Source organism: Muscardinus avellanarius (genome assembly GCF_963383645.1).
Source record: "Muscardinus avellanarius genome assembly, chromosome: 7".
Classification (NCBI taxonomy): Eukaryota; Metazoa; Chordata; class Mammalia; order Rodentia; family Gliridae; genus Muscardinus; species Muscardinus avellanarius.
This window is the reverse complement of record NC_137793.1, coordinates 68,720,834-68,792,922: the sequence shown is the minus strand read 5'-3', so window position 1 is coordinate 68,792,922 and position 72,089 is coordinate 68,720,834. Positions and strand designations below refer to the sequence as shown.

The 72,089-nt window shown below is 42.1% G+C and overlaps 1 protein-coding gene across 1 annotated transcript; it reads right to left on the bottom strand.

Moving 5' to 3' along the window:
* Positions 1–22,689: 22,689 nt before the first annotated feature.
* On the bottom strand, positions 22,690–65,391 carry DUSP10 (dual specificity phosphatase 10; the record flags this gene model as incomplete). Its single annotated transcript, XM_080698502.1, has 3 exons — positions 22,690–22,955; positions 27,321–27,692; positions 64,584–65,391. 3 exons carry the CDS (start codon positions 65,389–65,391, stop codon positions 22,690–22,692), a joined length of 1,446 nt encoding a protein of 481 aa, XP_080554628.1.
* Between the last annotated feature and the right edge of the window lie 6,698 nt (positions 65,392–72,089).

The following is a 72,089-nucleotide window of genomic DNA, read 5'->3' as shown; positions in this document are numbered from 1 at the left end:
GGCGCTGGGGAGTAAAGCCCAGAGAGGAAGTTAGCAAGAAGGAGAACCTGGGACCAGGTCATGAATATTGGTAGCAGGGTTCTCCCCAATGACCACCCATTTGGAAACTTGTCAGATCCTGAGCTGGAGTCTGCTATGTGACCTGTGCACCCAGCTGAATGGGGCCTTGCCTCTCCCAGGACTCCTCTTCTTAGAAGCAAGCAGTGGGGCACTGGTGAGACAAGTTAACACTGTGTCCTAAGGGTTCTCTTTCCCTGACCATAACCATTCATCGGATTTGGTTTTCCAGCTAAACCCCGGGGAGTGGGATGATGGGTTTTTAAGCTCGGGTTTAGGTCCAGAATCATCCTGTCTCCTAAGTTAAACAAAAGAAGGCTCAGGTAAAAACTGAACTAAGCTAGGTGCCTGTACGTGCCTGTAATCTGAGTACTTTGGAAAGCTGGGACAGGGGATCACAGGTTCCAGGTCAGCCTCAGCACTTTAGTGAGACTCTGTTCTCAAATTAAAAAAAAACAAAAAAACAAAAAAAAAAACTTTGTCTTTCATGACTTGGTGGAGGTGATGTTATTGGGATGGCTATTTTGCAGAATGGGTACATTTGATATTGTCTCACACTTTGCTGGAGGATATGGGTGCTGGTCCAAAAGAATATTCTTACCACAAAGTCTTAGGCCACAGGTGGCTCAAAATACTACCCTCACTGGAAGGGTAGTTTTTAGGCAATGCTTGAATTTACATGACCACTGAACCAGACAACTCGAGTTCCTTGCTTTGGAAGGCCATTCAACCCTCAGGAGATCAAGGCCAATTTAGGGGATAAGCTGGGAGAATATAAGAATTGGAAGATAAGTGATAAATTCAGTTATTCACCACAGTTATTCACCTGTTCTCTGTCCTTCTGTTTTTTCCTTAACTCTTTCAGCCAAGTGCCCAAGCAGAAAAGGAAGCCAGGACCAGTTCACACAGGAGAAAATTTAGCCTTAAAGAGCAAGGGCTTTAGGTGAGACAGGGTGGGCATCCAGTTCTGTGCCCCCTTGACTTTCCGCAAGACCCGATCATGTGAGGTTCTGGGCTTTGCAAAGCCTGAATTCATCAGCCACAAAACAGGAACAATGTACCTACTTTTCAGGGAGGTTAGGAGAGCCCACTGAGGTGACTCCTGTCAAGGGACTGGGACAGTGTCTGGGGCATACTAAGTACTCAGAAACTTCCAGGCATTACTCTTCTGAAAGTGGGTTGGCTCCTTCTGTGTATTTCTTCACTGATTTATCAGATATCTCAGATGTCACCCCCTGAAGGGTTCATAACAGGCAGCCATGAGCCATATGAATTGTTATATTACAATGCAGTGATGCACTGCAGGAGACGCTGGGTATGTGATATGCCCTGAAGATACAGCAGCAAAGGTCAGTTACCTGGGGCAGAGGTGAGGGAGAGGAAGAGGAAGTACTGAGAAGGCTTCCAGGACTGAGTCCTCTGGAAGAGAAACCGCTGCTGTGTCTCTGAATGTGGCTATAGATCACATGGCGACATTCATTCACATCAAGTTTTTTGTTCTTGAGGTCTAGTATCTTTGTTTTTCATCTGCATTTTTCCTTCCCAGGACTGGAAGCCTATATTCTTTTAATAAGTTTATATTTTATTTTAGTGTGTGTGTGTGTGTGTGTGTGCATGCATGCGTGTGTGTGATACTGGTGATTGAACCCATGGTCATTCCACCTCTGAGCTCCATCTCTAAGTCCTATTTTTTATTTTGTAGCAAGATCTCCCTAAATTACTGCATTATGGCCTTGGACCTGTACTCCTCCAGTCTTGGCCTCTCAAGTACTGGGATTATAGGCGTGAGCCACTGGACCCAGCTAGTATTTTATAACTTTCCTCTTTCTTGCTAAATATGAAGGATACCTGATGGTTTTTATTTGTTTTTGTGGCAATCCCTTTTTTCTAGTTAGCTCTTTCTCCTTTTTCTCTATGCTGAAGAAGCAGTTGTATACAGAGGATATTTGAATATAGAGCTTGAGGGAAGTGTGTGTGTGTGTGTGTGTGTGTGTGTGTGTGTGTGTGTGTTGCTAGGTATTGAATCCCAGGGCGTCCTACTAATGAGCTACACCCTCAACCCTATATTGCTTTTTATTTTCAAACAGAGTCTTGCTAAATTGCTGAGTCTGGTCTCAAAACTGCAATCGTCTTGTTTTGGCCTCCCAAGTACTGGGATTATAGGCATGTGTCACCACGACTGGCATTTTGAAAGAGATTTGACTTCCAAATTAATGTACCTCTCATATGGCTCTGCATGTGCTTAGACCAGCTTCATGAAGAGCTAAGGAAGGAAAGGAGAGAGAGGGAGAAGAGAAAGAAGGGGGAGAGGAGGAAGAAAGTAGTCCACACATTACCTTATGAACCCCATACTCTGAAGGATTTATCTTCTTCTCCCCATGAGAAAGTATAAAATAGCTTAGTTATTATGGAATTAAAGGTTCCTTGGGGTTTTTCTTCTTTTTTTACTTTTTTTTTATTTTTGAGGGATGGTAACTGGTTATTGAACCCATGGACATTCTACCTCCAAGCTATACCACCAGAACTTTTTATTTTTTATTTTGAAACAGAGTCTAGCTAAGTTACTTATGGTCTTGCTAAATTTGCCTAGGTTGGCCTCGAACCTTCAATCCTCTTGTCTTGGCCTCCTGAGTACTGGGATTACAGGCATGTGCCACTGAACCCAGCTTCCAACTTGTGTCTTGCTCTATTCTATTATTTAATCCTCAGCACTTCTGGCTCAGAGATACATGCAACTTGCCCAAAGTCACAATGATTGAAATTCCAACCTGTTTGATCTCAAAAAATCTTCTCTTTCCACAGCATCATCCTGACCATATCCAAGATGTTATGTTTCTGTCACAAGAAACCAAGTGTCTCCCGGAACTATCTGAGAGAAGACTTGGTTTCTTATTCAAGACCTGCCATCTGTTACCTGTGCTCACAAACCATCACTTGCTGAGCCTTACTTCTGTGTGTGAGGGGGGAGAGTGGGGATGGAACCCAGAGACATTCGATTTCTACACTCATTTATTTATTAATTTTTGTGGTACTGGAGATAGAATCCAAGGGCCTTCTGTATCTGAACTATGCCCCCAGCCTTATTTTATTTTTTTTTATTTAGAAACAGGGTCTCTCGCTAGATTGCTGGGAGCCTCACTAACTTGCTCAGGCTGACTTCAAACCTGAGATCCTCCTGTCTCAGCCTCTCAAGTACTGGGATTACAGGCATGTGCCACCACTTCCAGCTTTGTTTTATTTTTCATAAATGAAACTAGGTCTAACTAATTTACCATGTGCTGTTGGCCTCACATCTGTATCCTTGTGTCTCAGCTCCATGTACTGGGATTGCAGGTGCGCACAGTACACCTGGCTTCACTTCCCTCTTTCATAGTAAGAATAATGCCTGCCCTTGCTCACCTTACAAACTTGCTGGAAGGGCCTAGCAGAAAAATGAATGACCCTTATCAGTTGTAAAACTAGAAGCATGTCAAAGCCCATTATTGGTATATTCTCACTAAGGTGTAAATGACTGATATCAGATCCTGCACTTAGTAGAGACAGAGAGAACACTGCAAGGACAAAAGGAGTCAAATTTTCATACATAAAAGTAAAAGAACACAAGAATAGTTTGAAGACATTTGAAAGACACATACCAGCTACTTCATAACTTTTGAGGATCAGTCCTGCCTAGATTCGTGGTGGCACGCGTACTTCTTCATATCCTGTTGCTGTGTTTATATAAGATTCCAGGACCTGTAGCCTGCTCCTCTGTTCCCCCCACACACCCAGTCCCCCATCTCTGAGAAGGAGATCGTTCTCTCTCCAAATATGTACAAAACCAGCGGCCCCAAAGCCGGCTGTGGGCTGGCTGAGATCAGGGCTATTCTGGGGCAGCCCGTTTGCACGCTGATAGGGGAGGATTAATGAGACAGTCTGCTCATCCATTGCAATTAGAAACAACACTGGAACTATTCTGGGGTTATTTCTATGCAGGGAACTTGAACTGCTCATCAGCCCTCCTCACTCAGAGACCTGTGAGTAATTAGGGCCATGTTAAATATAGGAGAACAACCCAGAGCAGCGCCATCTGGGCCGGCGATTTGGCTCAGAGGTACTCCATCCCCTCAGCTAGCACTCCAAGAGCAGTAAAAGGGGATTTAGCTTCAACCTGGAGGATTTGGGTGTTGCTTAACTAAAGCTAAAAATGCTCTGGCCTTTTAGTCCCACACAGGCTGTCACACACAATTCAGGAGTGAAATCCACATCTGACCAGGAAAGCATCCTGACATTTATGGGCTTTGATTAGCCAAGCCACAGGTTTGCCACCAGCCCATTAAAAGGACAATTCAGTCTAGGACAAGGCTGTGGAGGGACTGCTGCATGCTTCTAAAACTTACATTTCAACAACTTTTAACAAAGGAGAAATAAAAGAAATGAGTAAGTTAGGAAGACTCTCATGCTTGTAATAAAAATGCTCCCAGACTCTTGTTAGCTATGAAGACACTGGACCATTAGGAACCACTTTCCTGTCCTTGTGAAGAAGTGCTTTTAAGTTAGGAGTATTTGAGAATATTCTGTGGCCATGAAATTATTTTCTCATAATAATAATTATGGAGGTTGAGAATGAACAGGTATTACTAGGTCTGCATTGTGGATTTTATTATCTTCTCTATTTTCTAGAAATTGGGGGATGTGGAGTGAGTAGAAAGAGATGCATAGACAGAGCCCAAATTGGTCCCAGAGATCCATCCTGAGTGCCTGTGCTCTCAAGTCTGCATGGCCTCTTTGTAAAATGCATCCTCTGAGGCCTGTTTTACCCCTGAAAATCTAGTAGAAATGTGGAATCTTGGGCCTCATGTACTGAATCAGAATCTGCTATTTAATCAGGTTCCCTGATGATCTGTATGAATGTTAAAGTCTGAGCAGTCATCTCTGGGAGGGCCATTGCCTTGTATCTGGGAGGAGAGTAGCTAGAAGCTGGAGGTCAGATAACCTCTGGATGATGTAAGACCATTTGTTGCAATGTCCTAGTTACTTGTTGTTGGTTGAGTTTTCTAATGCCTGATAAGCAGAGAACTGTAGATTCTCTCAGGCTACGGGATGGCACTGGGGGCATGCTGAACTCCACTGGCATCCAGCTGGGAAGGCTTTCCATGCCTGCAATTCCATCACTTCGTATTGTCTTCAGTGTGTGTGTTGAGGGTCCTAAGAGTAAGTTTTAAGACCAAATCCTATGCATCCATCAAACTTCAAAAAAGATGAAAATTCAAAGGCAATGTACTGGGAAGTATTTTCCCCCAATTGATTCAGGATATTTGCTTGCTTTAGTAATTACTGAATATTATCAGGGTTCATCCTCTACCTACTGAAAACTGAATGACTGAGATCCTCAAGATTGTATGTGGCTTGGTATGTTCCTGTAGCTGCACACTGCCTCCATTGAATCTGTGTTCCTCCTTCTGCTCCTCTTACTCCTCCTTTTCCTCCTCTTTCTCCTCTTCCTCACTTTTCTTCTCCTTTTCTCTTCCTCCTCCTCTTCTTCCTCTTTTTCATTGTTTCTTTTTCTTCTTTCCTTTTTCTTCTTTCTTTCTTTCTTTTCTTTCTTTCTTTCTTTCCTCCTCTTCTCTTCTTCCTCCTCTTCTTTCTTTTTCTTCTTCTCTCTGACCCTAGCCAGTGCTCTAGATTGAACTCAAGGTCTTGCTTATTCTAGGCAAGTACTATACCACTGAGCTACATTCCCATCCTGGAATCTAATTTTCATTTATTCAAAATCTTCTGGGTTGTGCCATGCCTCTGGGCAGTAGCAAGGTCCATTCTATCTTAAGAAGATCCACAGAAGCTAGGTGTAGTGGCCCCTGTAATCCCAGAACTTGGGAAGCTGAGACAGGAAGATTGAAGATTTGAGGCCAGCCTTAGTGACTTTGTAAGACCTTGTTTTAAAATTAAAATATATATTTAACTTATACATATATTTAAATATATATGTATATTTATACATATATATGTATATGTGTGTGTGTGTGTGTGTGTGTGTGTGTGTGTGTGTATTCTACCTCCTTAGTTATACCAGGGGTATAACTATAGAGGTAGAATATTCCTGAGTTCAATTTCCAATACCAAAACAAAACAAAAAATCCAAGTGGAGTCAATTTTTAGTGGAAAGTACTTTTCAGGTACTTTGGGGCTTGCTGTCAGGAAGGTCACTCTCAGGACTTGGAATCCATGATAGTGAGGTAGCAGGTACTCAGACCACTGCAGCCTGGCTGTGGAGACAGGCCCAGCATTTCTATCTGAACAGCTATTTGAGCAGTCTTTTTTGAGGTATTTGTATTTTCCCAACTCATGAACTCCAGTCAGTCACTCAGGTGACATCCTCTCTCACCTACAAAATGCCTAAGGGTGGCAGATACTGTGCTGCCTGGAGACAGCATTCCACAGGCTCTTTACAGCCACTTAGCCTCCTCGGAAGTTGATCGAAGCAGGTGGTACAGTCAGCAGAGGCACACAGGAGGGGACATCTCTGGGAGCTAGCTCTAAGGCCACATAAGTGACTAAGCAGGACATTAGGACGGTGATAATAAGGTAAGTGGCTACATTTCTCCAAATCTGGCTGGTAGACACATACCACCTTTTGGTCCCACATGGTCACTTAAGTTCTGTGGCTGTCAGGAGCTTCTTCTAATGGTCCCAGGGCAAGAATTGCACCATAGGGCTGGGGGTGTGGCTCAGTGGTGGAGCATTAGCCCAGCACGTGTAGGCCATGCATTCAACCCCCAGAACTGTTTCTCCCTACCAAATAAAAAAAGAAAAAGAAAGAATTTCACCATCGCTGGCATCACCAGCCATCACGTGACATACAGCAGGCAGTGAAGGAGTGTCAATATTTTCTCTATGGCTGTGATTCCTGACTAATTCTCTTGTTGCTCAAGGAAGTAACATGGGTGCTATCTGCCAGTCTACATCCTTTGTTGATTTGTTTCTTTACCAGAATTAATGGCCCAGGCTTGACTCTGTATTAGGTGCTGCAGGTATAGCAGCAGACTGGTAGATATGGTTCCTGTCTTGTGGGACCTACAGCTTAGTGAGTGAGGCTGAACTTGCTCACACATGCAATCAAAGAATTAATTGCATTGTTAAAATTGTTACAAGTATGACAAATTAATTATATAGAATGCTACATATGGTGATTGTTTTATGACTAGCTTTCAACAAATAAAAATTTAAAAAAACTCTCCTCGGTATCTTTCCAAAGAAATTGAAGTTAGAATACTATAGTGATACATGTATACCCGTGTTTATAGCAGCACAATTCACATAGCCAAATTATGGAACCAACCTAGGTGTCTATCAACAGATAAATGAATTGAAAAGTGTGGTATATACACACAATGGAATTTTAGTCCACAATACAGAAGCAAATCGTGTCATTTGCAGTGAAGTGGATGGAACTAGTGAATATGATGCTATTTGTGGTCAGCTAGTCTCAAATCCAAGGGTCATATATTTTATAACATCCGTGGAAGCCAGAACAAAACTAAAAGCAAAAGGGCTTAGGTTAAATGAGGAGAGTAGCCATTAGGATAGTTCAAGGGGACTGAGGGAGGTAGACGAGAGGGAAAAGTGAGAACTGACGAAGGGTGCAATTCAAATAAGGTTACAACCATACCAGAGGGCTTCACTACCAATCTCGCTAACATGTTTGAGCAGAAGCAGGAGTGGGTGGGGAGGGCAGATCTATGGAAGGAAACACACCAAGTGATGTTGCATGTAAGTATGTATGACTGGATGTTACTGTGATGTACAATTACACTGCACTGATAAAAGTATTTTTTTAAACCTCCAGTAGCAGCATCTGGCCATTTCCATAGTGTAAACGCATCCACTGTAGTTGATTTCAGGCTCCAGTTGCTGGCTCACAAAACTGCACAGTATTTAACAACAGGCTCACTTTAGTCAGTGTGTTCCAACTCCTGCACATCACTGGGTCACATGGAGTAGAGAGATGAGACTGAGCATCAGGAGCCAATGATCTCCCAATATAGTGAGATTTGAACGGAGCTGGGCAGGATTAACAGTGATTGGCTAGGGAAAGAATGAGGGAAAAACACTTTCCAAGCAAGAGAATCGTGTGGGCAAAGACTCTGAGGTGAGAAGAAACTGGATGCTTGATGTAAAGGGAAACAACCAATGTGGTAGAGCTTAATGTGTCTCCAAAGCAAATTGCCTAGTAAATATTGTTAGAATCATTTTACGCATAAGAAAACTAAGTTGCAGACAAATTCAGAAGCAAGAAACTTGCTCCAGGTCACACAACCGCCAGTGTTAGGGTACAGATCCGAATCTAGGAATCATTCTCTAAAGCCTACCAAATTGTCACCACTTTCTGCTGCCTTTCAGAGGAAACTTGAAGGGGTAGGGAAGGGCCAAACCATGCAGAAGGCAGTGAGATTTGAAACTTACTTTTCAGAGCAGTACCAAGGCAAGTTTCTGTGCTGGCAGGTTTTAACCCATTTGTCTAGAAAACCTTGGAAATTTTGACATAAGATATAGACAACATCATCATTATGAATGTGTTCAAACACATACACAAATTTATATGTGCTTTCTCAAGGTTCACAAAAACACTGAAGTCCATTTGTAATATCTTTAGTAATCTGAAGACTACAGGAAAAGAAACTCTATGGATTGCAGCCTTCCTTCTATCTTATCTCTTGCCTACTCTGTGTCTCAGATACTTTTCTGAATCCAGTTCCTGTTTTTTTTTTGTTTTCCATCTTTCTAGAAATTTTCTAAATTTTGCAATTCTAAGAGCCAGAGATTTTACCTATTGTTGGAGTCCTGGAACCACATAATTTAAGTTACCACTAGCAAGTATAGGTTCAGGGCTTGTTGATTTTTCATCTCAACCTGACAACTTTGTTCCCTGTTTCTTTATTCATCACTTGAAATTCTACTGAGACCTATTGTTTGTATTTTTATGAATCCCCATACCCTTTAACATCTTTTGTTAAAACTATGCCTTAAAATGTCCATGTGAGCTGGGCGTGGTGGCACACGTTTGTAATCTCAGTACTTGGGAGGCTGAGACAGGAGGATCGGGTCCGCAGCCAGCCTCAGCTACTTAGTGAGGCCCTTTGCAACTTAGTGAGATCATGTTTCAAAATAAGGAATAAAAACTCAAGCTGGGGGTGTAGCTCAGAGTTAAAGTGCTCCTTGGGTTCAATGCCCAGCACCACAGACATGCAAAATGTCCATCTGTCTTTCAATAATTCAATCTCTAGTAAGTCTACTTTGCACATATTTAATTATATTTCAGTGTAAAAGTCTAATATATTAGCATTGTCCTCTTTATAAATACTGTTGTATTTAAAGAAAAATACTCAAATAAGAATCATAAGACTTTTGAAAAGAAAGTGTCATTTAAATTCAAAGGATTACAATGATGATAATTTTTTTTGCTGCTTTTCCACCACTGATTCTAACATTGTCCCTCCTCTCACATCCAACTCTTTAATCCCAAACTGAGAAGGATGGCTTTAAGTTAGATAAAGATAGTTGGGCATGATGGTGCCTGCCTATAATCCCAGTACTGAAGAGACTGAGACAGGAATATCACAGGTTTGACATTAGTCTTAGCAACTTAGGTCCTTCAGCAACTTAACAAAACCCTATTTCAAACTAAGAAATAAAATAGGGTTGGGTGTGTGGCTTGGAGGCAGAATATGCCTAGGTTCAAATCCTAACCCAAATCTTAATCCAAATCCTAAAACAAAAGTTCAAATCCTAATCCAAAAGTTAAGGACAAAAAAAATCTTTGAGTTATAACCCACTGTGGCGTGCTTATAAGGTAGGTAATATATTTTAAGTTATTATTATTTTTATTATTACACATACATATAGAGGCTCACAAAAGCTCACACATTGCGAAAAAGCTATTAAATATTATGCAGTTTTGTGAGCTGACAACTGCTTTAGATGGCAGAAACTAATGGGGTAAAGTGCTCTAATTAATCAGTGAGAAAATACAAAGTAAAATGACAAGCCAGGCATGATGCTGGATATGGTAGGGCAGACCAAAAGCCTCTTTGCCCTGTAGAAACATCTAGTCTGGAAACACTATATGGAATTCTGTAGTCTCCTCTTTAGGAAATAGTCTAACATTCATTGGAGCACTCTCAAATAAAAATTAGGCAAATGTCAATTGACTGAATAAATATCTAAATGATTGGGCACAGTGCAACATGGCATTGGGAAAACGACTTTCATAAGAATTACAGCCACTCCTATGCACATTAGAGGAAGGGAAATACCTTTATTTTTAATATATAATTCTATACTGTTATTGGTGCACTGTAATTATACATCTTAGAGAAATTCAAAATGATGCAAACATAGGTGTGCATAGCACTTGGAGTGTTTCCCTTTGTCCCCTCCTGCTCCCCCTCCTCCCTCCGCATACGCGTTAGTGAGATCAGTAGTGATGTCTTCAGGTATGAACTGTTCTCTTCCTTAAGCCTTGTTTTTTTTGGTTCCCCACTTTTCTCCCCCGAATCCCTTCCACCATTCTACTGGTCTCTCTCCTCATTAGACTGGACTGGAGTCTCCTGTTTCCTATTTTCTTTCTTTCTTTCTTTCTTTCTTTCTTTCTTTCTTTCTTTCTTTCTTTCTTTCTTATTTCTTTCCTTTTTTTTTTTTTTTTTTTTTTTTTTGCAATACTGGAGATGGAATTCAGGGGCATTCTACCTCCAAGTGACACCCCCAGCCCTATTTTTTATTCTTTATTTTGAAACAGGGTCTCACTGATTCACAAAGGGCCTCACTAAGTAGCTGAGGCTGGCTTCAAACATGTGCGATCCTCCTGTCTCAGCCTCCCAAATGCTGGGATTACAAGCGTGCGCCACGACGCCTGGATCCTGTTTCCTATTTTCATCCTTTCTTCTATATATGAGAGAAAACATTGCAAACCCTAACTTACTGAGACCAGCTGATCTCACTTAGCACAATATTCACTAGTCCCATCGACTTCTCTGCAAGTGACATAATTTTGTTCTTCTTCTCGGAGTTTGTAAATGCCTTTTTCCGATGACCTTCTTGGAATAAAAACATATGAGAAGCAAAAACTGAAGGATGGATACTCGGGTTCTTTATGCCTTTCCTTCTGCCTCCCTTGCTGCTGCTTCTGGCTTAGTAGACCATTACCAAGGAAATACTGCTCAGTGCATTGCCACTGAGTTAGTAGATTTATGAAATTTGGTCTTCCTGTCCACAGAATCTCCTACCAGGGGACTATGTGCTTTCCTTCTCTCATTTGTCTCCTACATTAGCTCATCTATCCTCACAACAACTGTGTGAAGTAGGAAAACAAAGCTCAGAGAGGTTGGGCGACTTGGCCAGTGCCACACAGGACTTGTGACTTAAGCTATGCATTTTTACTGTACAAGAGGAACCCTTCAGAAATTAAAAAGTGTGTTCCATAGTCCAAGATATTTCAATTGACATTCATCCAGAGGAAAAACCCTACCTATCATAGGACAAACACCATAATGAAGAAGAAGATAATTGACTCATGTATCACACTCCACTTTGAATCTCAGATTTATCCAATCATGAACTAGGAGGAAACCATTAAAATGTGATCAATTGTGTTTTAATATATTAATATATTATATATCATATAATATAATATATTATATAATATATCTAATAATATATAATGATTGTATTATATATTAATAAAATATATAATAATATAATAATATATTATATATAATAATATATAATATATTAATATATAATATATATTAGAATATATACATATTGTCATATAAGTATGTGGAGTTTTTGGTAGCTTCATGACAAAAACCTCGACCTTATTCTGGCACCAAAAACAGTAGCATTTAAAGAATTCTCTTCAACCACATATCCTCACTTACCCTGTTTCCACAAATACATCTCATCACAAAGGAATGCTGAGATGGACAACACACACACACACACACACACACACACACACACACACACACAGCACTGAATGCTCATGTGCTGACAGGATGGATGCGGTAGGCCTAGGAAGAGAGATTGCAACATCCAGGCCTTGGGTCTGAATCTGTGCAATGTCAATCACCAGAGAATAATAAATATGCCTTTGGAAATAGGGAAAGTCTATCTCTCTCAGTGAAATAATGAAAGAGAAATGAGACAAGAAATAAAAAAATGAAAGATTTGGGGTCCAGGTAGTAAGAAATAATGTCAGGGAATGGAGCAAGGTGGGAGAAAAGTAGATGTTACTGATTTTTCCCCTGAATAGGGAGACTTCCCATTGTTCTCTGATATGTCTTCCCTGGGACTGAGCAGCTGGCCAGAAAGAAAAGGGGCTCTAAGGAAAACCCACCAGGGTGGCCTGTAGTGCCCAAACTCCATGTTCTGCCTTATTCTCTGTTACCATTGCCAGGGCATGCCAACCTGTCCTGTAAGGGTAGGAACTGTGATTCTTACTAAGGAAAACCCACCAGGGTGGCCTGTAGTGCCCAAACTCCATGTTCTGCCTTATTCTCTGTTACCATTGCCAGGGCATGCCGACCTGTCCTGTAAGGGTAGGAACTGTGATTCTTACTTGAGAACTTTCTCTGGCCACTCTCCCTGCTGTCCAAGACTGAAAATGTCAGGTAATTGATGCTCCCTCTTCTACCTAGTAGCCCTCATGTAATTACTAATGGGAGTTGATAACGATATCAGCTACATCACCTGTTGGGAGGATAATTCTGACTTTCATATTCTACATTGAAATTAAGCTCCTGTGTTTACAATGGTGACTTGTTGATAACTCATTCATTATTGGCTTTGTTCCCTTATACTTTTTTTTTGTGGTACTGGGGTTCCTGGAAGCCCTTCTACCTCTGGGCTACACTCCCAGACCTATTTTTACTTTTTTATTTTTGGAAACAGGGTCTCTGAAGCCAGCAAGGCTGGCTTCAAACCTGTCTCAGCCTCCCAAGCGCTGGGATTACAAGCGTGTGCCACCACGCCCTGTGTTCCCTTACACTTCTGCTTCAATTCCCCTGGCCCTTCCCAAGGCCATCAGAGATCATCTCATCAAATGCTTATTTTAGAATTGTTTTACTAAGGTCTACTGCTGAGAAAACCAAAGGCAAGAGTCTATTTCCAAGACTCCACAGTTGACTAATACAAAGCCAAGTGCCCTTTGGAAAGCACGAGTGTGAAAGTTCATGTGTGTAACCAGGCAGGACATTCATTCTCCCAGTGCCCAGAGGTCATCCCCAATGGCGGTATCAGACCTGTGCTTTGGTCACTGATAGTTTAGCACATGGAGATAAGACATATCTGTGGAATTTCTTTTCCTTCAGGAAGCATTCTGTTTTCCCTTTGAAACGTCTCCAGTCAAGGGAAGGAAAGGAGGTTTGGAGAATTAGCTTTGAGTTATGTAGCATAAGATGCTTCTTATAAGAGCAACCTTAAAACCTATTATACTGTTCAAGTCTGATCTGGACAAGACACATGGTGTTTGGTGTGGCTCTTGAACAAGATTCAGGTACGTCTATCTCATCCCTGATGAGCTTAATCCCCATTCCTCAGGACTTGGTTTTAGAGGATGGAGGAAAATTGATGTCTAGGGTAAGAGGTAAGTCAAGTGTTAGCCTTGAATTATAATACTATCCCAAGTAGTTTTTGGAGGGAATTAATGTTGTTTCTTTCCTTATTGTCATTCCAACTCTATTCCCTCCTGTAGATTATGTCCTTAGTACATTGGCTTTTATGTTCCAAGTGAACTGTGGTGGATTAAAGATGGTCACAAATTCCTTGCTATTCATCTTGGTGAGAGGTAGACTCGAATTTCCCTCCCCTTGAATCTCGGGCTTAGATTGGTAGTTCATTTAATAAACAGAGTTTGGCAGAAATGATACAGAACTTCAGGGCTCATGAAACAATTGCTCAGAAACAAGCTGCCATGATTTAAGGAAGCCAACATATTCTCATGGAGAGGTTCATGTGCAGAGGAACTGTGAAGTATCCAGTGGACCACCCTGGCTGAGTTCCAAGTCAATTACAAGAAGCACTCACCAGTTATTTGAGCAAAACTTCTTGGAATCTCTAGCCTCAGGCAAGCTGCCTCAGAGGAAATTTCTTATCCCAATGTGTTTATAACCTGTAAAGACCTGTCTCACCTTCAAAATGGTCTGAAACAAAATGTAACAATGTGATTCCTACCACATTCCTGACTAATTTCACTCATTTGGCCTCTTCAGAACACAGATGAACTTTGAAGAATGACCGTGGGATGTATAAGATCTCAGTCAGGTGTTGGCTCCGATTTATAGATGCTGTTCCAGATGTGGTTTCATTGATATACAAATCAACATGATTTCTGCAACCTGGTATGTAAGTATTAATATGGAAGATGCTCACTTATCATTGTCTGTTAATAAAACCCAGGAGTTAGCAAATTACAGCTCAGGGGCCAAATCCAGATAACTATTTTTCAAATGAATGGAGTTTTATTAAAACACTGCTATATTTACTTGTTTACATATTGTCTATGACTTTTTTGACTACAACTGGAAAGTGAAGTGATTATGATAGAGACTACATGTCCTCCCAAGTCTAATTATTTATTTTTCTGACTCGTTACAGAAAATGTTTGTTGACTCAGTAAAGGCCATCAGAAGCAATTTACTTTCAGCTGTCAGAGTCAGTAATATATTTATGCTTACTTTCTCACCTCAGGGCTATTTCACCTTTAAATTCATATGTGATAATCTAAACAATCTAGTCTAAGAGACCATAGTTGTCTACCCATCCCACTCAACATCATTCAGATGCATTACGTTACTGATATTATGCTGACTGTACCTGGTGAGCAGGATCAAATAATTATTATAGATCAGTTGTTAAGATACAGGCAGTCTGGGCGTGGTGGCACACGCTTGTAATGCCAGCATTTGGGAGGCTGAGACAGGAAGATCGCAGGTTCACAGTCAGCCTCAGCTACTTAGTGAGGCCCTTTGCAACTCAGAGAGATGTTGTTTCAAAATAAAGAATAAAAAATAGGGATAGGGTGTAACTCAGAGGTAGAATGCCCCTGAGTTCCATTCCAGTACTGCAAATAAATAAATTAAATAAATAAATAAATAAGATACAGGTGGTATAGAAGAACATGGGTATCAGTCACTTGCTTATTAAAAGTGCTTGTGCTTGATATCACAGATTCCACTTCTACTTGGTAACAGAAAGTGTGGGAAATATATCCTACAAAGTTTAAGGGCTCACACCTAGTGAAATTTGTAGAGGTCTAGTAGTTTCAAGCATGCTAAGACAGCCTTTCCATGGACATGGTGACAAGCTGCTCCATCTGACTCCTCCTACCACTAAGAAAGAGGCATGAGGGCCTTTCTGGATTTTAAAGAGAACATATGTTTCATTGGGCATGCTACTTTAATTAATTTACCAAGTAAAATGTAATAAAAGGCCATTAGTTTTTGTTATTGTTGTTGTTTGTTTGTTATTTGCACCGTACCCAGGGGCATTCTACTTCTAACCTACACTCTGAGCTCTTTTTACTTTTTGTTTCTAAACAGGGCCTTAATAGGTTGCTGAACGTCTCAATAAGTTGCTGAGACTAGTTCCAAACCTGTGATCCTCCTGTCTCAGCCTCCAAAGTACTGAGATTACAGGTACACAGCACTACGCCTGGCTAGGCCATTAACTTTGAGTGGGATCCAGAATAAAATAAGTCTTTATGGTGTTTAAGATTACCATGCTATCTGTCTTTACATCAAGATCATGTAGATCTCATGGTATTAAAGTACAGTAGAGGATCCTGTATAAAACTATTCAGTCAATAAAATAATTATAGAGCAGATATTTAGGATTTTGGAGCAAAACTATGACAGCTTCTTTAGGCAAACAAGAAGAAATTATTATTTTTGAATAGCAATGTAAACCTGGAAGTTTGATCACAGACTATCAAGTTATAATGTAACTTGAATTGCCTGTTATGACCTGTGTCAACCCAGCAAGCACAAGCATGTTGCTCAGATACCCAAAGTCTGTTAGTCTTAATAGCTCATAGGGACTTATGGAAATTTTCTCCTCTCTCTCTCTCTCTCTCTCTCTCTCTCTCTCTCTCTCTCTCTCTCATCACTGATACATATATATGTATCAGTGAAATATTTAATTTTAAACATATATATATATATAGTTTGCATAAGTTTTGAATAAATCTTGTTCTCATCCCAATCATTCCAAAATAAATGGTTACATCATTAACATAAGTGAAAGAAAAATTTCCCAGAGGACAGACTTCCATCAGAGATGGAAGGACTTTTCATTTTGCCTGAAAAGAAAGAAAGTCAAAGATATAAATCTACAATGTTTCATGCACAGTAGCTAAAGATTTGGATGGAATCAATGACTCAAAATTAACATGATTGGAAAGGTGATCACAGGAAACTGGCGGGAAAGTAAATGGACAGATTCACTTGAATTTACACAAAATGTCTCTTGTGAATGCTCACCACAGCTGGAACTCAGGTTAGAAGGATCTTGATAATGGAAAAGATGGCACATTCTATGTGCCTCTGTTAGAGCGTTCTCTCTCTCTCTCTCTCTCTCTCTCTCTCTCTCTCTCTCTCTCTCATCTCTCCTCCTGTTCTTGGCTCAGGAACATAGTGAGCATGGTGGTAGAAATGGAAAATGTGCATGCATATAGCCTTGGTGAATGAACTTATTCACCACTGCTAATCTGGCTACAGCAAAGACACCAACACTGAGCCCCTAAAATAGCACCACCATCTGGGAGAATTCACCAGCTATCTGATGAAAGGAATAATTGGACCGCTCCTGTCAAAGAATAATAGTAGCTTATTTTCACTCCATAAAAATATATTCTTCATATGGATTTGCCTTTCCCATTTGCAATACTGTACCCAAGACCAGCATCTGTGAATGTATAGAATTCTGTCTTATTTATTGCTATGGTATTCCATGATATTTTACTTCTGACCAAGGAACTTAACTTTGCAGTAAATAAGATGCGAGTACAGGCTCATGCTCATAGAGTTCATGGGTCTTACCATGCTACCTATCGCTCTGAAGCAAGAGATAAATAGAATGGTTCTTTTGACAATTCAGTTACCATTCTAGATGGATGAAATCGTTTTTCAAGGCCAATATATTTTACTCTTTCTCCATCATCCAGGATTCCTGGGGCCAGGAATAAAAGGGTGAAAATGGGAGGTGATCCTCCTGCTGTTACCCTTAGTGATGCACTTGCAAAATTTATTATTTATACCCTCAACTTTAGGCTTTGCTGGTCTGAGCGCCTTAATTCCCAAGGAAGGGATGCTTTCACTGGGAGATAGAACAGTGGTTCCATTAACTTGGAAGTTGATACTGCCTGCTTGGCAGTTGGGCTCTTCATGCTAAAAAATAAACATGGAAAGCAGGGTTTTGCTGTACCGGATGGGATGACTGTGACTATCAAAAATAAATTGAACTACTGGTAGACTATAGGACTAAGAAGTATGTCTGGATCTCAGGGGCATCTCTTATATTGACATGTACTATAAGTACTTTGAGTACCATAACTAAACAGAAAATGACCCAATGCGAGCTCAATTACCAATGGCTGGATCCATCAAAAGTTAAGATTTAGTTCATTATGACCAGATGATATTACTATTGAAGTGCAAGGATGTATGGAATGAGAACAGGAGGAAGGTATAAATACCAGCTACAACCACAGGATAAGTTATAGAAATTGGAATGGTCAGAGCTATAAATGTTTTTTTTTTCTCTAAATATATTTGTTATCTGGGCATGGTGGCACATGCCCATAATTCCTGTACTTGGGAGACTGAGACAAGAGAGTCACAGGTTCAAGGCCAGCCTCAGCAAGTTAGGAAGACCCTCAGCAACTTAGTGAGTACCTGTTTCAAAATAAATAATAAAAGGGATGGGGGTGTGGCTCAGTGGTAACATTCTTCTGGGTTCAATCCCCAGTATCACTACCACATAGGGAAAAAAAAGTTCATATACTTACCAATTTTTGTCCCCTATCATATACTATAAAATGTAATAAAGATGATTATCCTTTGTATTGATTTCCCAGGGCTGCTGTTATAAGGGACCATAAACTATGTGGCATATAATAGAAGTTTATTCTCTTATAGACTGGAGTCTAAAAGTCCAAAATCAAAGAGTCAGCTGGGTCAGTTTACTTTTGGAGTCTGTTTCATACCTCTCTCCTAGATTCTGGTAGCTTGTAATCATTGATGGTCTTTAATTTGTACATGCATCACTCTAATCATTGCCTCTGTTGTTACATGACATTCTTTTTCTTTGCGTCTGTGTCTCTATTTCTTATTTTTTCTTTCTTATAAGTACAATAGTTATTGTTTAAGTCCCCTTAACTCAGTATGACCTTTTCTTAACTTGATTATATCCAAAAGGACCCTTTTGTGAATAAGGTCATATCTATAAGAGCCAGGAATTAGGCTTCACCATAACTTTTTGGCAGACACAATTCAATGATCTTTATATCTCTGTAAAATTATAGGACATCAGATGGAGAGTGGATCTCAGCAGAGGATTTAACATCACTTCCACATGAATAAAGTCATTAAGGGTGCAATGTAGCTGCTTTGGGGCAAAGGGAAATGTGATCTCCTCTGTAGAAGTGATAGTTGCATCTTATGGAGAAGCTTCAGTTTGCTCATGTCTTCATTTGGACATTATATATGATTAAAATAAGTGTAGATGAATGCCAGCTTGGGAAGGAATGGACTGTAGTGTTTCTGGGCAGTATCAGCTGGGCTATATCAGGAACTATATTTCCCAAAATCCTTTTTTCTGTTTCACACTGGTGATATCTGCATGAGGTTGGAAAACCAGACGTGAGGCAGCAGACTTTGTACTCTGAAGGGACAGACACCAGGCATCCTTATTGCTGGCACACATTTTCACTGATCCCATGGCTCACTTTGACTTAGGGCAGAAGCTGTGATCGCAGTTCTTGAAGATCTCTCCAGATCGCCACCCTCAGCTCCACCAAGTCTTATACTAGGAATATGTTCCTTTTTGTAGCAAAAGGTGCCAAATCCTTCAAGACACCCACATCAAGGTTGGTAAAATGCCGATGTGGGTTTGAGTTTTTCTTTCTAATTCCTATTTGCTTTCTACTTCATGTCCAACTGTTCTTCCTGATGGCCCCACTGACTCAGAGATTTCAGGCCATCATGAGACAGAGGAAATGCTTTCCCACTGATTTCACTAGATCCCACATTTGCCTGATTCTGATTCCTAGAATAAACTAATTCCACATCAGTGTGTCTGCTTCTAATCAAGCCCTGATACATGTGTCCTGCATTCAAACGTTGACAAAGGTTATCACAGAGGAGAAGCCACAAACCACAGCATTGCATTCCTATCCTGCCACTTCCAAAAGGCAGAAAGTCTTCGATAGACAGGTATAATTTCAGACACTATGTTTTCTAAGCACTATTTTTATTCATATTTCTGGGGACTGGTGCTTAGTTTCTGTTCTCTTACCCCGTCCTACAATTCACATATAATGACTAGCTCTGATCAGAGCTTAAAACCAAACATTTGAGATTGTATGTGACATTTTGGGAGGAAAATTCCACGAATATGTATATGGCTTAATTCCAAGAGCCTGTCTACAAACAAGGTGAAAGTCAACATTGTTATTCCACTGAGATTTCTAGACTTCTTACCTTCCAGAAGGTAAGCTCTGGCAGGAGCAATATCTTAGCATTCTTAGTTAATATCTAGAGTGTGATTCATGCCCTGGTTCTGTACTGACATGATTCTTTCTTTTTACTCTATCCATCCATATTGTTTTATTTTTCATTAGTCTCAAAAGTTCACTTTCCCCATTTACTGTCAGCAAATGATTGCTAGGTCTTAGATGTTTCCTCTTTATCTCTTTGTCTTCTGTTGCTAGCTTCAGCTTTCCTGACTTACCTTCCACCCTTCCTTTGTCCAAAAATTGCTGGCATAAGCTCTTCCATGACATGTGAACTCTTCATCCTGGATGACAGTCATTGGCTGGAAAAGTATCAACTATTGAAATAGACATAAAGGGAGGGGCCAGAGATTCTGTTTTGTTCAGCTTAACTTTTAAAAAATATGGATTCCTTTTACTATATTATTAAATTCACTCAGCATGAATCAACTGTTGCTGGATTTAGAGAATGAGGCATACATTGGCCAATGATTATTTTCTCAGGAAGACACAATTATTTCCTAGCTCAGCTCTAAAATTCCCAGGCAACTAGTGAGGTCTAGGAAGCTAGGGAGTCTGGTTTCAAGAACAATGTTCATATCATTTTCTTGAAGTGGTTAACATTCCTCACAAGGAAATGGAGACTAAGTAATCCCAAAACAGATTAGTGGAAAAGACAAGAGTCTTCTTTAGAATTCTTGGTATGCTGGCTGGCAGGATTCCTCCTGTTTGCCCTAGGACAGGTTTTCTCTTAAAATCACAAACTTCTAAAAACAAATCATTTCCCTGTAGCTAAAAACCAGCAACTATATTAATTCTTTTCCTTGTTTTCTTGAAATAAAGAACCTTACAAACTATCAGAAATTTAACATTTAGACTTAAAAATAAAACAATAAAATCTGGTCAATTACTCGTGTGTTTCAAAGCATTAATTATATATGAAAAACTGAATTCTTAAATATGTTTTAGCACCAAAATATTTGTTAGTCAGCTGTTAAGAGTAGAAAATAGTATAACAGAGATTTAGTTTTCACCTGATTAACACTTTAACACAATCCCAAAAAATTGTGTTAATTCTCATTTCATTCTATCTACACTTTTCTACTGAAGAAAAAATTAAGTCACTTTTGGCAGAGAAGCTATTTAAAAATATCAAAAATATTCCACTCTTACACCAAAAAACAAAACAAAACAAACAAACAAACAAAAAAAAAACCACCTTGAGTTTGCTGCAAAACTTCCCTGTGGCTAAGTCCTCCCTCTGACATCTATTTAAATAAAATACAGAAAGTATTTGGACTGTATTCTTCTCCTACCCCAAGCTGTGATCCAGGAGCCAAGTGTCCTCATAGGCAAGCTGTTCTAAAAATCAAAGTTCAGTTTGCTGGGGAAAAAAGTATGGAAAAGAGCAACTGGATGCAATGCATGACATGGTGGGTGTCACCCAGATGCCATGTCAGGAACTGGCAACGAAGGCGGGGGAGGGAGGCTGTAAGACCCAGCAATGGAAGCTTGTCTGTTATTAAATAGCCAGTGGGAAGACCACTGAATTCTATCCAATCAATCTGATAGTGATTGCATCAGCAGAGGCTGATGAGAATATTTAAAACCCTTAAGTTCTCCTTGAATGAGGCCCCCCACAAGGTAAGAGGAATTATACTTACAGAAGGTAATATTTGCATCTTATATTAACAAAAAAAAATGATAACTGAGCAGATCAATATTGGAGCTTTTTGTCTTCCTTAAATATTCTGCTTCACACCCTTATTTCCTGTTCCTTATACAAAAATGTGTGTTATGTCTACTTATGTTATATATATATAAATTACCAGAGGTAAAAGAGGCTTGATCCTGAGTTGAAGTGAAGAGGGGGTAAAAACAACACATCCCAGAATGAGTTTCATTTATGTAATGAAAATAAATTTTTACACAATCAACAGAAACACACAAAGGTTTTCTTGCGAAAAATATTTTTAAATAAATTTTTGTCTGTTTTTTACATTCTGATATACATATGTAACAAGGTTTATGGCACTGTAACCAGAATCAAATCATAAAACAAAAAAGGAAAAAGGTGGGAAGGAAAGAAATTGGTATCATTGAATTCCTTTCTATCTCCAAGCTGGCAAACTTGTACTATTTTTCTATCATTCAGCTGCCAGCCGTAACTTGTTTGCACACTCCAAATACCATATTATTGCACAAGAGCCAGTGAAGGCCTATGGTATAATGGTCAGTTCCTTGCTATTTCAAAACATCTCTTAATCCCAGAGAGAAAAAAAAAATCCAGAGCATGAAACACACTAAATCAACAGTATCCTCTGCTTCTTTAAAGAACACATGAAGGAGTTTAGACCACTAATGCTGCCCTGATCTACTCTGCACCAAAGAGGAAAACAGGGCTTGGTTCGAGTGGGTTTTGTTCTCTAAATGAATGGCACAGGTAGGTCCCTGGCCTTCAGAATTCAATGTCTTTTCTACTTACTTTTGGTTGTTTTTAAATGGTTTAAAGTATGGTATCTTCGGTCTATGAACCTGCACAGACTATTTAGTCATAAACTCTACAAAATAGCTTAAAAGGGAAAGGGGGAAATGAGTTTTATTCTGTTTATTGTTGGCTTAAAAAAATGATCTCTTCAGCCTCCCTGCGTTATCAGTTTGTGGGAAGCCAGTCTCAATGGCATCAACAGTTACAGTCTTTGCACACTTGTTAAAAATAAGAAGTCTTTAAACAAGTTTGCCTCCATTCACAAACTTTACCTCCCTCCCCAGCTAAAAAAAAAGAAAGAAAAAAAAGAAGAAAACAGAAAAATAAAAGAATTCGAATCCATTCTCCTTCCTATCGGTCTCCTAGCCGAGAGCAGGAATCCTTTCCACCCCAGCCTTTATCACACAACCGTCTCTACACCCATCAGCTTTGGAGTGAGGATTCGAGGTGTGACACCGTTGTTTAGGTCTTCCTCAAACTCTAGCAACTGCCCCATGAAGTTAAGGTTTGGAGAAATGATTGGTCGTTTGCCTTTGACAAACTTGTAAGCATCAGTCATGGTCATCCGTGTGTGCTTCATCAGGTAGGCGATGACAATGGTGGCAGAGCGAGACACACCGGCCTGGCAGTGGATGAGGAGCCCCTTCCCGCACTGGTGAGCTTCCTCTGGAAAGAGAGAGGCAGGAGGTGAAGGGGCGGAGACTGAGATGGATGGGGAGAGGCTCACATGTGTCCAGACCCGAGGAAGAATACATTAAGATGGTTTTTAAAACCAAGGACAGTATGCTAGTTAATTTTGTATGCTTAGGTCACAACTTCAGAACTGGCTAAAGTCAGTATTAGCATGAGGAAGAAGCTCTATGTCTATATTTAAAGAATATAAAGGAAATATTCACAGAAACTATACCTCGCAGTTGATGGCAAGGGACTGAAGCTAGACCTTCAAAACAAGGAAATATTAAGTGAGCTACCATGAAGGAAAACGTGACAGCTATTGAACCTCACTCACAAATACATTTTCCCTTCATTTATTTCTGGAGTCATACTACAGAGAGAGGGAAAGAGGGTGAGGTAGGAAGAGAGAGAGAGAGGGAGAGGGAGAGAAGACTGAAGGAGGGGTAAAAAAGGCAGAAAGGGAGGGATGAAAGAAGAAAATTATACACACATATACATAAAAATATACACACACATATATGTGTGTATATATAATATAGTTCCTCTTCTAGTTAAGGATGTTAATTCCAGTCTTTAGGTTATAGAATTGATCAAAACTAGAGTTATTAATAAAGTATCTCCCACCTGTAATAGGGGAAACCCACATTTCTTTCTTTATACTATGGAATTGCTCTGTACAGGAAGAAGCTAAATGGGTAAAAGTTTCAAAAATACTGAAGCCTCATCAAAGAGAAGAATAAAGCTTAACTTGAGAGTTATACCAGGAAAGTCTGTTGATACAAAGTTTAAAGATTTGTGGTATGTAGACCCCGGGTGTCACCTGTTCTAAAGTGTTCAGCCCACCATGGATGCTCCAACACAGAAGTAACTTGGAAGATGGTTCAGAATCTGGGCCACTAAGACAACCTGAAGCTGAGTTTTCACATATATTAAAAGCTCAGGAGAATGGCCTCTGAGTACCACCCACATGTATTTTACTGACACTTCCACACTAAGCGGAATCCCCTAGAAGGTTCCCTGAAGGGATACCAATTAGATTTTAAAAAGAAAGGTAAAAAGAGAGAGCAGTATAAAGAATAGTAACTGAACTTAAACTACTTCCATGTACTTCTCACCAGTGAAACAAGAAAAGCACGATGCACATTTGTGTGTGTGTGTGTGTGTGTGTGTGTGTGTGTGTTACTGAGGATGGAACCCAGGGGCATTCTATCTCCAAGCTATACCCCAAACCCTATTTGTTTGTTCTTTATTTTGGAACAGGGTCTCAATGAGTTCCAAAGGGCTTCAATAAGTAGCTGTGGCTGTCCACGAACTGCTATCCTCCTGTCTCAGCCTCTCAAATGCTGGGCATGATGCACATTTTTTTAATCTTAAAAATATAGAGATGGGCCAGGTATGGTGGCGCACTCTTGTAATCCCCCCGCTTGGGAGGCGGAGACAGGAGGATCGCGCAGGTTCGAAGCCAGCCTTGCTGGCTTAAGAGACCCTGTTTCCAAATAAAAATATAAAAAATAGGTGTCTGGGAGTATAGCCTGGAGGTAGAAGCGTTTCCAGGAACCCCAGTACCACACACAAAAAAAAATATAGAGAGAGAGTTAGATGAAAGCCAGGCATGGTGGTGCATGCTTGTAATCCCTGCACTTGGGAGGCTGAGACAGGAGGATAGCTACAGGTTCGAAGCCAGCCTCAGCTACTTAGTGAGGCTCTCAGCAACTTAGACCCTGTTATGAATATAATATAAAATAGGTCTGGGAGTATAGTCCAGAGGTAGAAAGCCTCTGGTTCCACCCCCAGTACCAAAAAACCATATTATATATATATATATATATATATATATATATATATATATATATATATATATATGGAGAGAGAGAGAGAGAGAGAGAGAGAGATGAAGTTTATTTCTCAGAGAGAAGTATATTTATTTTAAAAATTACTCAGAAAATCACCCTTTTTCAAAATCTTCTCTTTAGCACATGCTAATTATTGACCTACAAACAAGGGTAAGAAAGCACAGTGGGAGGAGAATGAGCTTCTAAGTGTCAGGTTTGACACTGGCTCCACTCCATGGCAGCTGAGTGACCATGTATGCATCACACAGCTTCCAGAGCCTCAAACCTCCTGTCTGTATAATAGGATTGATATTAGCTAACCAGCTTTAGGGAATATGAGAATAATACCACTTGATTCAGAATTAAATTGGCATAATTAAATCTAGACTACCCTAAGTTCATACTAAACTTTCACTGAATGTTACTATGTTTATAAAACCTTTTGTGCTTTCCTAAAACAACACTATAAGATTTCAGTTTATCCCATAAGATAGCAAGAAAAACAAAACTGTGTCTATTGCGGGCTGTGATTTTGAATGGTTCTTCAGGATGAATGCTGTTTGTTATTGCCTTTGTTTTCCTTCTAAATAAAAAGCAGGTAAGCCTGGATAATCTGCACGGAATGTGAGCACTTGGGTTGAAATCCTCTTAGAACAAGCATATCTTATGCTATTGGTTAAATGGAAAATAGACTCCCCAACTTCCTCCACCTGGAATCAAGTCAGGTGCAATAGAAGAAAAATGCAGTCATAACTTCGTGATCAACCAGGAAGTTCCTCACCTACCTGGTGAAAATATTTCTTTCTCAAGACTCAAGGCTTGGCTCAGATTTTTTTATTACTAAAGAATCAAAAGCATCTTTGCATCCCATGTTGCCAGTTGGGAACTGAAAAGGAATTATAAACTGCCCCAGTGCTTTGTAGAAAGGCTCACTGTCTGGGAGTCAAGAGCCCTGCATCCTGGTCCTTTCTCTGACACTAGAATTCTTAGGACCTTGTATAAGTCACTTCACTTCTCTCACTTTAGTGACCACTTTGAATTTCCTATCAGACTGAATACCCTATGGTCCTAACTGAAGGTACAATTAGCATGAAAAAGAGCTGGGCAAAATGACCAGAGCTGTCAGCTCTCCAGCACGCCCACCAGACCCAAAAACCTGAGGGTTTTGTCTGACAAGGAGTATCAAACGTGACTGTTTTTTTTTTTTTTTTTTTTTTTTACACGCCCAGGACGGAGGAAAGAACCAGCCTGTTGCAACAATGAGGAAAAGTACTGTACTACCTCTTTATGGCAATAAAAATTGGAGTCACTTGCAAAACATGTTGAGTGTCTGCAATATGCCAGTGTCCTCCAAATGACAATCTGAGCCTCACAACACTTCAAGACTATACAAAAAAGCAGAAATGAAGTTTAGGATTAGGCTGATGGTTGTTTCTGCCTACAGATTAGAGCCTCCTACTGCTAGAACTTTCTTCCTTGGGCTACACAACCTGGTTTTTCTTGCTTCAGTGAATTTAGGACAAACTGTCAAAGAAAATCTTGTACCATCTGACTAGCACTAACATTTATTCCTTTTTAAAATTTCTTTTGGTACTTGGGGTTGGATCCAGGGGCATTCTACTTCTGACCTATACTTCCAGCCCCCTTTTTTGGGCTGTTTCTGATTTTGAACCAGGGTCTCTCTAAATTGCTGAGGGTCTTGTTAAGTCGCTGAGGCCAGCCTGGATCCTGCAATCTTCCTCTCTCAGCCTCCCAAGCACTAGGATTACAGGTGTGTGCCGACAAGCCCAGCTGCATTCACTCTTTTTTTTTTGTTATCCGGTGCTTAAGAACAGAGATAAAGCAGGTGGAAAAGGAAAGCAACTCACTCCTCTACAATGATGCATTGTTTAAAAAGGTTCACCACAGCATTGCCAGTTTTATTGAAGAGGCTTCAGATTCAACCCTCAGCAAAGGCCACCTTTGCCCACACTCTGGGGAAGGAGCCATACCAACTGAAAACCAGCTAAATGCAAGAAAAGGACATGCAGTCACTTCTTCCTGGGTGAACGTGGCTGAGGAGGCTTCTTAGAGGTGCGGGGTATATGGGTGTGTTTGCAGATGTCAGGCTCACTAGCTTTTATATCCTACAGGGCTCTGTGGGGTGCTAGGAGATTAGGTAGTAGCCTTACCAACTTGAGCCCATACTGCTTTACTTCCCCGCAACCCTTCTGGTTATAGAGCAGTATAAACGCTAACCCCTACCATTTTTTTTTTTTCAGTGAGAACTTGAAGAATGAGGGTTTCTAGTTGAATGTGGATGCCAACCACATTGATTATTTTTTATGTCCATCCTGATGGCGCCGATACACTTGGTGGGCTATGAATTACCAGAACACTGTGGCTGTATTAAGTGACAGAGCCCGAAACACCTGAGCGCAGCTGTTTTTTTTGAAATACAGGAATCAACCTTGGACTTGATTTCAAAGCAGGAGCCAGAGGGGAAGGAAGGTGGAGGACGAGAACTCCCCGGGGAGATAGTTACCGATGAACTCAAACGCCTCTTCAAAGTACTGGCGCAGGTTCTGCTTGTTGCTGTCGGTGGCCGGCAGCCGCTTGTAGTTGAAGAGGCCTTTCTCGTAGTGGTAGAGGGGCAGGTGCGTGGTGACGTTGATGACGTAGCCGATGTTCAGCCGCTGCATGGTATCCAGGTCCTGAGCATCCTGCTCGTTGCCGAGGAACAGGAAGGGCAGGATGGGTGTGAGCTCCGCGTTCTCGATGTCAGGGGTGGTGGGGACAGACTGAGGTAGCAAGCTAGAGGCCGCGGACGCACCGCCCCCCACCTCCCGGCACTCTTGGAGCTGGAGGGAATTGTCACAGAGGTTTTCATGGTTCTGCTTAAAACTACTAAGTCCACCTGAAACACAAACACAGAAAGCAGGGTGACTATTCCGAAGACTTCAAAGCTGGGAAAAAGACGCCAACTTCCCTGTAAGAATCAGTGTGCCTTGTTGCTGATGGACATTTGACCTAAAACCAAAACACAAATATTCAAGTCCATTCAGAGACCGAGGACCAGCTCCAGAGGCATGGGGTACTTTAGAAATGGGCTCCTGAGTCAGAGCGGGCATGTTGCTGGAACCACACTCCATGGAATGTCAGGCAGTCTCCTCAGCTGCAAATATGATCTGCCTCAAACAGCCATATGCTCTGTGCAGACCACAGGACCTGCACTTTGGGACCAGAGGCAGGCACAGATGGCATCCTCCGAGAGCATCCATCCTTCTGCTGTATGCTGGCATGGTACGTGTGCCCTCTTGCCCCTTCACAGCTCCCTTCCCTGGAAGGCCAAGTTTACTCCCCATACAGCAGAGTGGTAACAAGAAGGGGTAGAGAAGTCAGATTACCTCCACCATGATCCCAGGAGCACCCCCTTGCCAACTCTGTGACTTGGGCAAGCTCCTTTCTCTCTGCTCCTCTTAAGATGAGGATCATAGCACAGATCTCTGAATGTGACTGTGAGCCTGAGATGAATAGATACAGTGGCACATTCCAGGCACACACTACTGCTCAGCAAGTAGCAGTTATTTTTTATCAATATGATTGATGTGATTGCTCAAAGGCAAAAGCAGCAGAAAAAATGCTTGGGAATGACATGACAGGGTTGGGTAGGGTGGGTGATCCTATGGTCTCATTTTTTATGTTGTTCCTGTGGGTCCCTGATATGTGTCAACCTTGCCTTCCAGTAGAATGGACGCTTCATTTCTGTACTTGGCTTTTAGAGGGTTGTAGGTACATGGACCTATCGGGGACATCTATGCAATTGCTTTGAGCTTAAGGCCCTATTTTGTCTCCAAGAGTTACGGGTCTACCAGAAAATGTTTAAATTTTGCCTGTTTTACCATTTTAAAAATGTGGACATCCCCCAAAACAAGTACAGTCTCACTTATTGGGATGTATCTTTTTGTTTGTTTGTTTATTTGTTTGTTTGTTTTGGTGGTACTGGGGTTCCTGGAAACCCTTCTACCTCCGGGATACACTCCCAGACCTATTTTATACATTTTATTTGGAAACAGGGTCTCTTAAGCCAGCGAGGCTGGCTTCGAACCTGCGCAATCCTCCTGCCTCTGCCTCCCAAGCGCAGGGATTATGAACATGCACCATCATGCCCAGAGGGATATATCTTAGCGAGATACATGAAGATATTCATTACAGAATTATCTGTTCCATGGAAAAGGTCATGTAAAAAAAGACAAAAATAAAATTGACAAAGAAAGTAAAAGCTACTACATTAATTGCATGCAACATTATGTAGCCATTAAAGAAAAATGTTTTAAGCCAGGCGTGGTGGTGCATGCTTGTAATCCCAGGGTTTGGGAGGCTGAGACAGGAGGATTGCAGAGGTTCGAAGCCAGCCTCAGCTACTTAGGGAGGCTCTCAGCAACTTAGTGAGGCCCTGTTTCCAAATAAAATATAAAATAGGTCGGGGAGTATAGCCTGGAGGTAAAAAAGCCCCTGGGTTCCACCCCAAGTCTTACACACACACACACACACACACACACACACACACACACACACACAGCTGTAAAAAGTATATAAAAACAAAGAAATGAATCTGTGGTGGTGCATGCTTGTAAACCCAGCATCTGGAAGGCTGAGGCAGGAGGACTGCAGTTTGTGGACAGCCTCAGCTACTTAGTGAGGCTCTCTGAATCTAAGTGGGAGCCTGTTTCAAAATAAAGACGAAAAAAACAGGGTTAGAGGTATAGCTCGGAGGTAGAATGCCCCTGGGTTCCATCCCCAGCAAGGCAAAAAGAAAAAAAAAAATAACACTCATCAACTGCTGAATGGCTATGCAAAAAAGGGAGCAATTGTGTAAGTTAGGAAATTTAAGGATTATAGCTTATTCTTTACATTTTCCTTTAATATTTGTTACACAAAATTGTACACATAAATAAATCCCGAGGATTATAACTAGGTTCAAATTATAAAATATACATATTAGGGCTATGCAACCTTGGCTGACATTATCACTACCAAATGAAGACAGAACTAGACACACTCTGCCCTTTTCTTTGAATACAGAGGGAAGTTGGAAATTATTAGCTAAAAACTACCAGAACACAACATCTGTCCCCAAAGATCAGTGCTTTGATTATGTATCTTGACAGTCCCAGGAGATAAGGCAAAAAACACAAAAAACACGAAGTGTGAACAGAATATGGTTCTGTTGAAATAAGAACAGGAAGTCTGTCTGTCCACTAGCTTCTGAACCTAACAAATGTTCTTCTCCATTTCCAGTCTCATCTTTGGCAAATAGAGCAGGAAGCTCCAGTCCGTTACCCAAACCAAGTCTCATGACTGTTCACAACTAAGGGGCATGCAGCCAGTCTTACAAAACAAGTCATATTTTCTTTAAGACACCATAATAATCTACAGCAAATTCAAAGGGGCGATATTATGATCACTTTATTCATCTAAGATGAGTAAAGTCCAAACCTTTATTATTTAAAAAAGGTACAAACTCATTTTAACTGATTCCCACAATTAAACTCCATCCTTACATAGTGTTATTTTATTATGCTATGAAATCACCATACTAAAGTTTGAGCTCAAAAGGAATTTTAAAGTACAGTGAGAAAAAAATTAAAAAACCAGCAAAACTTCATCAGTGAATATTTAATAAAATAAAAACTACCCATTTGTCACCATGATAACCTCAAAAAAAAAAAGACTCTAAAGAATGATTTTAAAATCTGCTCAGCTCTGTCTCCACAAAAAAGTAAATAATTCCAGCCTGATTCTGATGAGCACCTAATTCACGCTTTTCATAAGAACACGACAGTTGTGATATTTTGTCTGTGTAAGAAAGGCAAAACAGACTCAAAAGAAGTCCCTAAGGGTGAAAAAAAGAGAAAAAAGAAAACTTCTCTCTGTTCTTATTTAGGGTATGCGAGCTGTAATTTGTCTTAAAAGCAGCTTACACAAATAAAAAAAAAAAAAAGCATGCCAGAAAACCCCACACATAGAAAAAAACAGCATACAGCTTTTTAAAATTCTGTCTCTCTACCTCCCTTCCCGATGACATCAGCTGGAGGCTCCCCACCTGCCCAGTTGCCATAGCAGTTACACAAAGACATACAATGACATCAGTTGGCATGATATCAGCTCTTTGAGTGCAAACAATACAAGAAGAACTACTTTGTTTAAGGCCTTTGGTGCAACTGTGTTCTGGGGAGCCAATGACGTAATGCTAACAGGTGGCATGGGCCTTCCATTTGCCTAATGGGGGGAAAACCCATGGGAGGAGGAGGGGGAAGGAACTTGAGACAGGCACACACAGAATGCTGCAAATCACAGGGTGTGCTCATGTGCAAAATTATGTGTGCACCGTATGTTTGAGCCACGTGAGAACACTGCTCATGCAATATTTGGAAGGAAAGTAGACAGCAAAGGAGTTACTATAACTCAAACCTACTAGCTAGAAAAGGGAATTCTCACCAAAGGGCTGAAGAAACAGTCTCCTGTTCAATTTCCAATTAGCTTATCAATTCGGGCCTCAGTCCTCTTTGAAGGTTATGCACATCTATATACTGCAGTTAAAAACTCTCAGTGAATGGTGTTTAAAGCAAAATGAGCCACTAGTGGTTCAGAGTGGTGTTCTTTTTTAAGAGGGAAATCTGCAGGAAGGATTGTTTTCTTTGCTTGGTGGTGGAGGGGGAGTAGAAAGGGCAGCTGGAGAGGAGTGGAAAGAGCAGGGCTGAGATGGTTTTCCCTCCCAACTACTTTCCACCCACCCTGCCCCAGAGTCCACGTCCACGAGAAGACAAAGTGACCGACTGCTTAATGAGGAGCTTTGATTATGTGTATTATCACTACATCAGAATATTATATTACAAAGGGAAAAATACATGTGTCTCACTATCACTATAAACTACATTATGAGGTGAGACTATAATACAGCAATAAAAGTATAAAAAGTACAAATAAACAATTGAAGCAGTGTAGTATTACAGTTAACACCAAGGGTTAGCGGCACACAGGCTGCCCTTATGATTGTTTTGTAGGAGCTGCGAGACCTACAAAGGTCTCATGTCATTTTCCCTTTTGATGCCTCAATTTACTAATCCATCAAGTGGAATTATCACCTACTCATAGGGTTGTGATAGAGGAAGCCTATGTAGAGCTCGGCATGTAGGAGCTAAATAAATGTTGGTTATCGTTATTCAGTTTTAACTGATATACAACCCAGTGTCTGAAAAATATCATCTTACAACCCCAAAGTCATGAGCCTTGTCCTCACCTGCAGCAGATCTGTGCACAGGAGCTACCCAGAAAAGCCCTGCAGTGACGCAGAGGTGGGCACAGAGGCCAGACTGCATGAGCCTGACCCATCCTGCAAACACGAGTTGGGAGATCCCGGGGAGGCGGAAGGTCTCACAAAGTTCTCACCTCTCTCTTCCTCTGTTTCCCTGCATCCCTTATATAAAACAGGAAGCCAGATGCTCATCAACCTAGTGAAACCTCTTTCAAAATAAGAAACAAAATTGGGCTGGGGTGGTAGCTCAATGGTAGAATGCCTCTGGGTTCAATTGCCAGTACCACAAATAAATAAATAAAACCAGAAAAAAAATAACAGTAGCTACCTTGAGGTCCTGTTATGAAGATTAAACCGCTCATAAATACAAAGTACTTTGAAGTAATGTCTAGCACATAGGAATTTTTTCCTCATAAGTCCGGGAAGCTATCATCTTTTAAAGTCTTAAAAGAAATCCGCTTAACATAATGACTCTAACTGCTAAACAAAGATGGTTTTGGTAGTGCACGCTTGTAATCCCAGTACTTGGGAGGCTGAAACAGGAGGACTGCAGGCTCACAGTTCACCTCAGCAACTCAGGGAGGCATCCCAATTTAGTGGGGCCCTGTTTCAAAATAAAAATGTAAAATAGGTCTGGGAGTATAGCCTAGAGGTAGAATGCTTCTGGGTTCCACCCTCAGTACCACCCAAAATAAATAAATAAATAAATAAATAAATAAATAAATAAATAAATAAATAAATAAATAAAGTTAGAGCTGGGTATACATGCTCGGAGGCAGAATACCTCTAGGTTCAATCTCCAGTACCATACATATACATACAAAAGCTATGCAAGTTAATGTTCCAAGAGTTTTTTATTTTCAAATTTGTATTTAAAAAACTAGAAACTAATGTTTATGAGTAGTTTTAAAGATATATATATATATATATATATATATATATATTTTTTTTTTTTTTTTTTTTTTTTTTTGCAATACTGGAGATGGAACCCAGGGGCATTCTACCTTTGAGCTACACCACCAGCCCTATTTTTTATTCTTTATTTTGAAACAGTCTCACCGAGTTGCAAAGGACCTCACTAGGTAGTAAATGATATAATTTTATAAAAACAACTGTTCCCTATCCTTCCTACTATATAAATTTATATCTGCTTTCATATTATTTGGCTCTTCTTCCCTTCCTTCCTGGGCACACAAGAGCTTACTTTCATCAGTGAATATTTTTGAGGCATGAGTGACCATGTTGGGGGCAAACCCTGCTGAACCTTATCTCAAAACGAGGTTCCCTATTAAAGTGAGTATGGTTAGCACACTGATTTTGAATGGCCATGACAAGGAACACTGAGTGCACCAAAGAGAAGTATGTAGTAACCCCTTCTCCCCCATGTGCCTGTTTCTTCCAAGTCAGTTTACCGACAGTCCAGTGAAGCAATGGACTCTACTGTAGTGGGGAGCCTCTCTGTAGCTGTACTTGAGTCCCGCTGCGGTTGTGGCTATTGCAGCCATAGAAACAGAAGAGCCCTCTGAGGTGACTCAGAAGCTGTGCTCTGGCTGCCCACATGCAGAAGCCACAAGCGCAACATTTCCACATTCTAAAGCTGGACAGCACTTCTGCACACAAGTGCCTGGTTTTACGATAAGCTGGGAAGTGCGTACTTTCTAGAACACTTTCAGGGAAGTATTCTCTGCAGGTCAGCAAATGGAATTAACACCCAAAGAAGAAGCTGAACTCAGGAGCATGCTATTACTAAAAAATATTCCCAGCCCTTCTGAGGCTGGATGGCTGGTTAGATCTATCTTTCTTTCTTTCTTTCTTCCTTCCTTCCTTTCTTCCTTTCTTTTTTGTCCTCTTTCCTTCTTTCTTTCTTTCTTTCTTTCTCTTTCTTTTCTTCCTTTCTTCCCTTCTTTTTCATCCTCTTTCCTTCCTTCTTTCCCTTCCTTCCTTTCTTTCTTTCTTTCTTTCTTTCTTTCTTTCTTTCTTTCTTTCTTTCTTTCTTTCTTTCTTTCTCTGACACTGTCTCTCTAAGTTGTCCAGGCTGGCCTTGAACGTGTGATCCTTCTGCCTCACCCTCCCAGAGTTACCAGTAAAATGTACTTTGCTGATAGTGGTGAAGAACACAGATTGCCACCAGGCTGAGTTAAAATTTTGCTCCCATCACTGACTAGCTCACCCTGTCACCTCCCACAAGTTATTTAATATTTCTGAACCTTGGCCTCTCCACCTGTAACAGGGCAAGACAGCGCAGCACATCACAGGAGTCTCTCATGAGTTGTATGGCTAAAGGTCCTGGTGTATGAACAAAACAGGGGTAAATTGTGGCTGACTGGATTTCAAAAGCTGAAACCCTCAAAATGGGATGAGGGTCCCATAATGTCATAATTTGCAGGGCAGAATAGCACGTAACCAGGATAAGTATTTGGCATGCCAGCTAGATCTTATAAGGATTATTTTTACTTCTTATTTTCTATGAAATTCTCTTTAGACTCCAGAGATGTACAATTTCAAGTTCAATACCGGGAGTCCTGTGACCACTGCTGATGCCATTGTCCTGGGATCCTGTACCCAGAAAGCCTGTATTTCTTTCCACAGGAGAATGAAGGGAGACTGTATTGAAGAGTCCAGGGAAAGTGCTATTTTCCAAGGTACACGGCAAAAAATAAAGGGTTAAAAAGATACTCCTGTTACTAAGGAAGAAAGTTGTCTAGGGGGTAAGTGTGGCGGTCTTGCTGGTAGGACTGTGAGTCAGAGAAGAATATCCTTATACCTGCTCGTGGATTGCCTCCCTCAACACTGTGGCCTGGCTTAGCTTGAAATGTCCAGAGTATGAAAAGACTCATTACTACTGGGCAAGGAAGTAGCACAAATTTAAAACCTGTTTTAAAACAAGAAACCGCAGAATCTTGAGTCCAGTTCAGCTCAGATGGGTTTTTTGGCATGGTCTATTCTTGACTCTTTTAGGAAGATGTTAGTCCCTCTCTGGCAGGATACAAGTTATCTACAGATTTAGCTTAGAAACCAACCCTAAAAAGGCAATATATGAGAAGTAAGGAAGCACGAAAGGAGCTCTGCTTTGGGTTTGAGTGGCCCAAGGAGGCTCCACTATGGTGAGACTCAGAAGGAAGGTACATTTGGTTCAGAGAAGTGGGAAAGGCCTCCATCTGCCAAAGCGAGTTCCTGCAGAACCACGCCAGAGAAGGGATGGGTCCACACACAGAAGCTCTTCTTGTAAGGATGCACTCAGAGCTCTTGGGCATAGTACGAACTCCACAAATGCAGAAGGAAGTGGCCTGCAGTCGGAGCTGGGTCCTGTGATTGGTGGCCTCCTTTGGAAACCTCATTCTATTTAGTTCTATATGTCCTAACATGTCCATAGAATTGAGGGGGAGGAAAGACATCGAGGCTTATCAGATAGCAAAAAAAAAAAAAAATGCATTCCTTGAAAATTTTTTGGAATATACATACATTTCTAAAATTTCTAGGAATATACATAACATAAATATATATTTACTACATATAAATAAAAGGTTATTTATACAGTGTGTGTGTGTGTGTGTGTGTGTGTGTGTGTGTGTGTGCCTATTTCTAGAAATTTTGAAAATAGTGGCATGAAGCCAGGCACAGTGACAGTCTCCTATAATCTTTTTTACTTGAGAGGCTGAGGCAGAAGGATTGCAAGTTTGAGGCTGGCCAGCCTGAACAACTTCATGAAACCCTATTTCAAAATTCAAAAATGAAAGGGCTAGGAATAAGGTATAGCTCCGTAACAGAAAGCCCCTGGGTTCAAGCCTCCAAACCACGAAGGAAGGAAGGAAGGAAGGAAGGAAGGAAGGAAGGAAGGAAGGAGAGAGGAAGGTAGGGGTCTAAAATATAGGTATGAAACATTATTTTTATGAAATAGTGGGATAAGTTGTATATATATTATATATATACAATATTATATATGTAATATATAATATATAATATATTCTATATAATATATATAGATAAGTTGCATATATATTATATATATACAATATTTTATATATATATAATATTGCTATGAATGAGGTAAAAGGAGATAAAGGAAGGAGAAGAAAAATGTAACATTCTTTTTCTTTTTTTTTTTTTTTTTTGGTGGTACTGGGGTTCCCGGGCTACACTCCCAGACCTATTTTTATGCTTTTTTATTTGGAAACAGGGTCTCTTAAGCCAGTGCGGCTGGCTTTGAACCTGCACGATCCTCCTGTCTCCGCCTCCCCAAGCGCGGGGATTACAAGCGTGCACCACCATGCCTGGCAGAAAAATGTAATATTAATGTAAAGTCCTGTGCTGCCTCTCCTGGTACCTAAATCTGTAAGATAAGTCAACTACGTCCAGCAAGATGGTGCCATGCAATTCTGACCAGGCCATGTGGAGGCTAATACAAAAAATCTTAGCTCAGGAAACAGAAATGAAACCTGACCAAATCTCCCTGGTATTGGTACCCCTGCCTGTCACTGAGCCAATCAAACTCTGTCTCTCTAGGGATATATAATCTATATAAGGACACCATTTAAGGCTCAGATCTGTAGCTTTTGCTCACTGGGCCCTCACTAGTGAATAGAGAGACCTGCTTGCCCACCCAGCCTATTACGGCGAAATATGTTATAGTGGGGGAATGTTATGGTTTTGGGGAAACTGTCCCTCAGGACCCCTGTTAGGGTTCTGGACACAATTTCCCTCAAACCACAACAAAACCCAAAACAACCAAAAATAGAAAAACACAGAAAAACCGCAGGTTCTTGTCCTGAGTATAAGTATACATAGCTCGGACACTTGCTGAAGATTTAAAGAAGTTTATTAAAAAGATAGAAATACAGAAGATAGTTAGAGCCCCATGCCAGAATGGCATGAGGCGGGTGGTCCAAACCAATTCACCACCCCCAAGATATAGCATGTGGACCGGACTTTTTATGCCCATGACCTCCATCTTGTTTATGTAATTCTGACTTAGTAAATGCCCTGTAAGGTTCCTCCCCTTACCCTGTAAGGTACCTCCCCCAGCAAGGTGTGGCAAGGTGTCTCCTTTAAGGAAGATCGACCCCTCCTACTACCTTAGCTAGCTTATCTAAGCATGTAGATCTGTTTTTAGACAGAGAAAGGCCTAGTTCCCCTCTCCTTGCTAATTACTTTTAGCTAAGTCAATCTAAGTTGCAATAGCTGTCTGCTTCCTGACCAAAGCCAAGCCTTTCTCCAGGTCTGCCATTTTGACACAATGATTTCTGAAATATATCTATTAATAATCAGAGCTTTCTCAAATCTTCCTAGGCCATTCCCAATACTGGTACACAGCCTCCTGCAACAATCCTACGGGGTCACAAAAATACAATTTAGACGATTGATACTTACACAAAATAGACATTATTTGTATAGCCATTGTAACTGTGGTATCAAGTTATTTTTGTTTCCCTCAGATTATGTGCTATCCCTCTACCTCAACACTTTGGTATATTATAGAATTTAGCATTCTGGCGATTGGCTTATACTTGCATATGGATATACTTATGAGGAATTAAAAACAGTAATTTTGACTCCTTCCTAATCTTCGTATAATTAGCAATGTGCCTCCTAATAAAACTTTCAGTTCTATAGGCATCTACAACTATTTTTAATCATTAGCTTGTTGGAGTGGTTCTTAAGAGTTTTTCCTACATTTTCAAATACATTGCTTCCTTCTCTGATAAAATCCTTGCAAAACCCTCAATAGAAACTTACTTTTAAAAATCCTTGCCTAAATATTTACCTTCAATATGTGAACACAGAAAGATCCAATGACGTGAGAACTATGATTTATAAAAATTGAAAATGATGCTGTCACTGGAATCCTGGGTCAAGGTTTGCAAAGGCCCACACCTCACCTTCCCAAGGTCAGAAGCGGCCTTGGGCACTTCAGATCTAGCTACAAAATTGATGCCTAAGGGGGGTATGGGGGTTAAAATTCAGCATGCTAAAAGGGCACAGTCTTCACACAAATAAAGGCAGCCCCTGGCTACTCTCCCTAGAAGGGAGGTACATTTCTAATGCTCCCTTCCTACCCTTCCTACTTCAAAGCTTTCATGAATAACCAGTGTTTGGGAGAGCAAGTTTAATTTGTGTGTATTTGAATAACATAGGCAGATGGTTTGAGAGGACACTTCACAAGTATGTAAATACAGCCTGCTTCTTTAAATCTGTTACCTCATTTATTTACATTAGAACAGAAAGCTCTGCCAGAAGCAACAGCTGATGACAGTCGTGTAATTTTCCACAAAGACAACAATTAAACAGCTTTGTGTTATTTTAATGAGCAGATGACTTTTATGTGAGCAGGATACAAACAGTGAGAGGAGATCCGTGAGATCCCAGAGGCAGGGGCCCCTGAGCCTGAGTGGGGGTGACTTAGAAAGACCACCCCCCTGCTTCTTCCCCTGGGAGCCTAGTGTGCCCCCTCTCCCTTTCCCCTTCAGCTCTTTCCTTTACCCTCCCTGCCCTGCCCTCTTTCCCCATCCCCATTAGGAGTAGATGGAGAGATAATAAGAGAGGAAGACTTTCTGGAGTACTTTTTGGTGCCTGAATTTTCTGTGAATGCATAAAATATTGTTAACTCTGTATCTGTTTAGGGGCTGGTGGGAGAAGCAGCGTGGCTGAGGCCAACCCCTCCTGCCACACAGGGTGCTCGGTGCAGAGTGCTTGGTGCAGAGGGTGCCCTCTGAGCACCACCTCCCACTTTAGTCTCCAGCAGGTAAACCCACTGATGACTGGGATATCTCCATGGCACCCTCTGCCCGAGAGGCGGGGAGATGGCCTTCTGCTCTCCCTCTGGCCCAGCCTGGAGAAGAGGGTCAGTGCGTTTGACCCTCTGCCTCCCCATTCCAACTCCCGGAAACCCAGCCTGTGTTTGCACCAGTTCTTTCATCAAGGTCCAACACCCGCTCAAAGAAATGATGATCAGAGAAGACAAATCAGGCCCTGGCCATGTTGGGGACTTTCGGCTTCCAGAACTCTGAGAAAATAAATTTCTGTTGCTTAAGTGGCCCAGAGCATGGGGTTTGTTATAAAAGCCACCACCATTAGGTTTGAGTGTATCCACTAAAGTTTTGTGCACTGGATGTTTTGTCCGCAGTGTGGTGATGCTGAAAGGGGAACCAACCGTTAAGAGGCGGGACCTAGGGGGAGGTAAATAGGTGGGGAGGGTGCTGCCCTCAGAAGGAGTGAATATAGTACTTGAGTAGAGTAGATCTTTATAAAAGAGCAAGCCTCGCTTCTGAATCTTTCTAGCTTCCTATCTTGCTATGTGATCTCTTCTGCTTGAGCTCCTACCATTTTATGCCACCTACTATGGAGGCCCTCGCTACAGGCCAAACAGATGGGGCCACTCTATCCTGACTTCAAAACTCTGAGTTAAATAAGCTTCTTTTCTTTATAAGGTACCTCAGATATTTTGTTATAGCAACAGAAAATGTACTAATACATAGCCTAGGCAGATTAATACTTTTATTTCCCAGTATATCTTACTTTTTAGAAGTATAGATTAGAACACCCACTTTTAAAGAACCATACTAAAACCTGTGAGCTACCTGAGAACAGGACCCTAGGAGTGAATACAAATAGGGACCATACCTTAAAGTCAAGTCAGAAATAGTCCAAGGTGAGGATGGAGGTGCTGCCTAATGGATGGTCATGACCATAGAAGGCAAGCCCATGGAGGCTTCCAGAACTTTTGTTCTACAAGCAAGTAGCAAGCACGGTAGATGATTCCTTTCCCAAAGACACATTCCTTATTTGATAAACCCCCAAGACACACTCCTTCTTATGTGATAAACCCCATCATGGATTGGCATCAGCCCAGCATCTCCCTGTAACATCTTTTTAGTCCCAAGACTATCTTAGCTAGAGGCTGTGTGTTTGGGAGGCCACTCTATATCATGTTAAAGCCCCATCTCCTCCATTTACTAAAAAAGCTTTATATGGGATAATCCATCAAGATGGATTAAAGGAGAGAAAAAATATAAAACTCCATGAGATCACACTGCGAGGATGAGGAGGGGAGATTGTTAGAAAGGTGCTATAAAATACAAAGCCACATTTTCCCAACAGCTCAACCAGATACTCAGCATTATTGTTTAATTCTCAGAAGAGAGGGAAAACATTTTTTGCTTTTTAGTACAAAAGAAGTTTAAATAGCCAAGCATTGCTAAACAAACAAACAGAGGAAAGCCCAGTAAAGCTACTCATTAAGCCAGCACAAAAGGAAAACTGTTGCTTAACAATCCACCCCCCTGAGGATCGACATTTATCTTAGACCCCAAATTAAACACATCACAACTTCACAGCAAAAATATGCTTCCCAATGGGATTTAAGTAAAGTCCAATTAAATAAATCTCTAGAAATGTCAAGAGCAAGCCTCAAGGGAGAGCATTCTTCTACTGTGAAACATTCCCGCTGGAAATTACATTCACAAAAGGTCACCTAGAAACTTCCAATGAGAGGGACAGGAGAGAGAGGAGGGTACAAGACACAGCCACAGAGTGAAGCCCAGATTGGTTCCAACGCTAAAGTCACGTACGGAAGAGTCCAAACAAACCTGTATGCCTCTTAGCTTGTTTTGAATTTTGAATGAAACTTCCATGTTCGTAGAAACAGCTGCCATGGCTGTGCTTTAGTCTGATCTGGAGGTTGAAGGGCTGTGGTGCAGGGAATTCAGGAAGTGTCAGGGGAAAGAATCAAATGTCAGCATCAAAATTTGGAGTGTTTTCCTGAACCCGTGTTTTTAGTTCACACACACACACACACACACACACACACACACACACACACAGCAACAACTTCCTCAAGTCACCGAGCTCAATTCTATATTTGGCAAGAATACTAAGCAAGGCTGAGCATTACCCATCAACTGCCAGAAAGGGAAGACATCAGCTGTCCTAGCACACAGATTCATTCAGCTAGACCACTCCTCATGAGGGCTAAGTGTGGAAAGTGAGCCTGAAGCCAGCGGAGTCCTCACATGAGAGATTGACAAGGTTGCAGAAGGTCAAGAGCCAACATGTCCTTGCCTGAGTGGACCATATTCTGAGATAAAGGGGAAAATAAAAGCCTACTTAGTGCTAAGGAGGTAGGCTGGAGTCATCTACTATCAACATGTGCTTGAAGATAAGTTGGGGGAAGGGTACGGGAACCATGGGCAGGTCAGCCTGAGCCACGCAGAATGCAGAACTCACCTTGCATACACCCCTTGGCCAGCACTGTGAGATCTCCCAGGCACATCCCCTTAAAGCCATACCTAACCCTGCTTGGGTGACAGATGTCCTGGGAGCAAGAACTCAAAGGGCAGCCTAAAGGGAAACTGGCTTCTAGCTCTGTGACATCTGTTGCCACCTCTATAAAATCGGGACTTTAGGTAACCTTTCAGTTGCTCCCACTCCTATTATCCTGGAACTTCAACACAGCTTTGCTAAATGAGATATGGATGAACAATGGCAAGAAGGAGCTGAGCTGTGGGAGAGTATATGTGGCCCGAATGATCTGGGTCCCACTTCAGAGCCTTTGCATTTGCTGACCCCTCTTCCTGAAACTCCTTTCCAGATGTGACTCACTGTGGTATTGTGATAGGAAATTTATACTTGGTCTCTACCCCCGGCTCCCACCACATAGCTCCTAAAGCCTTTAGAATCTCCGAAAGGATAAGAGTGTGTTTATATGTAAAAGAGATAATTGGTGGATGCCCAGGCTGGTCACCAGAAAGACCAAGATGTGACGTGACAGGCGGTAGGGACTTTCAGCCCAACCTTAGGCTGAAGGTTGAACTGATCACTTACAGCCAGTTATCTGATCACACATGCCTCCTTAATGAAGACTCCATAAAACCTCAAAGAACACAGTATGGGAAGCTTTGTGGTTGCTGAGCATCCTGAGGTCCCCGGAGGGTCCACACCCAGAGAGCTCCACACCCTTCCCGGTTCCTTGCCTCCCCAGCTCGGGCATCCTGCTGTTCATCTGCATCCTCTGTGACATCCTTTATAATAAACAGGAACGTGAAAGCAACGTGTTTCCCCAAGTCTGCTGAGCTCGCCTATCAAATTAACCAAATCCAAGGAGAGAAATAGGAGGGCCTTGATTTTTAGGAGGACAGTCAGAAGCACAGGCCACAACCTGGGGCTTGTGACTGCCATCAATCTGTGGGATGTGACACTACCTCCAGGTTATAGTGTCAGAACTGTTTTACATTTTAGGACATCGGCTAGAGAACAATTTGGTAGGCAGAGAAAAACAAAACCTCGCAAAATCATTCTGGGTCGTGAGTGGGTATTAGCCTGGTTTGTTCCTGTAATTAAAGACTTGATGCTAAATATCTATAAAGAAAAGAGGTTGAAAATCAAATAGCATGCAGCAGTCCTGGTGAGGGACCCCCTTGGCTGTGTCACATAACAGATGGCACAGCCAGTGTGAGAGAGAGGCTACCTGGCAAGACTGGCAGTCAGGGCGAGGGTGAGGGGCCGTACTCCTTATGTAACAACCTTCTCTGGAACTAAGTCAGCATCCCACAAGAACTACTTTAACAGCTTTCTAGGGCAGCATCCCAAATGGCCTCTCACTAGGCTCCACCTCTTAAAGGTATGCTGCCACCCAATACTGCCCCACTAGGAACAAAGTTTCCAACACAGAGATTCTTTAATCCATACATAAACCATAGCAGCGGGTATAGAAGGGAAGAACTTTTTCCCTACAGACTTGCACAGGTGACTCAGATCTGAGCCCAAATGTGGATGTATAAGGGGGCCCTTCCTCAACTTGCAACTTACCACCACCCTTCTGTCTCATCATATCAGGATGTTACTGTCTTCAGAAACTTTACCACTGTCTGAAATTACTTCTTTCTTGTTTCTTGTTATTATAAAAATGTGGACTTCAGGAAAGCCGAGATGCCGCTTGTCTTAGAGGAAAGAGAGCATAACCATCCTATGTACTAGGGTTAGGGCACCCACGACCTTCCAGTGTGACCTTGGCAAGGCTGTCTAACTTCTAAACTCTTTCTACCCTAATTTCCTGATGCATAGAAAGAAGCCAGCAACGGTGCAAACGCCTAATAGTCGATGCGAGGGTTAAATGAGCTACTACATGGTAGTTATTCATAGCCATTGTAAGGATCCAGTGTTTAGCATCTGATTTGTATAGTAAGTGCTCATTAAATATTTTTAGATTAAATGAACATTGGAATGAGATGGAAAGGGCTGTTAATTATGTGCTATTCAGCATTATGCTAGTGATTTGAGAGATTTTAAAAAAATTCCAAAGGAAAAAAAAATCTAATAAGAGAAAGAAAAAAGGATGAGGGAAAATTAGAGGAAATTTAGCAAAAGGTCTGGCCAAAGAAATGTTTTAAGGACACACTGAAGATTAGCCTGAGTGATGCTCTCTGGCTGTGACTCACACAAGCAGGTGCAGAAGCAGCCAGGAAATTCAGCAGGCAGACTTGGAAAGCTCGCCTTTCTCCAGGCTGGGAAGGAGAGCCGATGAGCTCATGAAGAAGAGGCAGACCCCAGGAGGACCAGGTCTTCAATGTGACAAACAGGCACCCCGGGGCGGGGGAGGATGAGATCCAAGAGAACCACAGGTAGAGGCCTCTGACCCACTCTACCCTCTCCCTGCCTCACCCTTTGGACATTGATATGAGGGATGAATGGAAGAGATGGATGGAAAGAAGCATAATAGAGAAAAGAAGGAACTTGTAGCCTGTGGGATGCTGGTAGACAAGGAAGGGGCCTGGGCTGAGCTCAGCACACATCTGTGAGGTGCTTACCATGGGCCAGGGGTGTGGAGCTTAGTGGGCAAAACTGATGCACATATATCTGGGCCCTCCTAGAGCAAGGGGGCATCCCACTCACACCGGGTCAGCAGGCACTTGATCATCAGCAGCCTCCAGCCTGGTGCCTCTGTGTCTCCTGCTTCCTTTGAAGTAATATAACTATACTAGAGCTCTAATCAGAAATTCTGGGTTCCTCTCATTCCTCTTAGTAACTGTGTACCTTTGGATAAGTCATTCAACACGGAAGCCATTTAAATCAAATGATTATATCATTAGCATTTTTATTCAAATTAAAGTTTCCTCTTTGCAAAACACTGCTTCAGCCCCAGCTCTCTTATGGGGCTACAGCACTTGCTGAGGCTCTTGAAAGATAAAAAAGGAGTCTTGAAGTCTGTGGTCCCTGGAAGGTGAGACCCTCAGGGGTCAGGGAGAAGGGAATGCCCAACTTTCTGAGTGTGCCCTGCTCCTCTCAGAAATGGAGACACTCCCATCGTCACTGAGAGTGGCAGAAAGAGAGGTGACATCTCTGGTTGAACTACCCCCACCCTTAAAGCTGAACACTCTGGTCAGCAAGGGCCCAGGCCCAGCCCACGTCAGAAAGAAATCAAGTCAGCATGGGTATTTCAAGAGACCTCTTTCACGACTCCAAAGAGCTTTTTTGTTTTATTCCTGATTTTCATGAATGAAGGAAACTTCTCTTGTAATAACCACAGAGTTTGCTTTTGTCCTTTCTTATATACTATCTTTCTAGGATGGACCCATGATACGCCCATAGGAGTCAACTTTCTAGGAGCTGTTGACCTAAAAGGGCTTTGTCAGATGAGGGTTGGGCCTGAGCATGGATAGAAGGGTAATGGTCAGCAGGGCCACATAAAAAGAGGCAGTGTCTATTTTAAGCAGGGAAAAGAAAATCTTAAAAAAAAAAAAAAGTTTAAAAAACGGAAGGAGGGTCATGGCCTAAGAAATCCAAGCAAAATGCCAAAGAAAAGGCGGTATTTGATTTGAAAATTTCACTTATGAGATATTATAGAACACACCATGATTCCAAAAGCTGGAGATATGGTTCAGTAGAGTAATTACCAGCCATGTGTGAGGCCCTAGGTTCAATTCCCAACACCATGCCAAAAAACAAACAAACAAACAGAGTGGCTTAAAAGTGTGCAATTCCTGAAAGCACAAACGATTAACAAACAACAAAATAATTAAAAACAAAATCTCAAATCATATTTTATTTATTTTATTACCCCACCAGTTTCCTATAAATAACTACTTAATCTCCACATTAATATTTAAGAATTAAGCCAGGCGTGGTGGTGCATACTTGTAATCCCAGCATTCAGGAGGCAAGACCAGAGGATCACAGTTAGCCAGCAGCCTCAGTTACTTAGCGAGGCCCTAAGCAACTCAGTGAAACCCTGTTTCAAAAATAAAAAAAGACTAAGATCAAAAATTTAAGAATTTCTAATATCAAGAGGGGCCAGTACACACAAACACATACTATATATACATATATGTGTATTATATATGCATATTATATGAATATATCAATATGCTATATATAGATAGATATACACTTATATATAAAGAAAAAGATAGAACACACAATATACTATATATAGAGAGAAAGATAAATACACACTTTTTTTGTGTGGTACTGAGAATGGAATTCAGTATTCTACCTCCAAGCTACACCCCCAGCTCTATTATTTTTTATTCTTTATTTTGAAACAGGGTCTGAGTTGCAAAAGGCCTCACTAAGTAGCTGAGGCTGTCTGCAAACCATGATCCTCCTGACTCAGCCTCCCAAATGCTGGGATTATAAGTGTGCGCCACCACGCCCAGCCTGTGTATAAAACCCACCAGTCATGTGATGCCATCTGGGAGATGAAATAGAGGGCTCCAAAGGTTTCAGGCTGGAGGGTACTGGACATGGAGGTGCCGAAGGAGTGTCTGCCTGAGTCTAGTGGTCAAAGGCTAAGTCACTTTACAAGTCCAGAACGTAACTGGCCATTGTCATCAAGGAAAGAGGATTAAGAAGACAGGCAAGTGAAGTTGAGGCACATGGCACTTTTTAACACCATGCCATTAACACACCGATCCGGATGAAAGGTGGTCTATACATGCCATGCTGACACTAACTGACCTGATTCAGTGCAGACTTCACAGGGTTAAAGCTGCAGTCTCCAATAGTCCCCATTTTCTTGGTGAAAATGGCCAGCCTAAAACCTTCAATGGAGTCATTAAGAGAACACAGAAAAGAGCGATATTTATGATTACGGTTTTACTATAAAGGACACAAGTCCGGGCTGGTCAAATGCAAAGACACACAGGACAAAATGGAGAGGGTCTTGACCATGGAACTTCTGTGACCTCTCCTGGGGAACAGGACACGTCTTCCCAGGGCACGTCAATGTGCTCAGCAGCTGAGAAGCTCAGCTGAGCTTTGGTATCCAGAGTTTGTATCAGGGTTTCATTACTTACACATAACTGATTAATCACTGGCCCTGTGATTGAACTTAACCCTTGTCCAGCTCTCCTCTTAGGAGGAAGATGACCTAATACAAAGCCTGGACCTTCTGATCATTGGCTTAGTACTTCTGATAACCAACTGTTAGCCTGAGTCATCTCATTAGCACAAACTCAAGCATGAGACACAGGGCCGATGAAGAGTAACAAAGACATTTCTAGTCCTCCAGAAAGACCGAGGGATTGTAGTAATCACGAACAAATTTTCTGTTACACAACAATTCCACAGTGAAGCAGATGGGCTACAGAGTCACAAAGGTTTGAGTTTGATTTTCACTGTATGGCTTTGGGCAATTTAACTGACCTCTCTCAGCCTCAATTTCCTCATTTAAAAACAAGGTAAATAATAATTCTGTTATCACAATGTAAACATCAGCACCATTTGGAATATTAATTTTACCCTGTTTCTTTTTACTTTTTTGAGTACAAGTACCTAGAAGGAAAATCTGGTTGCACTTCACTCAAAAAGAAAAAAGTAAAATTAATATTTACAATGGATTTTACTTAGCACATCCCAAATGTTGCTATTTTGACAGGAAAGCAAAATGTACATGATGTACATTCATAAACATATCAAGCACCAAGCCAAACATGAGAAGGAGGGAGGGGGCAAGGAATGGGGTGGGAACTGTGGAAGGGCTAAATGAGTCATGTGTGTGCTTGTATGCCTCTACCATCTTGTACCTCATGAAGATGTATAACCACAATGCACCAATAAAAAATTAAACAACAAAAACAAAAAAGCAATAATTAATAAAATATTTATATTAATAGGAAGTATTTTCAATGCAGAATATATTTTCTATATGTAGCACATCTATTTCGACTAGCCCCATTGCCAGTGTTCAACAGCCACATGTGGCTCATAGCTACTATGCTGGTCAGTGCAGGTAGAGATAATAACATTGTTTTATCTCCATTAAATTAGTTAATCCCAAGACCCATAATCATCCCCATTCTACAATGTTAATGAGAGAGAGAGAGAGAGAGAGAGAGAGAGCGAGCGCGAGCGCATCACGAGGTAGTGATGAATGGCTAAAATCAAAGGTATAAACCATACTGCACTAGGAAGCACTGGAATGTCCTCACTCTTCAATGTCCTCACTCTTCCACAAGGCGTTAGCTAGCCAATCACTCTTTTCTTAAGAAGCACTTGGACTTGGGTAGTGAGGTTCTCTGATGGATTAGCCACAGCATGCTCTATTATTCTACATACTTATATCTCTCCAAAACATGTTTTTTATTTGTTATTGTTATTGTTTTGGGTACTGGGAATTGAACCTTGGGGCATCTACTTCTGAGCTACACCCCCATCCCTTTCTATTTGAAACAGCTAAGCTGCTGAGGCTGGCCTCAAACCTGTGATCTTCCTGTCTCAGCCTTCTAGGTACTGTGATTATAGGTATATACCAACATGCACATACCAGTATATGTTTTAGTACTACAAAATCAAGAAGCGATAAAAGATAGCTTTCAAAGATTACGCAGCTAAGAAGTCTCCAGGAACTCAAGTGGCAGGAGGGGACTGCGATCTTCTTGTCTCAACTAGTGGTCCTTTCTGGATACTTCCCAAAGCTACTATCAAGCCACAGGCTCACAGTACCCAACTGATCACCCCTCTCCAGTCCCTGGAGAAAGCTCTGCATCATGGATCTAGAAGAGACAGATTCCAAGGCATTTCTTTAGGCATCTTGATAACTTCCAATTTCTAAGACCCAGAGCACCCACTAATATTTTGTATAAAAGATACTTATATTACAATGAAAGTTCACTCTGTTCCTTCGGCTTCTCACAGCCTGCCTGTGTGTGAGAGTGCAAGACACCATCGCTCCCACGTCATCTGCTTCCTCTGATTCTCACGGGAGTGGAGGGGACTCCTCAGCCACCCTCAATGTAGCGATGAAGAGACACATGCAACAAGGCCAGACCAATACATTTTTGTATGTGATGCAAAATTAAGTATAATAAATCCAACCCAATTCACATATGTTATCAAGAAAGACAAGTTAATTATCTGCCTGAGAATTAACTCCTATGTATAAAGGGCATTCTGCCTCAATTTGGCAAAAAGTACTACCAATTATTTTTTCCATTTTCATTGTATTCTTGCTGCCTGTGTTTGCTTACAAACTGAGGAGACCAGCACAGCACTAAAACCCCAAGGGTTAAAAAAAGGGGGCACAGGAGAGACAAACACTTACACCCAGCAGCTCACAAGAGTCTAATTCATTCTGCTTTTATTGTCTCTTTAAAGTGTTTTATCAGCAGTGTAAAAGTGGGAGTGACTCATATTTATGAAACCAGAAGCTGCCGTTGGCCCAGCCAGGTCATTCACTTGCACAGTGGCTCCTGGTTTACACAGTGCTGAGTGGTCCCTCCAAACCTCCTCACTGCCCACCGCAGGACAAGTGCAGCCACCGGGCTTGTGCAAAGATCTGAGGTCAAAGATGGGGACTTCCTGGGAAACTGAGATAGATAGTTGGCTCTTGAATCTTGGGGGAAAACAACAGGGATGAAAAACAAAACAATGAACCCAAAGTGGCTGCCTGCAAACATCCAGTATTCTCAGTGGGGGTGGGGCAAGGAAGAGCTTTCTAAACAAAAGATTCCCTCCAAAAGTTCCCCTAATTAAAAACTGTGATGCAACCTTAGTTTGCATTAACTGGCAAAAGTAGAATGTAGTGAGAAAACAGATTGCAGCATGAAAAAAGACAACCTATGAAGTCAATTCAGGAAGCAAAAGTGCCTGCCACACAAAGTGAAAATGAACTTCAGTTTCTATATGAGAAACTCAGTAAGACATGCACATATATGGGTAAAGAATGAAGAGAATATGTAAGAATAAAACTAGGCCAGTCAGGATGGGATTAGTATATTTTTTCCCTTTCTAAAATGTTCTTAATATTCCAACAATGAGTATATTAAGAGTCCTGGCTTTCTTACATAGAAACAGCATATAACTTTCCAGTTTGACGCTGATTCATAAAAAATTACCTATGTATTTACTGACCAACCTCGCTAGAAATAATTTGTTTCAAGCTTTTAAACATGCACTGAAAAGTCTTTCCTTATATTGCACTAGTGGTGATATGGTGATATAAAATTATTTTACAAAACAATACCATCCAAATATCCCTTAGACTAAAATTAGGTGAATTATTATTATTGTAATAGATATTCAATAATATAGTCATAGTAATTTTTATAAATATTAATTATATATCAATCATTGTTTAAACATATATTTTTATTTGGAAACAGGGTCTCTTAAGCCAGCAAGGCCGGCTTCGAACCTGTGGGATCCACCTGTCTCTGCCTCCCAAGCTCGGGATTACAAGTGTGAGCCACCACGCCCAGGCTGTTTAAACATATATTATCTCATTTAACCCTCCACTGATCACATGAAAAAAAAATGGTTACACTCTCCACTTATAGACATGGTAACTGAGTCATAGAAAAGTTAATTTGTCTAAGTTTGTAATTAGAGTAAGTGGCAAAGTCAGACTTCAGGCTCAGCAATGGGCTCCAGAATCTGAGCTCTTAACCTCCAAACTATACTTCCTCCACAGGAAAACAGAAACTCCTAACAGGAAGGTTGAGTTCAAGTGTGAGAGGGTATCATGGGCTCATTCAAAGAGAAGTCAATTTAATAACTTCATAAGAAAGGTGAAGAGAGCTGGGTGTGGTATCTAATACTTGAAATGCTAGTACTTGGAAGGATGAAACAAGAGGATCACAGGTTTGAGGCCACGCTCAGCAACTTAGCAATATCCTGTCTCAAAATTAAAAACTCATCACCACTATAATGTTGAAATTGAGTCAGGGGTCACCAGGAGACAAAATCCAGCAAAGTAGTGTGAGACCAGTCCCCTTTTACTAAAGGTCTGTCTCTCCTGGCTGAGCTCTGCAGTCTGATATTGGAAGGGGTATTGGTCAGCAGAGTCACACCCGAGAGAGGAAGTGGGGGTATTTAGGTAGCTGGGTCTTGGGGGTTGGGGCCAGCAATAAGGGAGAATGCCAGTCCTCTTGTGACACCTGGAGTCTTTCCCATGACATTTGGATTCTGCCCCATCTCCACTTCTGGCTTCCAGGGTTCCACCTCCTGTCCCAGCAGCAGGGAGAACTTGAATACATTGTTGGTGGAATTGCAAATTAGTGCAACCACTTTGGAAAACAGTATAGAGGATCCTCAGAAGAATGAGAACAAACTACCATATGATCCAGCAATACCATCTCTGGGTATCTACCCAAAAGAATGGAAATCAAACTACCAAACTAATGTATGCGTATCTCTGTTCATAGCTGCACAATTCAGAATTGCCAAAGTATGGAACTAGTCAAGATGTCTATCAACAGATGAATGGATGACAAAACTGTGGAATATGTATACAATGAAATTTTACTCAGCCATAAAGAACAAAATTACATCATTCTCAAGGAAATGGATGGAACTGGAGAACATTATGCTAAGTGAGATTAGTTAGTCACAAAAAGTAAAAAATCAGATGCTCTCCCTAGTATTCGGAAGTTAGGGGAAAAAGGGTTATAGTAGGAACTCTAGATGGAGGAGGAGAAACCATAGATGAGCAAATAAGGAGGCCTAACTGGGGATGATGGGAGGGGGGAAGATGGAAATTCCTTAATGTACATGATGTACATTCACAAATATATCAAAGTCAATCACCAAGAGAAGGAGGGAATGGGGTGAGAATTGGGGAAGGGCTAAATGAGTGATGTGTGCATATATGCCTCTACCATCTTGTACTCCATTAAGATATATGACTACAATGTGCCAATAAAAATAAAAATAATACATAAAAATTATAAAAATAAAACAATAAAAAATAAAAAGGCCTAGGGATGTAGTATGGAGGTAGGATGTTCCTAGGTTCAATATCTAGTACCAAAAAAGAAAAAAATAAATGTAAGGTAAACACAAAGAACTTATGGAGTGACCTAGAAGAACACTTGGACCCACAAGATTTACTTACAGAATATCAACTCAGACAGAAAAAAGAGTCCACACTCTGATTTAAAAACAAAAAATTCTGAGCTGGATATACTGGCACATGCCGGTAATCCCAGTACTTGGGAGGCTGAGACAGTTTCATGGCCAACCTCAGCAACTTAGGGAGACCCTTTTTCAAAATAAAAAACAAATTAGGGCTGGGGGATAACTTAGAGGTAGGATGCTCCTAGGTGCAATCCCCAATAAAATACATACACACAAAAATTTTGAACTGAGAGTTAAGAAATGTGAATCCTAAATCATCTCTGCTACCAGCTACTTAGATGTTTTGGGGTAAGTGATCAGTTTCCATATGTGTCAAATAGATTTAGAGCAAATATTTAATAAGGTCTCTTCCAGTTCTGTGATACCATGCTACATGAAAACATTTATTTATGTATTTATTTATTTATTTTACTAGGTATTAAATCGATGAGGACTCTACCTCCAAGCTATACCTCCCTCCAACTATCTATTTTTAATTCATAATTTTAAAACAGGGTCTTGCTAAATTGCTGGACTCAAACCTGCAATCTTCCTGTCTCAGTCTCCTAAACACTGGGATTACTGGCATGGACACCCAACTCAGAAAAAAATATATATCACTTAACAACATTTTTAAAATAAGCATACAGTGAGTGAGTGTCTACTGTAAAAGAGACTATAATAGATATGGTTATTTACTTTGTCATGTTACTGTGAGACGATATCAATGAAATTAATGTCCTTGAACTTATTAAAAGCTTAGTCCTAATATTACTTGTATTTTTCAGACTAAAGAATGCTTTAAATTTCCTTCCCCATTCACCAATTCTGTCACCTTGATCACTCACAACCCATCCCCTCATCCCACTCCTGGAGGACCCAGGATGCTTGCAGTGACATGACAAAGCCTTACAACTGGCAGTTGAAAGGACAGTCCCGTATTTCCAGTGTGTGAATGAGGTGGCCTATCAGACAGAACGCTATCTGAAAAAATGCCACTTCCGACCCAGGGGCCCCAGGGCCAGCCTGCTGTTCTTCAAAGCTGCTCATTATGCCCTGCCCAGGCTTCCACTGCCTCTTCCCACATCTGCCACACTGTATCTGGAGTCTTGGACTAAAGAACAGATGAAAAGGACAAAGAAAGGAGAAATCAGAAACAGTAATATGTCAATGGTTTGATGGATCTCTGTTCGCATCTTCCAGAGAATGCACTTTCCCAAAGGGTAAGGACATCTAACTAGAGAGTCTGTCTTCTCAACACATGAGGGAAAAAATTCTACATTATCATCTACACAGAATGACAGAGAATGAAAACAGAGCACCACCAAAGAAATGCATGCCTCTGGGAATTAGGGTCTTCCCGATAGTCATATGTTCCCTGCTACTCATTAAACCCAACTTTATACCTCCCTTTCTTCTCCCATTCTCAAAAGGGAGTGAATATATTAATATGCTCAGAGGAAGGTAATACAGTTCTTATATCCATATGATACTAGGAGAATGTATTCCAAGGTTCTAGGCATTAAGAATACTTGGAGCAGAGGCATAAACACCCTATGCTCAAACTCCAGCACAAAGCTGAGTGATCTTGGTTCAGTGTCCATGAGACAGAACAGAGAGGAATTCTCATTCAAGGAAGGTTTTCTAAAAACCTACTGGCTCTTTTCCTAAGCTCACCAGAAATAGTGCCCATGTGCCTGAACACGACTCGACTGATAGAAGACATTCCTAGAGTGAGCATGTCCACCATCATGTAGGTCAGCACCAAGGGGACTCAACCCACAGCAGGGATCACCTCAAGGGCAAGCTCCAAGAAGTGAGAAGCGTGGAGAAATCCTGAGGTAATGTGCAATAGCTGACTGTGCGCCTGCACAAGCCCGCCCTTTCTGTCCACGTAAGCGTTGGTCCTCCAGTCTCAGCAAGACTTTCGTCAAGACCCGGATCCCTGCACTATCTTCCGTGTGCCTGAGCCCCAGTACAGCCTCCTTAGACCTCTATCTCAAATTGGGCCCAATCATCCTGGAATGAGCTGGTAACACTAAGAACTGTCAACATCAAAAGGAGGGGTACTTTGTCTTTCCCTGACTTTTATCCTGGATGGAATAAAAGCCCCATATTGACAGGTAACACAGGACTTCTCTGTGTGTCTACTCATATGTAAATTGGTAGTATCATGAGATACTGACACACACAGGCACAGAGTCTGGTACATAAGAAATACTTCACGAATGTCCGAAGAAGGCAGCTGAGGATGATTAATGGAGGAGCTACATTCGAATATGTGTAAAAGTATGAATGTAGAATTGTTAACCTGGGCACTCATTGCTGGGAGGGGGAAAGGAAAGTTGGGGGTGGAAGAAGGCACCAAGCACAGTCTGAATATATGCCATTTTCAATATGATCCACATAAAAGTAAAATAAAAAATAAAAAAATAAATAATCATTACAACTTTTTTTTTTTTTTTTTGCGGGTCTGGGGATGGAACCCAGGGGCATTTGACCTCCAAGCTACACCCCCTGCCCTATTTTTTATTCTTTATTTTGAAACCAGGTCTCACTGAGTTGCAGAGGGCCTCACTAAGTAGCTGAGGCTGTCCTCGAACCGTGATCCTCCAGGTCTCAGCCTCCCTAATGCTGGGATTATAAGCATGCGCCACCACGCCCGGCTACAACTTTTAAGAGTTTTTGATTTGTTATTCTTAAAAAAAAAAAAAAAAAAAAACTCGGCCATGACCCAAATTTAAAGTTTCCAAAGGCTAGCATATTACTTGGGCCAAGGCCACCAGAAAGCCAGCTCTACTGTAAGGATGGGGTAGACCACTCTCCTTAGCACTGACATTTTTATATAAGTATATACAAGAAAATTGAGGAAGGAAGATGGAATTATACTTAAGGTACTTCAGAGATGAAGCACAGCTAAAGCAATTATCAAAAATGAAAATTATAGCTCACTTATAGATATGTGGCCATGAATTTGAGCTATCAGAGAGAGAGAGAGAGAGAGAGAGAGAGAGAGAGAGAGAGTGTGTGTGTGTGTGTGTGTGGACATCAAGTATGCCAGGCAAGTGCTCTGTTACTGCAGTACACCCCCGACCCTCCCTAGACTTTCTTGCTCTTCTCTTTTCTCTGGTAGTGCTGAGGACCAAACCCCGCACCTGGTATAAGCTAAGTACATGTTCTAACACTGAGCTCCACCCCAGCCCCCAAACCAAGTTTTAATTCTCGTTCACCCATTCACTAGTTAATAAGAGAAAACATTTAATCTGTTCCTCAAATTTCTTATCTGTAAACTGAAGATAGCAAACCTCTCTCAGAGACACTCTCTGAGAACTAAGGAAGTCACGTGTATATTGATAGCCCAATGCCCATCACACAGGAAGCATTCAACAGCTATTGTTTTATAATCTCAGGGGTGACAGCTTGGTCAGACCCAGATTGATTATAAGTGATTTAATGATGTTCTGCCAGGAAATTAAGATATCATTGCATGAGAACCATAAAACCCATCCTTTAAAAGTCTTATCTTCAAAACATAGTATTAAGCATATATATGTTTTCTCTAATAAGCCCAAACTAGGGAGTATTCAGAATACCAGAGGGATTCCAGATAATGGAGGGGAAACTTCAGCAAAGCTAGAATGGAAGGACAGTAGAGGAAGGAAGGCTGAGGTTGATGGGAGCTACATCCAAATATGTGTAAAAGTATGAATGTAGCATGATCAAGCAGGATATTCATTGTTGGGAGGGAGGAAGGGGAAACGGGGGTGGGAGGGCATCAAGCACAATCTGAATGTATGTCATTTTCAATATGTTCCACATCAAATAAAAATGATTAAAATAAAAAAGAATAGACATATAAAAGACTAAATATAATGCCCCCTACCCCTTTAGAAAAGACACTTTAGAAGTCTGTGTCTAGTCTTTCTCAGCATTGTGAAAGAGATGCAGAGACCAGAACTCGAGTCCAGTAGTGGGAAGATGTGTTGCCGTTACCCTGAGAACACCCTCTGCTCTCAGGCCTCATCTCCCCATCCTCCCAAATTGTTTCTTCTTTTTCTCTTTTGCTGGTACCAACAGCTGGTAATATTTAGTCCAATACTAATAGGCCTGAGGGTCATGATTCAAAGAATGTGTGATTAGGTCATCCATGGAATAAATATAAGGCACTGAAAAATTGGATGGTAAGTTCTGATCTTTGACAGTAGTGACTACTTCCTCACCTTGAGACAGAAATCAACTGAGCTCACATTACACCATGAGAGGTTAAGTTCCTCAAAGGCAGGACAAGCCTGTTGCCACCCCCACACCCCTGCATGGGGCAGTTTCAGCTACTGTCAGAAATGGGCAACAGATGCCTGGCCTGCCTGTGTCCCACCTGTGGTGGTAAGACAAGGGGAACTCCTCCCCAGAAACACAAGGAACAGCTGGGCTTTGTTTTGTTTTCCATGAAATTGGAGTCTGGGGGTGGGGAAGGTGAACAGGCCTTCACCATAAATAAAACATTTCAGTAATTTAAATAATTTGATTAGTCCACAATCCCCTTTCTTCCTAGAAATGATTTTCTACTTCATTAGAGGGAGATCACGGGGCGATAGTCTTTATCTTATATAAAAGTCCAAAGCCTGCACAGCTCATCTCCTTATGCAAAAACACTGGCTCCTTCTTCTTTAACACAAAATACAGGTCCTGCTGGGGAAAGGAGAAGAAAAAATTCCCAACTTTTAAGTAATACTAGATGATACAGATATCCCGGGGCGGGGTGGGGGGGGGAGGATGATGCTAAAATCTTGCTCTTGTGTTATGGATGAAAACATCAACTTGAATATAAAATGCATATTTTAAGATTTCAAATTACAAAATTTGAAAACAAAATCCATACCTCATTGTATTTTCAGTTTTTCTGAATTAGTAAGATTATACTCAACAAATGTAGTATATGATATATAGAAACGCAAGCAATAAACATTTGGCAAAGAGGAATCCTTATGGTTTAAAAGAACTAACATAAGTTTTGAAGTCAAAGATTTACATTTTCATCCCAGCCCCATCCCTCAGAGTGGTACTTGCAAACATTTTTTTTTTCTCTTCAAGCAGGCCAAAACCTTGTCTGAAACACTGTTTGTCAGGCTGGTTTGCTTAGCATGTCCTTTTTTCATTAGAGAGCATGCAGGGAAAATAAATACAGGCCTTGTTCCTATCGGTAACATGTCCAAAATTCATGGGGTCCAAATGACAAAGTCCCACTCTACTGCACAGAGAAGGCCTGTCCTCCTTGAGCTCTGGAGTCAGAGAGTGCACATATGTTTCCTTTTCTATTAAAAACCAGCAAATTATTTCTTTACAGATCAAGGCATTGACAAGAAATTCGGTTGGCCTATAATGTACTTTAAAAACACTAGGCTCTTTCTTGAAAAAGAAAGAAAAATAAAAGGACAAATATGTACTTCCCAGGAGAATAACATTTCCTGAAGATAAACTGCTCATTAAACAAGGTTGTGTAGCAGAGGAAGATACAGAACACAACTATATACAGGAGATATAAGGAAGAAAGGACCCAGGACACTAGCCCTGCCCCCTGTGAACTCTCCTTCTAGCATTCAGATTGCTAATGTGCTGGCTGGTTCTTGAGCTGCACGCTAGTGTCCAGCACAGAGAAGGCAGTCGGTCAATGAGTCACTGAGCAGATGAATGAATCTCTTCTACCCACCATGTATAGAGCCAAGAGCCCACCTACCAAAAAGTCAACTACCAGCCTGAGCTGCTTGTGTGCATTTTGTTATGTGGTTTTCAGCATTTCCTTAAACCACTAAGTTCTATAGAAGATGGAATTAAATCAACATCATTATTTGGGCCATATTTCTAGGACCTAGGTATAACCGAAGACCATGATGTTATGATTTCTGAAGTCTTAAGACTTAGGTCTCTTTGTTCTGGACAAAAATCTCAAAATATTTTTTTAATAAAAAGGATTGGTGCTCAAAATTACTGATGAGTATTTTATACGTATACTATTAGATATTATTATTAGATAAAATAACACATTCTATTGACCTGGCAAGAACTATGTTAACACTAAGGACCAAAACTCTAAAAATAATCCTAAGTGTGACTTTGAACAAGTCAGAAACCCCTCTAGGCCTCATTTCATAGCTGCATAATGAGAAGACAAGACTGAATCTATGGTCTCAAACTGTGTTGCAAGTTACAATCTCCTGGGGAACTTTTAAAAATTTTGATGTGCATGCAGGCTGCACCCAGGACAATTTAACCAGAATAACTACAGATGGAAATGGAGCATCCTAGACTTTTAATGACCAACCCCCTTTCCCACAGTGAGCAGCCTATGGTAACAGGTAATAGGAACTGTGTTTGAGAGCCTCTAAAGCTCTTTCTCATCAAAAAAAAGCTGGGATTCTCCAAAACAGGTGAGATGACTTATACCAGAATTAGAATTTCTATCTTAGCATGTAGTATATCTTTTTATATCAACTTGGATTAATTCAGCTAAGCATTGCAATAGAGCACATTTTTCTGCCCAAACTGCTTTCCAGAAGTACAGGAGCACAGAGCTGCTGCGTCCAGGGGGTCTGAGAAGGTGGGGTTCACTTAGGACCCCAGCCCCAGACCCTGAGGGCATATGCACAAGAGGTCTATGGCTGGATGTTTCTCTGCTCCTGTGGGGTTTTGTTCCTTGGGCTTTTTGTTTGTTTGTGCACTAGAGATTGAACCCAGAGGCATTCTACCTCTGAGTTACACCACTAGCCCTTTTTATTTTATTTTACTTATTTATTTATTTATTTATTTTGCAAGTCTGGGGGTGGAATCCAGGGGCATTCAACCTCCGAACTACACCCCCTGCCCTATTTTTTATTCTTTATTTTGAAACCGGGTCTCACTGAGTTGCAGAGGGCCTCACTAGGTAGCTGAGGCTATCTGCGAACTGCGATCCTCTGGTCTCAGCCTCCCAAATGCTGGGATTACAAGCGTGCGCCACCACGCCCGGCTTTTATTTTTTATTTTGAAACAGGTCTCACAGAGTTGCAGAGGCTGGCCTTAACCCTCAGATCCTTCCATCTCAGCCTCCTCAGTACTGGGATTTCTGACCCACACTAACACACCTGGCTACTCCTGCGATTCTGTCAAACTCCAGATGGGTTTGCCTATAGATTCACCATCCTCCCCTTTCCTTCCTCCTATAAACACATCTTGAAAACAGAATTAGACAGACTGCTTTGTTATTCAGTTCTCTTCCCCATCTTGCTTTTTTCTAACCTATAGTCATTTATCTATCACTGCCCAGAAAAGAGCTTCCTGAACCTGTCCTTGACGCCAGCTGGTTTACTTGACTGATCTGAATTGGCAAGAGCAAGAGTGTTCAGATTTGACATGCTCCCACAGTCCTGTGTGGAGAAAGCCTGCCATTCCCCTGCTTCTAAGGTGGGGAGTTCTTACAGGGCACAGGTAGGGAAGAGGCGCCTAATTTACTGAGAGCCTAATTTATGTGCCAGACACTTTATATGCACCTCACGTCATCCATGGTGTTGGAATTAACCCCACCGTACAGTGGAAAAATCCTGGGCCTCAGAGAAGTCACCTGAGTTGCTTAAAGACACACACATTTGCTCAGAGAAACCAGGTCTAATTGAGCTGAACTCCATCTGCTGAGCACATGGGACAGAAGGATAAGGACAGGCAGGGTAGGGAGCTTGTTTCTCATTTTACATACACATTTCTTAGAAACCAGAGTAGATGCAAAAGCTCAGACCACAGGCAACCATGGGCCAATTGAGGGAAGAAGTTCAGAACTCCTTGAAAGAAATGAGCAGGTCATTCAACAACTCCCCTTGGTATCCCTTCTCACTCTAGCTCCCCACAGCCCCAGGCTTCAGGAAACCACAGCCTCCCCTCCTTCCAGCTACCCTTTTATAGTCAGACTACAATCCTTGTTCCAAAAATAAATTGGTCTGATGAGAGGCCAGAAAAAGCAAAGCTTGAAAGTTTCATAGTTTCGTTATTTTGTTATGGGACATTAGTTGGACAGATTTATCATCACGTTTTTGTAAATTCCCTTACAAATAAATAATTCTAAGATATGCCCAAATTACTCTGGCCTCTTGACCCAACATGTTTTTGCAATTACTTGGCACTCCAACTGTATGCTACTTAAATTAGGTAACAGTCACCAAGTTATTTTTAGGGCATAGCAACACACACACACACACACACACACACACACACACACGTGTGTGTGTGTGTATATGCGCACACAGCTATATCTAGCTTGTCAGTTGTGCTTCTTTGGAAGAAGAGCCCTAATTACCTTTTTACTGCTACTATCTGTTCAGTCAATAGTAATGATAGCACAGAGGTAGATTTATAGACTGCCTACTATGTATGCGGAACTATTCTGTGCATTTTACACACATTAATTGATTTAATTCCTAAACTTACACCATGTAATAGCTATTGGTATCTTTTATTTTTGCAAATGAAGAAACTAAGGAACTAAGGGCTTTGAGCAATTTGCCAAGAACACATGAAGGGAAAACCAAGATTAGAACTCAGGACGATATCCAAAATTCTACTTTAATTTATCTACCTTTTGTTACAAAACTAATGCTTGGCATTTAGCCTTGGATATTATCAGAGGCTCAGAGCAATAAGCAGGAAGCTTGTAGATGTAGATATGTTTTTATTTCATGTATCTGGGGGAAAAAAAACCCTCATTAACATCTTTGAGCGCCAAGGGTGGGGGCCGAATGAGGAAACTTTTATTTTGTCTCTGCTTGCTTTGGGGGTATGAATATTGTCACAGGGTCTCTGATTTCTGAGCCTAGCCATTCACATTGTCATCTAAGTCTATACTGTCTGAATATGTATATTTCAGAATCCTTTCTGGCGAGGGGAAAGTACACAATCATATGTTGCTCATTTCTTAAGAGTTTGAAGGAAAAGTTTTATAGCATAAACCCCAACTCCCTAGATTTAACTCCTTCCTAGACGTCAGCCTCCTAAACTACTTCCCTGCCCCTCAAAATGCCTCCAGCACAAAGCAGACCTGTCAAAGACCATAGCTGTCAGCCAGGCTTTGGTTTGCCTCAGCAAAGCAAGTCCAGGCATGGGCTCCGACATGCCATTATGGGGGTGGGATACAGACCCCCACCAAAGGAGAGAAGCTTCTCCACAGATCTGACAGCCAGAACAGCGGGGTCTACATGTGAAAAACGGTCACTGACATTGAAGTAGTCAGCAAAAAAAAATGTCCATACTAGCCTATAACATATCCCCAGCTTTATTCAATTTACATTAGCCTACAACATTAAACATACTTAACTACATGTGAATGTTATTGATACTATAAAATATTTGGAGAAACAAAGGAAGAGAAAGCAAAGAAGGAAAAGATTAAAAATGTTGACTCTGGTTGACAGCTATAGGGGTATTCGTTATGAACTTCTCTGCTGTTTGAAATTTTTTATATTGCCTTTAAGGAGGGAGGGAGAGTAGACTATTCCTTCCTACATAAATTATTAGGCAATGGACAAATTATACTGCTGCACGCAGCTTTTCTGAAAAGAAAGGTAGCCTTATAAAGATGCCAGCTCAAATGGTGACTTGCTGTATGGAAGGTCAAGAATTGTCCAACCTTCTTGATCAGTTTAGCCAGAAACCAAGTTACCACTGACTAAAAAAAAAAAAAAATTAACTTTCTGTAAAAAAGATTTATCATTCTTTCAAAAACTTTGTGAATCTCTACTTCTGTATTCATTCAGATCATTTTTATTAGGTCTGACGCCATTTACTCTTCAGAAGATGAGAATAAAAGGTAGATTCAGACATAGGTCACAACAGGAGGGGACTGTAAAGTAGAGCAGTAACCTAATCCCAGGGGCTTCCATGCCTCTGATCAGTTTCTACCCAACCTGACACAGCATTACTAAACTGGCAACAAGCAGCCGCTCTGCTGCTCAACGGGCAGCACCAAAAATGGAGAGCGTGGCACTGAAACAGGAGACATAACACTTGGACAGGGAGGGTAGCAACCAGTGTTTACAAACACGAACCAGAGGCTCAGATGGATCAGACATAAACTCCCCAAGATTGTACTGAAATTTCTGAACATAAATTAGCGAGGCCTTCAAAGTTTCTACTTGCTAATTTCACCACCACCACCACCACCACCACCACCACCACCACCACCACCACCACATCTTTCCTGCAAAAATCACTCATTCCAAAATGGTACCACTACCACTCCTGCTGAAATGCATCCTCAGATCACCACTGGAAGGGGATCTTAAAATAAACCTCAGCAGAGAAGCCAAACCAGGATGGTCTGTCTGGCCCACTCAAGACCAGAGAGTTGCTGACCATGCCTGTTGAGAGGTGCCCACCCCATTCTTCTCCTCAATGGTGCTATGGCATTAACCTCTGTTTACCCACATGTAACAGAGCTTTTTTTTTTCTTTTTTTTTTCTTTCTTTTTTTTTTTTTTGCGGGTCTGGGGATGGAACCCAGGGGCATTTGACCTCCGAGCTACACCCCCTGCCCTATTTTTTATTTTGAAGCCGGGTCTCACTGAGTTGCAGAGGGCCTCACTAAGTAGCTGAGGCTGTCCGCGATCCTCCAGGTCTCAGCCTCCCGAATGCTGGGATGACAAGCGTGCGCCACCACGCCCGGCTAACGAAGCATTCTAATAAGAATCTTTCCCTTCTTTCTTATTTTGGGCCTGATTTTAGGCCATCCATTCCCAAAGATACCATATTAACAGTAATAATAATTAATAAAGTAGATCACGGGCCCCTTTGCTTCTAAATGATGCCTTTTCAAACAAAACTCCCAGATAATTTGGGAAGAAAAAAAATTCCACCCCAAATTACAAATTATCCAACCTCTACCACCTGAGTGTCTTCCGAGTCGCCTGCCGCGGTGTCTCACCAACCCGAAAATGGCCAGCCGGCGCTGGGGCGGCCCAGGGCGCCCAGTGGTAAGGACCTACCACGCATGTCCGGCCCCGCCCCACTGAGGCAGTGGCCTTCTCAGACACCGAAGAACAAGCCGGGGCTACCCGGGTTCTCAGTTGCGTCCGCAGGAGAGAGAGAGGAGGCCTACTTTCATCAGTGTCCCTCAGGAAACTCATTTTTCTGTATTTGACAAACCACCCCCTAAATATAACAGGGCCCACTGTAGAGTCTGCAGCTTCTCCTCACAGCCCTCATACTCAAGTTCAGGGTCTTGTGTTGGCTGCTCTCTCCCCTCAGGTCATGCAGATGCAAAAGGCCTGGTTTTTTATTTTTATTTTTTAAAATGCAAGAATATCTACTCGACAGGAGAATAGAGACCAACAAGACTATTTGTCTTTGTTCCCCAAGACAAACTATAACAAATGGAAAATCTGTAGATAGTATTTTCTCATTTAAAAAAGCCCAGCCAAGCCATAGTGAGAGAAACATCACCGTGAGGAACAACTCTCATCAGAGTGAGAGAAAAACCACCGGGTGAACCTACTGGGAAATATTAAAAGTCAACCGAACAAGAACACAGGAATAAAATACAGAGCTACATGGAGGGAGCTTGAACATATTTGTGACTCTAAGGAAACCTCCCATCACCACCATCAGAACTGCCCGCAGCTTCTGGAACTCTCTGCATACAATTCTATCACGATCTCTTAGCCCAGGGCTCATGAAGCCCTAAGGAAATGTGCTTTGTGATAGGCAAACTCCGCGAAAGCAAACTTAAGAACAGGAGTGTTAAATGGGAAGGGCAGGGGGGTTTAGTGACAAAGAAACTGAGGACTACATTTCCAAGAACACTGTTTACCATCGGCAGAGTGCATCAGCGGGAAGGAGGGGACAATGGCAGAGCTGTCCCCCAAACATAGAATAAGTCACGCACCTAAACAGCCTGTTGAAACTTAAATATGCAATGTGTTCAAAGGGACCCGGCAACACCTTTCATCAACACACTTCAGGAGACTAGTTGGAGATAGGACCCATAAACTCTGTACCTTGGCTCAAAACACAAGGGAAAAAAAGATTATTGTCTCCCTACCACTACCAAATAGAAGATGACAAAGAGGAATGAGGCATAATGCTCCAGAGGACAGTGTTTGAGACAGAGAGGCACAGCTGATGGGGACGGGATCAGGGCTCCCTGTTCGAGTGGGCAGCACTGTGGGGAGGGGCTCAGAAGAGCAGATCATTCTTTCTCTTAGGGGCTCAGCTCCACTAACCTCAGAGTTGTTTTCTAATAACTCAGGGGAAAGTGACCCACCACTCCCTGTTGCAAGGAACCACAGCACCAAGAGATGTCAGATGGAGTCAAAAAAAGCAATGAGTCGAAGAGAGTTTCAGAAAAGTGTCTGTCTTTTTGGAGCTTTGGCAGAGGAGTGGAAGTACTTGGTGAACTGACACTCTCTACTAGGACCTTAAAATAAAGACCTCTGCTTTTCTTAAAGGTCCCAGTATAGAGACAAGCAGGTTGCAAGTTTGAATCAACCCGGGCAACTTAGTGAGACCTTGTCTAAAAACAAAAATAAACAAATAAAAAGGGATGGGTATATAGCACAGTGGTAAAGTGTCCTGGGTTCAATCTCCAGTATCACACAAAATAAACAAACACATAAATAAAAAGTCACTTTATAAATCATATGAAAGCCAAGCTGGCCAGAGAAGTGAGAAAGAGGAAGAATTTCTCACAAAAAAAGAATCTAGTACATGTAAGTGTGCTAGTAGTTACCCATAGTTGCTGCTTCCTCTCCTCCCTCAGCATTGCTTCCGTCTGAGACAATAACTTTCTGACTAGTTATGCACTAGAATAGCCACCAGACCAGGCATGTCCAAATATACCTAGGAGCTGTTGTGAAAACATCTTTTGAGAACGATGAGAAAACAGTGCCTGAGAGGTGAAATGACTTGCACAAGGCAAAATAGAACCTGAACCCCGGCCAGCCCCCCGCCCCCCGAGATTCCAGCTTGCAACTCAATACTTCTGGCTTTTCCAACTGCACCAAAATAATCAGGAAAATGCATGGGAGAGGAGACAAGAAGGGAGTCTGCTTTGGTCTTTAGTATCCAGGGGAAGGAGAAGTCTGCATTCCTGAGAGGAAACCCAAGTGGACCCCACTACACAGGACTGTGCTGGGTGCAGAGACGGGGGCATTACCTTTCAACACCAGGGGTTCTTTGCCTTCTCTCTTCAGGGACTCGAGGACTATGTGCAGTGGCTGGGAGGGCATCATTCGGCTTGGCTCATTGGTATTCTCATCATAAACTATAATTTCTTTGGAAAAGATCCTCTTGAAAGAGTCCTTGCCTTCCCTACAGGAAATCAAGTCCAGGACGGTGATCTTGCCCTGCTGCAGTCTCCGCCGGCTGATCTTGTCGGCACAGTTGATGTGGACAGCTCCTTGGATGTGGCTCTTGTTGTACTCCATAAAGGGCCTGCAGTCAATGATAACAGGGCCCTGGCTTGGCAGGTGACTCTTGCTGCATTTGGTCATCTTCTTCGCCAAGTCATTAGGGTATATGATTTTGATGCTGGCTAGCTGCTTGGGGGTCCCTGACACAGGGCTGCCCACCCCACCGGATGGACTTAAAGAGCCTGTGTTCTCATTGTTGTTGACCATCTGGTTAGTGGGGCAGGTGGTAGAGGTTCCGACGGCGGTGGTGGCAGTGCCGGCGGCGATGGCTTGGGTTTGGGCCTGATTGTCCTTGTCGTAGGTTGCCACAGTGCAACAGCTGGCGCTGCTGCATCCACAGTTGAGGGAGCGGGCAGAGCCGCTGGATGAGGGCATATACGTCAGATTCGCAGCCTTGAGGGACACAATGGCGGCGATGGCAGGAGGGTGGCTAGTGCTGCCTGCAGTGGCAGGGCCAAGGTAGCTAGAGTCTAAACAAAGGTTGAGATCCTGAGGTCGGACGGGCCTAGATAGTGCCACTACTACCCTGTCGTCTAAGGGAGATGGAGGCATGAGGAGGCTGAAAACTGGCAATTCAAGAAGAACTCAAGAGTCTGCAAAGAAGGGGGAGGGGCAAAAGAGAGAATAAAGTCACATGACACAAGAGGCAGTCTCATCCCATTCCTAGGAAAGGCCTTTGTGTATCTCTGAGCACAGTTGACCCAAGTGCCCTTTACCAGGCTGCAATCCAAGCCTGACACCCATTTTGATGTATTTGAAGAGGATATAAACCTGAGGGCCCCAGCTCTTTGGCTGCTGAGTCTAAGATTAAAATTAGGTTTAATGTTGGAAATGTTAATGAACCTGCAAAACTGAAGACAGAAAAGCAGGTTCTTCAGAGGCAACTATTCTGGGCAAAAGTAATACTGCACCCCAGAAATGCCCATCTGTTTACCCTTGCGTGCTTTTCACTTAATTCCCTCATCCACTGCAAAGGCAAAGAGATGACCATGAGCTTTGGCATGGCTCACCAAAATATACAGCAGCTAAATATACATCAGGGTGGATGTCAACTTTCTGAAAATCAGAATGCAAGTATCCCCCTAAGTAAATTCCTTTAACTAGGAGCTATTCTTACCTTCCATTCTATTGGGTACTTTGAGAACCGCAGCACAGTCATATTAAACCACACATATTTACTGTCTGCCTCTTATTAATCAATCTGCATTTCCCCTTTTCACTATAAACTAGTGTCCTAAAATGAAGTCTAAAGCCAAGGAACCAGATCTAGAAACCTCAGCACTGGCAGACTCATCACCCACTGCTCCCGCTGCCCTCACTGACTCTACTCTGCCTCCAGAGATGACAACTTGTACCCCTCCCTCCCTTCCTCTCTCCCACTGGCATAGACTTTGTATTCTACAGCATCTCTCAATAAGCACAGCTGCTTTGAATAAGATTTCAATCCCATATTGATATCTGCCTCTTAGAGTATGATTTCTGTAAAGAGGAGTTCACTGCCCCTTCCACAGGGACAGGTTGGTTGGGGAGTGTTGCCCATGGGCTCTTCCTCTGATCACTTTGCAGGCAACCAAAGGGACAGTTCCTTCCTCCCTGTAGGCACAGGGCCACTCCACAACACAGTCCTGCTTTTCTCTATTAGGCATGCATACAGTAAAGAAAACAAACCCCAAGCAAGAGCTGCTCACCTAATGAACTTTAAAAGCTGTCTGGAAAAAAAAAAATCACCTTACCCATCTACACACGACAGTCACCATTCTCTGACACAGAGCCAAAGTGTCACAGGCAAATTCACACAGGAACACACAGGGGCATCACCCACCATGCCGCCAGCATATCCCCACCAACTCTGGCTTCTCTCACCCACCCTTGGATTGGAGCTAGTGAAGGATCCAACCTCCTCCCTCTCACCCCTCCCTCCCTTGCGTAGTATTTTTTTTTTTAAGAGAGAGTACTATTCCATACGACATAACTGTTTTCCAGCTGGACCAAGAAGTCAAAGTCTTTAATATTGTGTTACCTTTTAGGGTATGTCCAGGATCAGCAGTCCATTTCCTCTAAGATGGGCACAGAAACGTATCCACAGACACAAACGCTGGGACCCCCACTTCCCCACGGAGTGCGCGGCTCGCACGCACGCACGCACTGAATGTAGAGATCTGCATCCCTGCCCCGGAGGGTCAAACGTGGATAGGCTCCGAGAAACCATCCCATCCGGTTTGGCCCAGGAGACCTGGAGAAATATTGAGCACCCTCTCTCTCCCCCCGGTAGTCTTCCTTCCATCACTAAACAGGAGCTGGGGAGAAAAGTGGTTAAAGAATGCTCCTTCCCCACTTCTGGGGCACTTATCTCCTTTCCTTGCCACACAGCGCGCTAAGGAGCCGCGGGTATTTAAACTGCCGCAAAGCATCCCAACAAACCTCTTTTTTTTTTTTTTTTTTTGCTTCACCCCCCCGCCCCCAGTCAAGTAGACTGCAGAAAGAGTAAACGTATCGGACAACGGGAGCCAACAGCCAGATGCCCTACAGCCTTACCTGCTGTGGCTCCTCCGTCAGCATCGCATCTCTTTCTCCCTCGTACACACACGCACACGCACACGCATTGCTTTACAATCCTCCACCTCCACTCCCGGGCTTTCAGGAGCCGCAGCGGTGACTATCACTTACTTCATAAATAAGTGTAGGCCTCCACCATCTGGCGCTCCGCTTTGGCTACAGACTGGCACTTTGAGCTCTCATTCACTTGGCTTCATTGATCTCCAGCAGCAACATAGTTACTTTCTCTTTTGCTACACTGTAAATGTAAGGTTCTGAGAGGGAGGGCCGGTCACCGATCGACGGCGCGTTGGGCCAATAAGCATCCGGAGAATGGCGCCCGCTACCTCACAGAGGCCTGCAGCCAATGGGCGATCGAGGGGGCGGAGTTTAAGGCGTGGCTTCGTCCTTTTAAGGAGGGTTTATCCGATGCCGCTCGGGTTCCTCTGTGTTATAACACGGGCGGTGATGTCATTGGCAACCAATCAAAAACTTAAAAGAACCGGCCGGGGCCCGCGCGTAGCAGCTGCTCTCTATTTACATGTAAACGGAACCGGCAGGATGCCATTAACCCTTTCAGGGACTAAATTGTCAATGAGGGGCACTCGCCGGGCCGGCTAAAACTGGTTCTTCCCTCCGACTGGAGCCTCCCACACCCCCCATCGGTGACAGAACGCGCTGTCTTTATTTTTTCTTCTTAGGATAGATAATCAAAAGTGTTGGACTAACTTTCCAAAGAACCTCCGTCCTAATGAGAAGGCCGGGTTCCCGAGTCGCAGGAGGTGACTTGACAAACCCTAACCCCAGGCTCGCGGACGCGCGGCGCGGACCTGAGCTCAGGGCTCCCGGCCCCGGGCGGCCGCGCTCGGCCCCGAACCGGCCTTTGCCCGCAGAGGTCGCTGCCCCTCCGGCTGCTTCCCGGGGCGGCGGCGGCACCGGGTCCACCGCCCCGGCTTCAGCGCCCGGTCACGCCCCCCGGGCTCGACCCGGAGCCGGGTCGCGGGGACGAGGCGGAGCCCGCGAGGGCTGCGGGGGGTCGCGGGCGGTGGCGGAGGCCCGGGCGCCGACCCGGGCCCGCCCCTCCCTCCCTGCACACGGTCCCGCCCGGAGCACCCCGCAGCCCCCGCCCCTCAACCCCGCCAGCCCGGACCGCGGGTCCCTCGCTTCTGGAACTGCCGAAGCGGGCGGGGAAAAGCCGGGCAAATGGCCAGGCTGAACCCGGCTAGAAGAACTTGGAGGAGATGAAGCCGCCTCTCCCAGTTATCCGGACTTTGGCCAATGCGGGGTCCCAGGAGCGGAGGAGAAAGCTGGGGGAGCCGCCCAGTGCCCCACCAGGAAAACAGCGGGACACTGCAGCAAAGTTGCCCTCGAGTACAAAAAGGAGCAGAAGAGCCCAGAACAGTGGAGAGTCTACATTAAGGAATCCTAAAGAAGTAGAGCTCCTTCTAACCCTCCCAGCTCAGAGGAGGGGACAGAAAGGAAACAATTACAAAGGAATAATATCTTATGAACACAGTGGAATGTTTGGCCACGGTTTTTCTCCCTTATCTGATTGGAGGGATTTGAAGGCTTATTTTAAGTGTAGATCTGAAATCAGAAGATGCCAAACTACAGCTGGCCAGCTATTCTCAATTGAGGTATTGAGAAATCCCCTTGAGTACCATGACAGTCCAGCTTTTCACACACCATTGTATCAACAGGAATCAAGTGTATCTCATAATCTTAAATAGAAAAAAAAAAATGTATACTGGGCTTCCCACCCACACACCAATACATGCGTACATTCACCCTCTAAATGATAACACAGTCCTCAGGAGATGACACTTGGCCTTACACCTTCACAGACCAGCAGTTCATGGCTAGGAAAGTTGGGTCCTAGTAATTATTTAAATCAGTAAAGAAAACCCTGGAAGGTCTAAGAAGTATCTGTTTGGACCTGAAAATCTACAAGCCTTTCCCTAAGCACAGAAATTTACTGGGTGTGGGGGCGGGGGGATAGTTGAGAATTCTTAAGTCCTGATCTGACTCTGCTATGTTTGTTGATCCAGAGCCATCGTGTTCATTAACACATAAAATGGTAATACCCCAACTCACAAGAAAAAGGAGAAAGTACTTGTACAAGTGATAGGGGGACTGTGTTCTGGGTTTTTTGGGGGGGTTACTGGGGTTCCTGGAAACCCTTCTACATCTGGGATACACTCCCAGACCTATTTTATACTTTTTTAAAATTTGGAAACAGTCTCTTAAGCCAGCGCAACTGGCTTCGAACCTGCGCGATCCTCCTGTCTCCTCCCCAAGAGCAGGGATTACAAGTGTGCACCACCATGCCCAGCTATGTATTCTGTTTTTGATAAAAAGGCATTCAAGAAAAAAAGAAAACATTGTATTTCAGGAGATGGGGTGCCTCTATCTGAAGGTACTTATGATCTCCAAATCATTAATTCATTTAATGCATCAGTATTGTACCAGTATTGGGAATGGCCTAGGAAGATTTGAGAAAGCTATGATTGTTAATATATTTCAAAAATTGGGTGAGGGGCAAATCTGTGCAAGGACTTGGTTTCTGCCTAAAAGCAGGCAACTATTCCAATGTAAATTAACAGCTAAAAGTAATTAACAAGTCAATAGGAAAGGAGAACTAAGCCTTTCTCTATCTAAAGACAGATCTACATGATAAGCCAGCTAAGGGGTCTAACTTCATGAAAGGAGATACTTTGCCACACCTTGCTGGGGGAGGTACCTTACAGGATAGGGGGAGGTACCTGGCAGAACATTCACTATGTCAGAATTACACAAACAAGATGGAGGTCATGGGTATAAAAACTCTGGTTCACGTGCTGTATCTGGGGAGTGGTGAGTTGGTCCGGGCCACCCTCACCTCCCATGCCATTTTGGCATGGGGCTGTAACTATTTTCTGTATTTCTATTTTCTGTATTTCTATCTTTTTAATAAACTTTAAATCTTCAGCAACTGTCCAAGCTATGCATATTTACTCTTAGCGTAGGACAAGAACCCGTGGTTTTTCTGTTTTTGGTCGTTTGGGGTTTTGTTATGGGTTGGGGGAAAGTATGTCCGGGACCCTCGCAGAGGTTCCCGGGGAATAGTTTCCCCACAACCATATTCTCCCCAAACTGTAACAAATATATAAGCACGAATAAAGTAGGCATTTATAAGATTGCAGAAGAGTTTCTCTATTTCCACAAAGCCCTAAAAGGGCAATTAACTTCAAAGGGAAATGTAACATATTGGATGAAATGATTATTTTGTTATAGTTTCAAACTAGTCAGTTACTACAAATCAGTCAACTAAGAATCTATGTCAGCCAGGCTGAAAAAATGGGAAATTAGGCAAAAATACCTCATCATTTATCAAACCTGAAACATATCAATGATCAGATTATTAACTTGTACAAAGATATTGTTATGGTTTGGGGAGAGAATGGTTGTGGAGAAACTGTTCCCTGGGAACCTCTGCGAGGGTCCCGGACACACTTTCCCCCAACCCATAACAAAACCCAAAACGACCAAAAACAGAAAAACCGTGGGTTCTTCTCCTAAGCTAAGCATAAATATGCATAGCTTGGACAGTTGCTGAAGATTTAAAGTTTATTAAATAGAAATACAGAAAATAGAAATACAGAAATAGTTACAGCCCCATGCCAAAATGGCATGGGAGGTGAGGGTGGCCCGGACCAACTCACCATTCCCCAGATACAGCACATGAACCAGAGTTTTTATACCCATGACCTCCATCTTGTTTGTGTAATTCTGACATAGTGAATGTTCTGCCAGGTACCTCCCCTTATCCTGTAAGGTACCTCCCCCAGCAAGGTGTGGCAAAGTATCTCCTTTCATGAAGTTAGACCCCTTAGCTGGCTTATCATGTAGATCTGTCTTTAGATAGAGAAAGGCTTAGTTCTCCTTTCCTATTGACTTGTTAATTACTTTTAGCTGTTAATTTACATTGGAATAGTTGCCTGCTTTTAGGCAGAAACCAAGTCCTTGCGCAGATTTGCCCCTCACCCAATTTTTGAAATATATTAACAATCATAGCTTTCTCAAATCTTCCTAGGCCATTCCCAATACTGGTACAGATATGATTATATTAAATTAGATATCTCTATATTTCTTTATGTAAATTATAGAGTGGTGGGGAAAAATCAGATTATAAAGTTTTTCTTTCCTGTCACTGTTCTGATGAGCTTCTTTTGTATAAGATAAGGTGATTTTCCAGTTTTTCAGTCATAAGGTGAAAACATTATCTAAAATGCTGCCCTTAGGCTTAATTTTGTAATACCAGTCAGCCAGTGGCTGTGATCCTGATCTGCATACAGAGAACCAGCAAGGCCTGAACATTCAATTGTAGTCCCAGAGAAACAAAAAAGCAGCTTCATTGTATTTGGAGATGGAAACAAGATTGTACTGGACCATGGCTTTGTTCCTACAGATATTCTAAGAAAAATATTATTTCAGCATAAAGTGCTATGTGTTAAAGCCAAAAGGTGAAAATAACTTAGGTCAATATGGATAGTGTTAAACACAAAATGTGTAGATTAAATTACTTATGTGCAGTCAAATGATTAATTATTAGAAATTATGGCAGAATGTGAAGTCTTCAAAATAATCCTTAAGAGCCGGGCGTGGTGGCGCATGCTTGTAATCCCCGCGCTTGGGAGGCTGAGACAGGAGGATCGCACAGGTTCGAAGCCAGCCTC